General features: G+C 34.5%; 2 protein-coding genes across 2 annotated transcripts; one reads left to right on the forward strand and one right to left on the reverse strand.

Moving 5' to 3' along the window:
* Positions 1–24,091: 24,091 nt before the first annotated feature.
* Positions 24,092–26,132, reverse strand: LOC141714028 (uncharacterized). Its single transcript, XM_074517576.1, has 3 exons — positions 25,615–26,132; positions 24,669–25,173; positions 24,092–24,625 (listed from the first exon to the last, which is right to left on the reverse strand). The coding sequence occupies exons 1-3, from the start codon at positions 26,130–26,132 to the stop codon at positions 24,092–24,094; spliced, it is 1,557 nt and encodes a 518-aa protein (XP_074373677.1).
* Positions 26,133–36,157: 10,025 nt separating this feature from the next.
* On the forward strand, positions 36,158–36,610 carry LOC141714029 (secreted RxLR effector protein 161-like). The gene is made up of 2 exons (XM_074517577.1): positions 36,158–36,265; positions 36,338–36,610. Exons 1-2 carry the CDS (start codon positions 36,158–36,160, stop codon positions 36,608–36,610), a joined length of 381 nt encoding a protein of 126 aa, XP_074373678.1.
* The last annotated feature ends 35,479 nt before the right edge of the window (positions 36,611–72,089 follow it).

The following is a 72,089-nucleotide window of genomic DNA, read 5'->3' on the forward strand; positions in this document are numbered from 1 at the left end:
AGAGATCAATAGTAATTACCTGGTTGCTTGATGAACTAGTTTCATTTTCAACAGAATTAGCCATCAGGGCTAGGTTGACATATTCCACATCATCATCTTCGTTTGCCCCATCTGCTGCCCAATCATCTTGAGTGAGAAATGCTCTTTCCTTTTGTTTGAGCAAATCAAAATACTTCTTTTTGTAATCAACTTGCTAAATTTCTTTTTCTCAGAATTTGGCTTCCTACACTCAATTGCAAAGTGTCCACTAATGTCACAGTTGTAACATTTGAACTTTGATTTGTCCACCATGTTTTTGTTTGGTTTAGTGAACTTAGTGTTTTTCATGAACTTCATCTTTGCAAACCTCCTGGACAGAAAGGCCAAATGTTCTTCAATATCATCAGATTCATCCTGACTGGAATTATCTTCATCCTCAGCAACTTGCTCTTTACCCTTGCTTGATTCTGATTTGCTTGTGCCAACTTTGAGACTTGGCATAGTCTTCTCTTCATTCCTGGCTTTCATCTTCTCACAGTCAGCTACAAGAGCAACTGTTCCTCCTTTTCTCTTTCCCTTTTCCAACAGCTCATCCTGCTCCATTTCAAGTTCATAAGTCTTCAAAATTCCATATAATCTTTCAAGTGTGAAGTTCTTATAATCTGGAGAGTTTCTCAAAGAGACAGTCATGGGCTTCCATTCCTTTGGCAGAGACCTAAGAAATTTTAAGTTGGAATCCTTGACTTGGTACACTCTACCATACAGCTTCAATCCATTCAACAGTTTCTGAAACCTGTTGAAGGTATCATTTAATGATTCACCTTCTTCAAAGTGAAAATATTCATACTGTTGAATAAGAAGCTGCATTTTGTTCTCTCTGACCTGCTCAGTACCTTCACAGATGATTTGTACAGTGTCCCAAACTTCCTTTGCAGTTTGGCAATTGATGACATTGTCAAACATATCTTGATCTAAGCCATTAAACAGAATGTTCATGGCTCTCTTATCCTTGCGGATTTCTTCCATGTCTTCAATAGTCCATTCTGCTCTTGGCTTGGGAATAGACTGTCCAACAGCAACTGTTGCAGTAGCAGCTGTGGCTACCTTGTGAGAGATGTGAGGACCATTTTCAATACAGTTGATGTAGCTTTGATCTTGAGAAAGAAGATGTAAATGCATCTTCACTTTCCAGTGATGATAATTATCCTTTTCCAGGACTGGAATCTTTACACCAATATCCTTCCTATTCATGATGGTAGCAGGAGAGTTCTTCTGTGCACTCATGATGTTAGCATAATAGATCTTTAAACTCTTTATATGTTAAGAGCTTGCTCTGATACCAATTGTTATTCCCAGTGGACTAACAATGAGATTTACAGAAGGGGGTTGAATGTAAATCTCAAAACTTTTTCAAGTTTTGAGCAGTTTGTAAGGCTAAGTGTTTGAGTGATCAAATGTGTGTGAATTGCTTGGAGCTGATGGAGACAGATATATATTCAAACACAAATGCAATGAACACAAAGAACTTAAAAACTTTTCTGGTGGATTTGTTGTTCCACCAGAGATGTGTTATTTCAAAAAATCTGTGATTCAAAATTAAATCACAGCTGCTTCGTAGTACAAACTAGATGATTTTCTCTCTTGATATTTGTAAACAGCTCAGGGAAAATTCACATCTAATTACTAGCTACTACTTGGTTTATATATCACCAAGTTTACAAGTGAAGACAAAGATAAAGTACAATACGAAAATAGTTCTCCACTTGTTTCTATTCCATTTTTATCCAGTGTAATATGGAATTATCTGTTGACTTTCCATTTTGAACCAGACTAAAAACGGCTGCTTTTTCTGCTGTTCATGAAATAGGCTACCACATCTCTGTCAATCCATGTGCCTCTGTCAGCTTTGTTAACTGTCACTATCAACTGCTATGAGACTGAGCATCCGTTGAAGCTTTCATCCGTTGATGGCTTTATCCGTTGATGCTCTAGCAGTTGAAGCTTTATCCGTTGAAGCACTTATCCGTTGATGGATATTATCCGTTGAAGCATTAGAGACATCCGTTTAAGCTTTGTTTCTTATCCGTTGAAGGTCTTCAATATCCGTTGACACTTCTTCACTTATACAAAATTACAAGGCATGAAATATTTACAATTAGCCCTCCTATTTGTACATCCATTAGTAGTCAACATGAATGATTATTTCCTAACAACATCTAAGAATTACAGCTTGAAACCAGAGAGTGAAATGTACTACAATACCAAACTTATTGCTAAGTAAGGCTACTCCTTCAATGGATAGCCAAGATGGTCTTATCCGTTGAGGCTACAAACACTAGATTTCTATTTAAGTGTTTTGCTTAACTTATCATCAAACTAATACACATATTCCTAACAGATACTAAAATAAATTTTAGTTCATTTCATTATTGAGGTGCAAAAATCACGTGTTTGTGGCCACACTGGCACCTGGCACTAACATGTTAGGTCATGGGCCACCACATGTCAAATGTGACCCGACACGTGAAATGTACACGTGGTCTTTAGCAGTTTTTTAACGGTCGGCGAAAACTCTATTTTTATAGTGTTATGAGTAAAATCAAATGCCAGAGTTGATTTTATTCACTCTTTTTTAATAAGTTTACTAAAGAGTTTAATGCCTTGAATGCAAAAGTACGATTCTAACTTTCTTTCAACTATAGGCACATTATCGGCCCAATCCCCCGCCCAACATTCCCGACTCTCTCCTTTCTCCTTCTCATCCGACTTCGCTCTCTCCGTGTCTCGCTTTCTCTATTTCATTTTTGTAATTGCTCTCTCTCTCTCTCTCTCCCTTCTCTGTATGTTTAGATGCTTAGTGATGACATCGGAAATAGTACAAAAGCAAGACACCGACTCCAAACAATGTCAAGAAGTTGCTGTATAGACATTCTTCTTGAGTTGCTTTTCTAGTTTGCACTATAAAAGTTGCATCACCAATGATAAGTTCAAATGGGTGATCTCTAGTCCATTTTCTTTGTTATGGTAGATTAGATCTAGATGAAGAGGCCTCTTAGTTGTCTTGATGTATGACTGAGTTTTGATTAGAAGAAATCCCCCTGAGTTTGTGGATCTTTGACTTGAAGTTGGGGTCCCTTCTGTGTGTGATCTGTATTGACTTTCAACTCCTATTGGTGGCTCAACGGATGTTGATCTTTGCCTCTCGACAGATGATGCAGATTGTCTCTCAACGGATGATGCACTTGGTCTTTCGATGGATGTTGAATTATGTGCTTCATTTATTGCTGACTTTTCTGCATTGTCTTTACAGATTATTTCTTGATCACTTTCATCTTCACTATCATCACAAATCATCTTAACATTGTCAAATTTGAGACTTTAATGGAAACCTTCATCTTGCAGTCCTTTAATATTCTTTTCATCAAACATAACATGTACAAATTCCATAATAATGTTGGTTCTGAGATTGTAGACTCTTTATGCTTTTTCAACTACATACCCAATAAAAATACCTTTGTCTGTTCTGGCATCAAACTTTCCATGTTGCTCAGTTTGGTTCCTTAGAATATAGCATTTGCAGCCAAAGACATGAAGAAAGTTTAGTGTTGGCTTCTTGTTCTTGAACAATTGGTTGGGAGTCATGCATTTTGGTTGATTGACCAAAGAAATATTTTGAGTGTAGCACGTAGTATTTATAGCTTCTTCCAAAAGGTATGTTGGTAACTTTGATTCTTCTAATATTTTAAGATATATGTTCTTTCTTTCCACCACTCCATTTTGTTGTGGAGTTCTAGCTGCTGAAAATTCATACATGATTCCATTTTCTTCACAAAACAACCTCATAACAGAATTCTTTAACTCAGTTCCAATGTCACTCCTGATTCTTCTAACTTTGAGATTAGGATGATTGTTGAATTGCTTTACATAATTGATTATGATTTCACTAGCTTCGTCTTTAGATTTAAGAAAATATGTCCAAGTGAACTTTGAGAAATCATCTACAATCACTAGGCAATATCTTTTCTTTGAGATTGACAGCACATTGAGTGGTCCAAACACATCCATATGCAATAGTTGTAGAGGTTCTTCATTGTAGATTCAAGCTTCCTTTTGAATGATGCCTTGATTTGTTTTTCTGTTTGACATGCATCACATTGTACATCCTTTGAGAACACAACTTGAGGAATGCCTCTTGCAAGATCTTTCCTGACTAATTCATTCATAGTTTTGAAGTTCGGATGGGACAGCTTCTTGTGTCATAGCCAACTTTCATCTTGACTTGCTTTGCTGAAAAGATAAGTAATATAATTTGCACTTGATGAGTTGAAGTCAACTAAATACACATTGCCTTTTCTCACTCCAGTGAGAACCACTTTATTATCCTTCTTGTTTGTAACAACACAGACTCCAGAATTGAATGTTACTAAGTTGCCCTTATCACATAGCTGGCTAACACACAAAATATTATGTTTGAGTCCATCCACTAGAGCAACTTCTTCAATGATGACATTGTCTTTTGAAATTAAGCCATATCCCATAGTACACCCTTTATTGTAATCTCCAAAAGTAATACTTGGGCCAGCTCTCTCCTTGAACTCAGTGAGCAGGATAGAATCTCCAGTCATGTGCCTTGAGCAACCACTATCCAAGTATAAAAGGTTCTTTTTGTTTCCACTAGTACAGAAAAGACCTAAGGCGTCGGTCAAAAAAGGCCTAAGGCGTCGGTTTTTAGCGTAGTAAATGCAAGGGACGTTGTAGGTAAATGCCTACAGCGTCGATTAAATGGTCGACACAAAAAACTGTTTAGCGTTGGTTAAATAACACACGTAGAAGGTGAGAAAACCGATGCTATAGTTTTACAAATAGTGTCGGTCAATGAAACCACCAACGTTATAGTTTTACAAACAGTGTCGGTCAATTAAACAACCGACGCTAAATCTTAGACATGTTGTGTCGGTCTTCTTAATATGCCGACACTATTGTGCCTATCAATTACGTCGGTCCTCTTAAAATGCAGACGCTAAAAGTTGTAGAGCAAATGTGTCGGGTCCTAAAATGCCGACGCCTTAGGTCTATAATTGCATTTTTTTTGCCTGATCAATTGTTTTTTCCTGATCAATTTTTTTGCATTTGTTTTTTCCTGATCATTTTTAACCTGTTTACTACATATATTAAAAATAGTGGTACACCAAAAAATTAAAAAAGGTTCACAAATTATATTAAAATAAATTTGGAATTGTTCATAATTTTAGTTTACAACCCAATATTTACAAAAATTCATCCAAAACTAATGTTTTAATGACAAATCCCTCAGACTAACTCGATTCTTGATGATATCTAGACTCCTTGTAATTGTTCTGCACTCTCTTCTTGTATCTCCAAGTACCATGCCCTGAAAAAAGAAGTTTATATTAGTACATAAAATCATATATGGAATAAATTATTCAACAAAACATGAATTAATGGCAATATTTATTGTGAACATGAATTAATGACATGTACTGAAAAAAATTACCTGACTATAGACATTCAAGAGTAAAAAATTGAGCCCAAATCTCTCGTATATCGCTAATTTCCTTTCTACCATAGCTTCTAGAACCAAGACCCTACCAAAAATTTAACATACTTCAAATATTAGTACTTGATTTTAAAAATTGTAAACCAATATTTATGATGTTTTAGTTTCCTTACCACTTTTCAATTCATGTTGGCATTTTTTTGAGAAAGCATGACAATGTCATACATGTACCTCATCACGAAAAAACCGCATTCTGTGCCTCCTTTTTGTTGGGGACACTACATATAAACAAACAAGATTCATAAATAATAACTAAAAAGTGAGGAGCATATAATATAAGTGAAATAAACAAAACAAAGTAAGTTATACCTGAACCTCGGTGTGATGCCAAATAAACTCTTTTCTGTTATTCTTCAATCCACCTTGAGGTACATATAATTTAAATGCCCTGTAAATTATGTATACTTTCATCACATCACTTATGGGACTAGGTTCTATGTAGTAATTATACAACATGAAATTTGAAATTTTAACATACATTCATGCAGGTGTGGTCAACCGTATCTTCCTTTCTTTTTTCAACGAATCAAACACGTATATAGCACTTTCATTGAGACAAAAAAGTAGCAACATCCAATGATCTCTACAATAAAAACATATATAATATATTAGCCGGAATATAATTATATAATATATATAGCATGACAATTACTATGATTTTATTCTTACTCTTGGATGTAAGGGGCTAGGATATAATGTTTATCCTTATTAGCAACCAAAAGACTTGTCATGTAATCAGTTGCTTCGTCCTTGCATTTTTGCTGGTCATGATTATGTGATATTGCTAGTCTAAATGGCAACATGAATGCAAACTTATCGTCCTTCAATTGTTTGCACAACTTGCTAACATACCTACAAATATTATTTATCACAATATATGTGTGTGCTAATAAATTCTTAAGTGAATTAGAAAAAAAGACTGAGTCTTACTTTACAAACAGTTCCACAATGGGTATGTTTAACCAACTCATTCTCAAAAACTGATTGATATCTTCGAGTGTGATATATATTGGACCATCTCCATTTTCCTCAAAAACGAATGCATTAGATTTTTTTGAAGGGGGCCTCTTTTTGAGTAAGAAACTTAAACCTGCACAGTGATCACTCGAATTTATGTCATCACCAACTACTTGAGGGCTTTGCTTCAAGGGAGTCACCGACCCTTTACTTTCAACCTTTGATGACTTTTGAATTGGCGTCATCTCATGGAGTTTTTTCTTTTCCAATATAGGATCCTAATCAAAGACATATTTATTGGGTTATATTTAATGGAAACTTTTCATAATTGAACCAAACAAGATATACTTGTCTCAACATCACAAGGTCCTTCGACCATTGAACAAAGCTACCAGCTGCATTTCCTATTATCTTGTGTTCGTAACATGGAACAGGAAGTGGAGTAAGTTGGTATTCAGTTATAACATCATCAACTGATACTCTAACATTCTGAGGGGAAATCGGGTTATTATGGATCATCTCTCCCTGATTGGTTGGGAAAAGAGTCCCTCTAGCTGCAACAACTTTTCCCGTTTCTACATGTATTACACATTGCCGACAAAGTGTTGGAACCTTCAATATTCAAAAGAAATTTTCATTAGAAAGAGATTTTTATATCAGGTTCAAGTCATGTCTTTTGAGAGCATAAAATAATTCAGTCGTATAGTAAGTACTATATATATTTGATTCACTGGCCCCTGTGAATCTATACGGTAGAATTTTCACTAATTTTCCAGTTGAGTCGGGATTTCGATTTGAATCAGTGTTGAATTAATATGAAAGAAGAATCACAAGTCCACAATCTTAAGCAGGAACAACTTTTTTTTACGGGTAAAACCCAACTAATCAAGAGATTTAATAGTCCAAAATTATGTTGACTGTACCCTGATAGTTGAGAAATAATCTTCCGGATCCAACGAGTGACAACTACTTCAAGCATTATCAACATTTTGGGCACCAGCATCATTTACAAATTGATCAGCCTCAAGTGACACACCCATCTGCTTCAACTGATTGAAGATGCCTTCCAATTTTGAATTCATCATTTCCTCGCACTCTTTCTGAACTTTCTTTCTGATTTCTTCCATAATGGTGGCCAATTCATCTGTCGATACAAGACCACTATGTCTCCTTGGCCCTGACTTAAATACATCTTTTATTTTCACGCCTCCACCAACGCCTCTAACACGTCCCCCGTGCTCTTTATTCCTAAGTGCACGTGCTAATAAGTCATCATGGCCTTGTGGGGTCCATGAACCTTCTGATGCTTGATTGTGCAACTCATTCTGTAAAATAAATTAATTAGAAACACTTCATTTCACAAGGATACCCCTATTGATTTTAAAAAGTATAGTGAATTACCATGGTCAGGCACACATGCTTTGTCTTCTTATTTGGAAAGTAATGACCACCCTGTCCATCAGCTCTTACATGTGCTCTAAGCCAATCAAAACCGCGTCCAGTATGCTCAATTGATAACATTGACAGATTGAGAGAAGTGATGGGGTCATCAATAGACCACTTTGTTCTTTTTGAAGCATATCCATTAGGTCCTAGGTAATGAACATGTTCATTATGTTTATGACTTTCTTTTTCCTTTTCGCTTATTTCCTGTTTAATAAAGATAAAAAAGTTTGATGTTAGTCAAAATTAATTAATTCAGATGAATATAAAAAAGATGACAATGATGAAGAAGAATGTGATGCTGGTGAAGAATTAGCTACAGTGATGAATTTAATTTACAATAGAAACTTGGACATTATATTCTGTTAGCTAAGTGTCATCTTTTTATGACGTTGTGTTTATATCTATAGCAGGCTCTGTAGCAATTCCATCTTCTAGATTAGTAGGTACCACTTTGTACTTCTCACTCCGTAAAAAAGCTTGTAAAATATCCGTAATGTCAATAGCATTTTCAGTTATTGCAGGTTCTTCACGCTGCAGCTGCCACCACATCTAGCTTGAAAAGATTGTACATTTTCAGTCTATTTTGCCTCAGAACCATGAACATCGGGAACATTGACAAGTTCATATGGCTTAGGTGTCACTGAAACCACCTCATTTTCCTCATAATATGAGAAGATGGTATAGTCAGGAGGGGTCATCTCAGGTGTCACTGAAACCACCCCACTGTCCTTCAGATCCATCAAGACAATAAAATCAAGAGGAGCCATCGTTGAACCACCAACATTTCAATCTTATGAATCCAGTTTGAGTACGAAAGGGGAAGAAACAACAGATGATACCACATCCAGTTCAGTTTTATATGTCAGACTTGTCTCAGTGCAACAAATTCTACTTTCCAAAACTGTAATTTTGCAATCCCTTGTTTAATTTCATTGTTTTTTATTGTCAATGTGAACTAGAACTGCATCTTTACAAGACTGGGTAATTACTAGGATTTTTCAGGTGGGTATAGACAAGATTTGTTGGATGAGAACTTCTGAGTCGCTTAACAGTTCAACTGATTCTCATTATTAGTAAGCCTTTCTGCCTACTATAATCAATTATTTTTGTCAAATAATGATTGAGATTTATTGAACTCCCTGACCTACCCGATCACTTGTGTAAGTTCTTTATTGTACCGAGATGGATTCCATTCGAAAAGTCTGAGTATAGTCTTATAATTTATCAAATTTTTTTTCTGGTTTGCAGAATCTAGATGTGTTATACTTCTTTATAATTTATAATTTATCAGACATGCCTACTTTCAGGAATTCATATTGAATTACCTTAAACTCTGCAGTCTCACGTCTCTGTTTGAATGTTTTCCATGTGTCCTCGGTAATGAAGCTGTATTTTTCACATGGATCCTTGCCTTCTCGAAAATAATTCTTAGTAAGCTTTCCATTGAAATCTCTTCACTGCTTTCCTGCTCTTTCTAACACGTTCTTTTTCCGTGAATCATCCAATTTCCACCGGGTCTGAACATAATGAGTAAGTTATAAATTACTATTAGTGAAATATTAGCAAGCAGCCAAAGAATGTTAAATACAGTTGAAGTCAAATGCCTTATTGTCTTATTGTACCTTAATATCTTCCCATATTGCATCTTTCAAGCCTTGATTTACAAGGTCCCAACTCTCGATATTTATATCAACTTGGAATCGAACCACTGATCCCACATAAGTCCTAAAATCTTTAAGCATATCCCCAATTGGCTCACCATATTCATTGAAAGAAATGCTATAATCCAAATTCTGTTTTGCGATCCTTCTTTTCAGGTTTTTGCACAACGTTGGACCTCTGCTTCTTTTCTTGACAAATACTTCAGAACTTTGCTCCCTATCTTGCTCTCTGTCTTCCTCTCTGTTTTGCTCCCTCCTATCTTCATCTTGATCCATTAATCTTATACCTGTAACATAATAGGTTAGGAAATGTAAGAGCTATTACACATGGTACATATGGTACATTAAGTTATTGCACCTGTAAGATCAAATATCATGTATAGCTGGGATTATTGCAACAGTGTCTATTATAATATCCGGGATATATCGTGTAATTATTTTTGCTATTATATAATTATTATGTGTGTTCAGTATCTATTCTGTGAGTTAATTGTTAAGTGTTATCTGTACTTGAATATTCAAAAATAATATTAATTGAGTATTTTAATTTTTATATGTCCAAAATAAAATATAGATAATTGTCATATCTTCCTAATTATTTTTATGTTGGTTTATGGATTTATAAGAAGCATATGAAATTTCTAAAATATTTTTCCGGGTAATTAAAATCTATTTTATAAAAACGGGAACCAACCGACGTCAACCGTTGTTACGTTTTTGGAACCCGAAACTCTTTCGATAACTCCTTCCTAACCTAATTGTAATATTCTGAGCATATTCCATGTTTCGACTTTTTCGATCCGGCGTACGGTTTGTCCTGCGCGGGTCCCGGCGCAACATTTTCGATACAATATTCGTTTCGGTAAATCAATAAAACCCGTATTTTCGATAAACGGGAGTTTTTTATTAAACTATCACAATTATCACTTCGTAATATGTGTAACCAGCCGCTGAGACCAAGACCGCAGTACAAATTGTACTGATTTGGATAATTATCCCGAAAACCGATACCGTTTTGATCAGTTTTTACAAATAAACGTACCGTTTTATATCCGGAATGATCCAACGGGATACTAATTTTCTGTAATTATAAATAGCCTTTTAACGTAATTTATTTCGTATCAAAATCATTTGCAGACAGATAATTATATAATTTTCAGAGAAAAACCCTAATTTCCTAAAACTGTTCTAAGAATCAAACAAGCATTTGGAGGTATTATTGAATTCGGTTTGGAAAGCTCGAGTAACCAATCTGAAGGTCTTGAAGAGCTCTACCAGATTCTGTAATCCATACACCTGCAGAAATCAAGGTTATTTTTCTAAAAATTTATTTTTTTCGAATTTATTTTATTAAAAATATGAATTTTTGTTCGGATGATTTTTTGTATGATTTGATGATTGCATGTTGTAGAGCTTGTTTTCCTGATAATTTTCATATGTCATACGTCTGATTTGGAGTTCAATAACATGTTCAAATTTGTGTTTGATTTTCGAATTTTAAAATTAGGGTTTAAAACCCGTATGAATGTTCTTAATTGAAATTTGGGGATTTCGTATTCTGTGATAGATTGATGTTGTGTTATAGTGGGTTGTGTTCTCTGTGAAATTTGCAATCTAGTTGTATAAGTTTCATGAACCAACGAGGTCTGTAGAGAAGGGAGTTGTGTTTTGAAGTTTTCCGATGTTCGCTGGAAACTGGAAAATTTCACGGCCAAGTTCCGGTCAACTCAGGGATTGTTAGGTTGTTTTGATTGCATGGTTGTGTTCCTGGTAACCTGTAGATGTGATCTGGAGGTGTTGGTGGGGTGAGGACGCCGGGAACGTGTTCTCCGGCCATCCCCGACTGTTTTCCGGCGACCCCGTGGAAAATTACAGTTTAGTACCTATAGTTTTGAAAACGATGCAGTTTGGTCCCTGTAGTTTCCAGACTTTGCAAAAATTGGAATTCTGTTTTAAAAATTTTTAAAAATCATATTTCCTATTTATTTTTATTATAAAAATTCATTTTTAATTTCTGAAAATTCTAAAAATTATTATTTTAATTCTGAAAATTATTTTTAAATCACAAATAAATCTAAATTAATTAGTTAATTAATTTCAGTTAATTTCTAATGAATTAATTGGTCAATTAATTCAAAAATTAATTGATTAATTGATTTAATTAATTATTAATTGATTTTAATTAATTATTTTATTAGATTTAATTATTTAAAAATGATTTAAAAATTCTGAAAAATAGTTTCGAGCTTTAAAATATTATTCTAAATTATTTCCAAGGCTCGATAATTATTCTAAAATTATTTCGGAGCCAGAATTGGCCAACTGAACCCTGTTTATTACCCCGAAATTGATCCAACGACCCGTTTTAATTCCGAAAAATATTTTAAAAATCATTTTAAATACCAGAAAGCCTATTATGGCCCGGGACTTCTTTATAAATGATATATCATTGATTACATGATGTATTATATGCTATATGTGACTTGTTAATTGACTATCGGTCTATATATTCTGTGTTTACTTGATTATTGCATAACTTTCAATCCGTTAATCGGATTTGGGTAAAACGAAGGGTAGATAGAAGTATGTGTTGAATAGAATTCCATGAGTAAATTATTGATAGATGCTTATGATATGTGAGCATAAGAGGCAAGATGTAGGAAAGGGAAACAGAGAGTTAAGGAGTAAGACGGTTGTGATTGGAAGCGAGTGCAGTGTAGTAAGCTAATATCAGGCAAGTATTCCGAACTTTCAAGAAATATTGTAATACATGATAGTCTTGTTGATATTGCAAGTGCTTTGAAGCACCGAAACCTAAACCCTAATTCCAGTTATTGTTCTTGAGCCATGAACCTTATTCTTTCTAGACCATTTATTGTTGTATATGCAAACACGAACCTCAAGTATACGATACTACTCCATAAATACATGCAAACAAAATCCCAAACACTGAACTGAATTACTTGTACATTAAATCATTGTATCCTATGCATTGAAAGCCCAATTCTTTGAAACCCTGAAATGTTGATTTCTTTGTTATCCAATTCTTTCATTACCCAGCACCCAAGCTTTTAAATTACCTTATTGATCCTTACAAGGATTGAAACCCTTTAAATGTTAAACACTCATTATTGTTAATGATTCTTGTTATTGTTTATTATTGCATATTCTGTTATTATGTTAGAATTGGATTGTTTTTATAAAATTGTGGACCAGATTCGTGGTCAGACCATATAATGGTCAAGTTAGGCCAATGTGTGCCTTGGATCCAGTAGTTAGAGCAATGCTGTGGGCCTTGCTCGGGGTTAGTGCGTGACTGATCAGCAGCCTAACCTTGGTTTTTAAATTAAAAAGTATAATATCCAATTCTAAATCATAATCCAATGTTCACTTGATATCCTAATCATATTCACCTGATGATCATTATTCTCAGTTATGTCATTGTGACTTGCTAAGCTAGTTAGCTCATTTGTGCGATGTTGTTTATATTCTTTCCAGTTAAAAAGGAACCAGTTGGTAGCAAGGATCCCCAGTCCAGCGCGAGAGCTAGGGGTTCAGGTTGAGAAAGCTGAGCTAGTAGGCTTCTTTTGGGATAATTTAAGTTTGTAAAAGTTTGTATTAATATTTAATACTCAGTTTGAGTTTGAAATAGTTGGGATTTAAACGGTTTGTAATATATTAGTGTGTGTGGCTTGTGTGCATACTTTAACCTGCTGCGGTCCGTGGTGGTTGGTAAGTAGGGTCACTGCATATATTATTATTATCTTTATTATTGTTATAAGCAGGTTATAATTAAGGTGTGTGTGGACCCCAAACTTCAGACCCGGGTTTGGAGGGCGCCATAGGTTTGGTATCAGACCTACAGGTTATAAGTCACTGACACAAGCCTAGGTTGACGGGAATGGGTAGAGGGATAGGATTAGAAGTAAGATATAGGATGATAGAACGTCGAGAGGTTGAGTGTTATGGTATAACCGGTATTAGTATAGTTTGCATCGTGGTACGAGATTCTTATATTACGATATGATTCCAGATAGCAGAGATGACCGACTCTTTTATTCCTGTATCAGCTGATCACTCAGAGCCTTCAGTTGGAACACCAGCATTGGATCCACGTCCTGTTATTCCACCAGCATTGGCTATTCTACCTCCACTGGTGTTGCAGCCCGTACCATTGCAGGCTATTCCACCTCCAGGTATGAGGCCACCTGTCAGACGACCCCCACCAGCTGATTCAGATTCCACAGGGCATTCAGTAGCGAGTGCACCATTCTAGTCTACATTGCCCCCAGTTCCTTATTACCGGTATGAGGCTCTTCTATTGGAGCGTGATTCCTTGTTGGCTCAGATTAAAGAGTTACAACATATCATCAGGACTACAGATGTTGATCGTGGTGTGAGGGAGCTTCGAGAGGAGATTCATGTGACACGGAGGGTTCTTGAGGCTAGGCTACATGGAGCTACACTACCTGGCAGAGGCCCTGATGCACTGCTGGGCTGGGCTACTGAGGTAATGAAGGACTTTGAGAGGCTGGCAGGACCAAAGTTTCCTTGGAGCTGAGTTAGAAATTCTGAGAGGGAGATGCTGAGCATTGTTGTTATGATTATGTAGTATGTACAGTAGTGTGTAGTGTGTATCAGTAGACTTTTGAGTTGTATTTATAGACTAGCGATGCTGACTAGTGAGTAGGATGTTGTACCCTTTTGCTTTTACTTTTGAAGCGTCTTTACGCTTGTACTACCTAAAACTTTTGATCTATATATATCAGTACCTTTTTCCTTTCCAACACTGTCATTTACTTTATCATACCTGTTTTACTTTACCTTATTTATTGCACCAGTATACCCTGTGATACCATGTACCCTGTTTTCCATAACTGTTTATATTCTGTAAAGAAGCATTCAATTTACTTAGTTACAACTGTTTTCAAAAAGAGATATTCCTGTTTTACAAAACCTTTCTTTTATACAAAGATTTGATTCAAAAGCTAAATAAATTGATTGATTCTTTACAGAAAATGCCTCCCAGAAGAAATACCCGCACCAACACCCAGAATGAAGAAACCAACAACAACAACAATAACAACCAAGATGATACAAACCAGAATGTGAACCCAGGACCCATGGACCCAGCAATAGCCCAGATTCTTCAAATCTTGGCCCAACAAACAGTTCACCTGGCACAACAACAGCAGAGACAGACCAATCCCCAGGTAACTTTCAAAACTTTTCAGGCAGTAAACCCACCAGAGTTCAAGGGTTCCTTAGAGCCAATTGAAGCAAATGTGTGGTTAAAGGAAATAGAGAAGGCATTTGCCTTGGTAAAAGTGAAAGAGGAGCAGAAGGTTGAATTTGCAAGTTACTATCTGAAGAATGAGGCCACATATTGGTGGGAGATGGTGAAGACATTGGAAAGCACATATGTTATTACTTGGGAAAGGTTTAAGGAATTGTTTTTAGAAAAGTATTTTCCTCAGTTTGTTCAGGATAAAATGGAGCTGAAGTTTTTAGAATTAAAGCAAGGGAACATGTTGGTAACAGATTATGAGGGGAAGTTTGAGGAATTGTCAAGGTATGTGCCGTCGTATGTTGATACTGATAGAAAGAAAGCTAAGAGATTCCAGCAAGGCTTGAAGCCATAAATCAGAGGGAAGGTAGCTATTTTTGAATTGGATACCTATGCCGGGGTTGTACAGAAAGCTATGATCGCAGAGACAGAGAGTGAGATGTTCCAGAAAGAAAAGGAAAGCAAGAAAAGGAAAGTTGAGGGAAGTGAGGGTCAGTCACAAACAGGGAAGTTTCCAAATTTTAAGAAGGGTAACTTTCAGCCAGGGAGAAATTTTAATTTCAGGAGACAAAATGCAGGAGACGGAGGCCAGGGCAATCGTCCAGCTAATGTGAATCAGCCGAATCAGTTGAGATTAACTTTTCCAGATTGTCAAGTATGTGGAAAGAAGCATGGAGGAGTTTGTAACAAGTTGAATGTGGTATGTTTTAAATGCAACCAGAAAGGGCACTACTCGAGGGAGTGCCAAAATCAGCCAGCAAGAGAGCCAGCAAATAAGGATCAGCCTATCCGGAATCTAGCAGTGAAGGTTCCAGTCATTGGATTTACATGCTTTAAATGTGGGAAGCCAGGACATATTGCCAGGGATTGCAAGACACCAGCCCCAGTCAGTGATGCATTGAGGATTATGGGATCTACCCCAACAGTGAATGAGACTCCGAGGGCTAGAGTTTTTGACATGTCGATGAAGGATGCGATCCAGGATGCGGATGTTGTGGCAGGTACGCTTAATATGAATTCTTTATGTTCCGAAGTGTTAATAGATTCGGGAGCAACTCGATCGTTTCTTTCACAAGATTTTGTTAGTAAGTTAAATTGTCCAGTTGGATATTTAAATGAAATAATGACTGTGGAATTAGCAAATCAAGAACGTGTAACTGTTAACCAAGTTTGTGGGAATTATGAGATTAAGATTTCTGGTAGTAAGTTTTGTGTAGATTTGATACCGTTTAAGTTAGGAGAATTTGACGTTATATTAGGAATGGATTGGTTATCCAAGCATGTTGCTCAGATAGATTGTCGAAATAAGAAAGTAATGGTAAAAACACCAGACAAAAGGATAGTAACATTCAAGGGACATAAGCAGGTAAAGAAGTTCTTAACGATGATTCAAGCCAAGAAGTTACTATGACAAGGATGTGAGCATTTCGTAGCATATGTGATCGACAGAAGTCAGGAGCCAGCAAAACTTGAAGATATTCCAGTTGTGAAGGAATTTCCAGACGTGTTTCCCGACGAGTTACCAGGACTTCCTCCAGATAGAGAAATTGAATTTACAATCGACTTAGCACCTGAAACCGAACCAGTATCCAAGGCCCCGTATAGAATGGCGCCCGTTGAGATGAAAGAGTTAGCAAAGCAATTACAAGAGCTGTTAGAGAAAGGAGTAATCAGACCCAGCGTATCCCCGTGGGGTGCACCAGTATTATTTGTCAAGAAGAAAGATTGAAGCATGAGACTGTGAATCGACTATATGGAGCTCAACAAGTTGTCAATCAAGAATAAGTATCCGTTACCCAAAATTGATGATTTATTTGACCAATTGAAGGGAGCCAAGTATTTCTCCAAGATCGATTTAAGATCGGGATATCATCAACTGAAGATCAAACCAGAAGATATACCAAAGACAGCTTTCAGGACAAGGTATGGACATTATGAGTTTTTAGTGATGTCTTTTGGATTGACCAACGCCCCAGCAGCGTTTATGGACCTGATGAACAAAATTTTCAAGGAATATTTGGACAAGTTCGTTATAGTATTTATAGACGATATTTTGATCTATTCAAAGACGGAGGAGGATCATGCTGAACATTTAAGGACAACTTTGGAGATTTTAAGGAAAAAGAAGTTATATGCTAAATTGTCGAAGTGTGAGTTTTGGCTACAGGAAGTTCAGTTCTTAGGACACATAGTCAGTAATGAAGGGATCAAAGTGGACCCGGCAAAGATCGAGCCAATTACGAATTGGGAAAGACCGAGAACACCCACTGAGGAAAGAAGTTTCTTTGGATTGGTAGGATATTATCGACGATTCATTCAGAATTTCTCAAGAATTGCAACACCATTGACAAAGCTTACACAAAAGAATGAAAAGTTTATATGGAATGATAAGTGCGAAGAAAGTTTTCAGGAATTGAAGTGGAGATTAATCACAGCACCTATTTTGTCACTTCCAGACAATCAAGGGAATTTTGTAATTTATAGCGATGCTTCTTACAAAGGATTAGGATGTGTTCTTATGCAGCACGACAAGGTGATTGCGTATGCATCAAGGTAATTGAAACCACAAGAACAGAAGTACCCTACTCATGATTTGGAGTTACCAGCTATCGTTTTCGCTTTGAAGATTTGGAGACATTATTTGTATAGAGAAAAGTGTGAGATTTTCATGGATCACAAAAGTTTGAAATATATATTTACCCAGAAGGAACTTAATATGAGACAAAGGAGATGATTAGAATTGATCAAGGATTATGATTGCTCGATTAATTATCATCCCAGTAAGGCGAATGTTGTAGCAGATGCGTTAAGTCGGAAGGAAAGGTTAAATGTGTTATCCGTACCTGAAGAGATATATAAAGAATTTCAAAAATTAGAATTGGAGATTAGAATTTACAAGCCTGATGAAGCAAAAGTGTACAGTATGATTTTCCAACCGGAGTTATTGGAGAAAATAAAGAAATGCCAGAAAGAGGTAATGGATCAAGATATAAATAGTTGGGTAGATGAGGAATTATGCACGCAACAAGATGATCAAGGTATTCTTAGGTTTTCTTCAAGAATTTGGATTCCACCAGTAACGGAGCTGAAAAATGAAATTTTACAAGAGGCACATAGTTCAAGATATTCCATCCATCCAGGGAGTACCAAAATGTACAGAGATTTAAAGAAGAATTATTGGTGGCCAGATATGAAGAGGGAAATTGCGGAATGGGTTAGCAAATGTTATACCTGTCAGAGAGTTAAAGTAGAGCATCAGAGACCAAGCAGATTGCTACAGCCATTGGAGATTCCAGAGTGGAAGTGGGAACATATTATCATGTATTTCATAGTTGGATTACCAAGGACAAGGGCTAATCACGATGCCATTTGGGTTATAGTAGATAGACTTACCAAGTCAGCTCATTTTCTGCCTATAAATGAAAGATTTTCGCTCGACAAGTTAGTTAATATGTACTTGAAAGAGATCGTAGTTCGTCATGGAGTTCCAGTGTCTATCGTATCTGATAGAGATCCAAGGTTTAATTCAAGATTCTGGAAGAGTTTTCAAGAATGTTTGGGAACAAGATTGAATATGAGTACGGCCTATCACCCCCAAACGGATGGCCAAAGTGAAAGAACGATCCAGACAATCGAGGACATGCTACGTGTTTGTGCTATTGATTTCAAAGGAAGTTGGGACGAGCATTTACTCCTGGTAGAGTTTGCCTATAACAACAGTTATCACGCCAGCATTGGGATGCCACCTTATGAAGCCCTTTATGGACGCAAATGTAGATCTCCCGTATATTGGGACGAAGTAGGAGAACGCAAAATACTCGGACCCGAATTGGTGCAGCAGACAAAGGAAGTTGTTGAAATTATCCAGAAAAGATTAATAGCCGCACAAGATCGTCAAAGGAAATATGCAGACCAGTCAAGAAAAGATATGGAATTTCAAGAAGGAAGCTTGGTATTATTGAAAGTATCACCGTGGAAAGGACTAACGAGGTTTGGGAAGAAAGGGAAGCTAAACCCAAGATATGTCGGACCTTTTGAAATCCTAAAGCGTATTGGCAAAGTAGCTTACGAATTGGCGTTACCTCCGCCCATGAAGCACATTCACAATGTTTTTCACATATCAATGCTTAAGAAATATAATCCAGACTCCAGGCATGTAATAGAATATGAGCCAATAGAACTTCAAACAGATTTATCATATGTAGAGAGTCCGATAGAGATTCTAGAGGAAAGAGAGAAAGTATTGAGAAATAAAGTGGTAAAGTTAGTAAGAGTATTGTGGAGAAACCCAAAGGTTGAAGAGTCAACCTTGGAGTTAGAAAGTGATATGAGAGAAAAGTACCCTCATTTGTTTTCTTAGAGATTCTGAGGACAGAATCCTTTTCAGGGGGGAAGGATGTAATATCCGGGATATATCGTGTAATTATTTTTGCTATTATATAATTATTATGTGTGTTCAGTATCTATTCTGTGAGTTAATTGTTAAGTGTTATCTGTACTTGAATATTAAAAAATAATATTAATTGAGTATTTTAATTTTTATATGTCCAAAATAAAATATAGATAATTGTCATATCTTCCTAATTATTTTTATGTTGGTTTATGGATTTATAAGAATCATATAAAATTTCTAAAATCTTTTTCCAGGTAATTAAAATCTATTTTATAAAAACGGGAACCAACCGACGTCAACCGTTGTTACGTTTTTGGAACCCGAAACTCTTTCGAGAACTCCTTCTTAACCTAATTGTAATATTCCGAGCATATTCCATGTTTCGACTTTTTCGATCCGGCGTACGGTTTGTCCTGCGCGGGTCCCGGCGCAACATTTTCGATACAATATTCATTTCGGTAAATCAATAAAACCCGTATTTTCGATAAACGGGAGCTATTTATTAAACTATCACAATTATCACTTCGTAATACGTGTAAGCAGGCGCTGAGAGAAAGACCGCAGTACAAATTGTACTGATTTGGATAATTATCCCGAAAACCGATACCGTTTGGATCAGTTTTTACAAATAAACGTACCGTTTTATATCCGGAATGATCCAACGGGATACTAATTTTCCGTAATTTTAAATAGCCTTTTAGCGTAATTTATTTCGTATCAAAATCATTTGCAGACAGATAATTATATAATTTTCAGAGAAAAACCCTAATTTCCTAAAACTGTTCTAAGAATCAAACAAGCATTTAGAGGTGTTATTGAATTCGGTTTGGAAAGCTCGAGTAACCAATCTGAAGGTCTTGAAGAGCTCTACCAGATTCTGTAATCCATACACCTGCAGAAATCAAGGTTATTTTTCTAAAAATTTATTTATTTATGAATTTATTTTATTAAAAATATGAATTTTTGTTCGGATGATTGTTTGTATGATTTGATGATTGCATGTGGTAGAGCTTGTTTTCCTGATGATTTTCATATGTCATACGTCTGATTTGGAGTTCAATAACATGTTCACATTTGAGTTTGATTTTCGAATTTTAAAATTAGGGTTTATAACCCGTATGAATGTTCTTAATTGAAATTTGGGGGTTTCTTATTCTGTGATAGATTGATATTGTGTTATAGTGGGTTGTGTTCTCTGTGAAATTTGCATTCTAGTCGTATAAGTTTCATGAACCAACGAGGTCTGTAGAGAAGGGAGTTGTGTTTTGAAGTTTTCCGATGTTCGCCGGAAACTGGAAAATTTCACGGCCAAATTCCGGCCAACTCAGGGATTGTTAGGTTGTTTTGATTGCATAATTGTGTTCCCGGTAACCTGTAGATGTGATCTGGAGGTGTTGGTGGGGTGAGGACGCCGGGAACGTGTTCTCCGGCCATCCCCGACTATTTTCCGGCGACCCCGTGGAAAATTATAGTTTAGTACCTATAGTTTTGAAAATGATGCAGTTTGGTCCCTGTAGTTTCCAAACTTTGCAAAAATTGGATTTCTGTTTTAAAAATATTTAAAAATCATATTTCCTATTTATTTTTATTATAAAAATTCGTTTTTAATTTCTGAAAATTCTAAAAATTATTATTTTAATTCTGAAAATTATTTTTAATTCACAAATAAATCTAAATTAATTAGTTAATTAATTTCAGTTAATTTCTAATTGATTAATTGGTCAATTAATTCGAAAATTAATTGATTAATTGATTTAATTAATTATTAATTGATTTTAATTAATTATTTAATTAGATTTAATTATTTGAAAATGATTTAAAAATTCTGAAAAATAGTTTCGAGCTTTAAAAAATTATTCTAAATTATTTCCAAGGCTCGATAATTATTCTAAAATTATTTCACAGCCAGAATTGGCCAACCGAACCCTGTTTATTAACCCAAAATTGATCCAACGACCCGTTTTAATTCCGAAAAATGTTTTAAAAATCATTTTAAATACCAGAAAGCCTATTTATGACCCGAGACTTCTTTATAAATGATATATCATTGATTATGTGATGTATTATATGCTATATGTGACTTGTTAATTGACTATCGGTCTATATATTTTGTGTTTACTTTATTATTGCATAACTTTCAATCCGTTAATCGGATTTGGGTAAAACGAAGGGTAGATAGAAGTATGTGTTGAATAAAATTCCATGAGTAAATTATTGATAGATGCTTATGATATGTGAGCAGAAGAGGCAAGACGTAGGAAAGGGAAACAAAGAGTTAAGGAGTAAGACGATTGTGATTGGAAGCGAGTGCAGTGTAGTAAGCTAATATCAGGCAAGTATTCCGAACTTTCTCGAGATATTGTAATACGTGATAGTCTTGTTGATATTGCAAGTGCTTTGAAGCACTGAAACCTAAACCCTGATTCCAGTTATTGTTCTTGAGCCATGAACCTTATTCTTTCTAGACCATTGATTGTTGTATACCCAAACACGAACCTCAAGTATACGATACTACTCCACAAATACATGCAAACAAAATCCCAAACACTGAACTGAATTACTTGTACATTCAATCATTGTATCCTATGCATTGAAAGTCCAAATCTTTGAAACCCTGAAATGTTGATTTCTTTGTTATCCAATTCTTTCATTACCCAACACCCAAGCTTTTAAATTACCTTATTGATCCTTACAAGGATTGAAACCCTTTCAATGTTAAAAACTCATTGTTGTTAATGATTCTGGTTATTGTTTATTATTGTTTATTATTGCATATTCTGTTATTCCAGATTCGTGGTCAGACCATATAATGGTCAAGTTAGGCCAATGTGTGCCTTGGATCCAGTAGTTAGAGCAATGTTGTGTGCCTTGCTCGGGGTAAGTACGTGACTGATCAGCAGCCTAACCTTGGTTTTTAAATTAAAAAGTATAATATCCAATTCTAAATCATAATCCAATGTTCACTTGATATTATAATCATATTCACCTGATGATTATTATTCTCAGTTTTGTCATTGTGACTTGCTGAGCTAGTTAGCTCATTTGTGCGATGTTGTTTATATTCTTTCCAGTTAAAAAGGAACCAGTTGGTAGCGAGGATCCCCAGTCCAACGCGAGAGCTAGGGGTTCAGGTTGAGAAAGCTGAGCTAGTAGGCTTCTTTTGGGATAATTTAAGTTTGTAAAAGTTTGTATTAATGTTTAATACTCAGTTTGAGTTTGAAATAGTTGGGATTTAAACGGTTTGTAATATATTAGTGTGTGTGGCTTGTGTGCATACTTTAACCTGTTGCGGTCCGTGGTGGTTGGTAAGTAGGGTCACTGCATATATTATTATTAGCTTTATTATTGTTATAAGCAGGTTATAATTAAGGTGTGTGTGGATCCCAACCTTCTGACCCGGTTTTGGAGGGCGCCACATCTATGGAACTGATAATTGATACCATTTGTTGCAGAAACCTATGAAAGTTGAACAATTTAAAGTAATTACTCGTATATGAAAGACTGAAAGTTCTCTAACTCATTACTAGATCTTGTCCAGAAAACTTCATTACTACTGAATGATTTCAATTTTGGATATTAACTATATTTTTCAATCTATGAGCAAATCTTTAGTTTTTTGACAGTTTTGCAGATCAAGGTTTGATATGCCATGTACAATCAAGGGACGCTGTTACAAAGTACTTCTGAGATGGATGGACTGTGACAGCTTGCACCTGTTGATGATTGTGTAAATGATTAAGGAAAAAACAATAAGTTCAAAGAGAAACTAATTTGATAGTATCAAATTATTACATTTCTAAATGATAATACAAACACATTACTTGTAATAGACTAAAAATAACTACTATAATGCCTATCTAGATAATCAACTCTGTAACATTTATAGTGCATGACAGTGCAAAACAGAATAGGAAATTTTGAGCACTAATCTACCAACTAATGACATTTTGAACTCTACCTACTCGTGACAGTTTAATGACACCAATAAATGAAGTATGACTTACCTCTGCAGTGTGATGGTCTACTATATCTTTGCACTTCTAGCTCCCTTTCTCAGACCTTTTCCACACATAAACAATCTGTAAAAGAATCACCAGCTTTTGCTCTAATCCAATATTACTATACCAAGTCCAACTGTGGATATGGACAAAATGAGAACCAGTTCATCACTAAGACCAGTCCAGGCACATTATAAGGAAATTCTAATTACGCCGTATTACAAGCCCAAGTTAAAAATTACTACAAAGTTCATATAATTAAGAAGGGAAGAACAGGAAAAAAAAAGAATTAACAACCTATTAGTATTTATTAGAACCAGAAAACTATGGCCATGTTATCAAAATTTATATAAGTAGAACTACAAGTTCACACATAAGTAAAATATATAGCAATCGAGTTTCTAGTACATCAGTGTCTTCATCCGGCAATAGTATCCGATTAATAAACTTTGGTATGATATAATCTTCATATTAAGTAAAAGTGAGTCTAGAAAGGAATATCAGCTTCTGTTCTCCAGGCAATATTTTTTCAGGACTTGTAGGTTGGAAATGTTGAACTTAACGTTTTAAAGTAGAATTACTTAAAAAAATCAACACTTCTGCACACACTTTGTGTCCACTAAATGAATAAATTGAAGATGAATTTGTCAGAGTTTTTCTGTTCTTCTGTTCTTAATTATAGGGTAGAAAATTACCTTCATTGGCATGAAGGTGTTTCAAATCATTATTGATGATCAATCCATACCCCTTCGTCATGGTCATTGCGTGCATAACTTATATCCGTACTATCTTCTATAGATGTGGTTTGTAGGCCAATCGAGAAAGGGGGTTCTCGTCAAATTGATTATACTCTTCCTCATCTTCGACATTATCAACTCCAATAATACGTCGCTTACCTTGAAGAACAATTGACCACCTCACATCAGCCGGGTCTCGAATATAAAAAACTTGTTTGACCTGTGTTGCAAGTATAAATGGATCGTCCTCATGACCAAACCGATTGAAGTCAACCAAAGTGAAACCTGATTTATCCACTCGAACACCATGATGGATATCAAACCATTTACATTTAAATAGTGCAACTTTGAAATCTTTGTAATCAATCTCCCAGATTTCCTCAATCACCCCATAATAAGACTTCTTTACATCTCGTGATGCAATGGAATTGCCTCTTTCAAATTCTGTTGAAAAAGCTTCTACAGATATTCCACTATTTTGCACGGTGCTCTTATTATCTTGATGTTGTGTGTAGAAACTGTACCCATTTACATCATATCCTTGGAAAGAACTCAGTGGCATGTTTGGGCCATAGGCTAACCACTCGATCTTTAAACCATTTCACAAAAGATCGATTATGTTCATTTGTAACCCACTTGGCACCCTTAGAGGGATTCTTTCGTCCAATCTCCAGTATGTGCTCTTGTAAGTAAGGATTAACTTCTGTCATGTGTTGTAGAACAAATAGATGGGCTCTATCAAGCATTTCAGCACCGGAAGTGATCATTTTATGTCCTACTGTACCCTGACCGTCAAGTCTACCTTCATGACGAGATCTCAGAATTCCAATTGGATCGGTAGATGCTAGATAGTCCGTGCAAAATTCAATAGTCTCTTCAACCGAATACCCTCCAACTATGTTTGCTTCAGGATGACGCCGATTTCTCACATATGCTTTTAAAATGCATAGAAACCTCTCGAAAGGATACATTTGACGCACATACAAAGGACCACAAATTTTTATCTCTCTCACAAGATGAGTCACTAAATGCACCATAATGCCGAAGAATGAATGTAGGAAATACATTTCAAATTCACAAAGCGTGACTATAATATCAGCTTGCAATTTATCCAAAGTCAAGGGATCGATGACCTTGCTACATATAGCATTAAAGAAGAAGCACAATTTTGTGATAACCACTCTCACGTGCCTCGGTAATATGCCTCGAATTGCAACCGGTAGAAGATGTTACATTAGCACGTGACAATCATGTGACTTCAAACCTAGAAGCTTCAAGTCTTTCATTGATACGAGGTTTTTTGGATTTGAGGAATATCCAGATGGAACTTTGATACTTGATAAACACTCACAAAAGCTTATTTTCTCTTTCCTAGACAAAGTGTAACAAGCGGGAGGTAGATACGCATGTTTACCAGATTGTTATGGTGCTAACTCAGCTCGTACACCCAGCTCTTGCAAGTCTAGCCTAGCTTTCATCCCATCCTTCGTCTTACCAGGTATATTCAATATTGTCCCAATAATGCTTTCACAAACATTTTTTTCAATATGCATAAAGTCAAGGCAATGTCTCTCTTACAAGTGTTCCCAATATGGTAGATCCCAAAATACAGATCTTTTCTTCCAAATACTATTCGGAGTTGGCTTTTTATACAGCTTCCCAAGAACAACATCAATATCTTTAACTCGTTCAAAGACCTCCTTCTCGGTTAAAGGAAAACGAGCCACTCGAGTCTCGATAGTCCCATCAAAATCGTTTTTCCTCTTACGATAAGGGTGAGTAAGTGGAAGAAACGTGGGATGACCCATATATACATTTTTTTTGCAGTTCTTCAGATGAAGATCAATCGTAGCATCTTCATAAATTGGACATGCTTTAGCTCCTTTAATCGTGTAAACTGAGAGGTTACCATAGCCGGGAAAGTCACTTATAGTGCAGAAGATCATGGCACGCAAATTGAAATATGTCTGACTATATGCATCATACATCTTCTCACCTTGATCCCACAATAACTTTAAATCATCAATAAGTGGCTGAAGATAAACATCTATATTATTTCCAGCTTCTTTAGGACCAGGGATTAACAATGTCAACATGATGTACTTACGCTTCATGCATAGCCAAGGAGGCAAGTTATATATCGTTAGAAGAACCGGCCAAGTGCTATGTGTAGAGCTTAGAGTGCGATACAGATTCATGCCATCTACACAAAGCCCTAGTCGTAGATTTCTAACTTATCCTCCAAATTCTGGGAATTTCCCATCAATGGTTCTCCATTGCGGAGAGTCAGCCAGGTGTCGGAGCATTCCATCTGATTTTCTCCCTTCGACGTGCCACCTTACAAGCTTTGCATCATTGGAATTTGCAAAGAGACGTCTGAATCATTCCACTATGGGTAAGTAGCGCAACACCTTGACAGGAGGCCTCTTGTCATTAATAGAAGAATTATTTCCATCCCGCTTATATCGGGAGGCTCCACACTTTGGACATGTGTGTAAATGTTCATGCTTCTTGCGAAAGAGCACACAATCATTTGGACAAGCATGTATCTTCTTTACATTCATACCCATTGGACACAATATCTTCTTCGCCTCATATGTGGAAGTGGGAAGCTCATTTTTTGCAGGAAGCATTTCTGCTAAAAGTTTGAGCATTTCAGTGAAACTCTTGTCACTCCAACCATTTTTTACTTTGAGTTTACACAACTTCAAGGTTGTTGATAACCTAGTAAATTGAACATTGCACCCATGTTAGAGAGGTTTTTTAGAATCATCAACCAAGTTCTCCAGAACTTCTAGTTGGTGCACTAGGATTTCTTCAACATCTTGGATCATCACTTCAACCCTATCATTTTCAGCATCATCTTCTTCATTACGAGGCCTACTGTCTCCATAACTTTCATAAATTTTGCTAGAAGTCTCAGTCTTGCTAGTGTGTATTCCCTCCCCATGCCAAATCCACTTAGTATAATCTTCCATGAAACCACGGAGAAATAAATGCTCACGAACAGTGTCAATATTAGGATATTTTTTTAGATTATAACAATCATGATATAGACATGTGATCCTGTCTTCTTTTCCATGTTCGATCTGTTTCTTCTTTAGATTTTCTACCGCACATGCAATGAACTCATTAACACCATTAACATAGGCATGCGAGACCCGTGGTATTTTATACATCCACGTGAGACGATCCATGTTCTCTTTCTATCAAAAATGAATGGAAGAAGTTCAGATTATATTAAATTAATTTTGTAGCAGATTTTATATTAACATTTTATGCAGGGATTTAGGGGGAGCTGTTAATTGTCCTAAATAGGTTATAATCATAAAAAATTGGGAGATTGATACTCCTTTCATTTTAATGAGCACAAACAGTAAGAACAACAAGCTATTTGCTTCATATTTCTATATAAAATTGCATACTGGTTTTTGTTATGTTAACAATTACAGGACAAAGTAGCGTGCTGATTGCAATGTTTCAGATTCATTTTAGCGTGCTGATTGTACCTGACCGATGCAGCCTAGAAAGAAAACTAATATGCAGAACTTAACAGAAATCACCCATTTACAAGCATATATAATAAACCTATCTAGTTTCAGAAGAGAAAACAAAGCGCTCCTGCAAACCATACCTGAACAAGGATATACCAGCCAGTTAAAATTTCCAAAGCCTTGAGAGATGAATTATTGGGACCTACAAGATGTTGTCTTCTTTTAATAAAGTGCTCCTGCAAACCATGACAGAGTTTGAGAACGAGTTTGCAGAATTTTAAAGCTGTCATTCACAAAGAGCTACACATTCTTACAAGTTTAATATCAAACTTTATGAACCAATGACAATGTAGCACTCTCTAAATAAAAATTTACAGTAAAGCTCTCTAAAAAGGCAAGCTTCGAAATTAAAAACCCAGATCAAAAAGTACAAAACTAACAGTCAAAAGCATACACTCCGTAGAAGTATAGTTTTGGAAAGTCAAAAGTAAAACAAGTCATTTGCTAGCATTTGAGGTTGCATACCTTGAACAACAAAGTTTAGCTCCTTGAACAGTAGAACAAGGTTTAATTTCTTATTTGCGTAAAGACAGCTATTAGATTACTTTCCAACGATATACTGTACTAGGTTTTGTCTATGATTAACACTGTCAGAAAATCTACATAGCAATTCAGAAAGAGTGTGCAGGTTAATTACAAAGTGTAATACTTTATACTGCTAGTTATTATGTCAAATTAAATTGCATAAAAGAAGTCACATATCTTTACTTGGAAGCATAATCATATTAATCTGATTCAGTTTTTGTTCACAACCCATGATAATGTTTATCTTACACTGTTCAGAGGTTTATTTGTCGGTTAATCAGTGAAGCTTATCATTAATAACTGGATTCCTTGGATAAGATAAATTTCTGAAAATTTTGTCAAAACTTCCTAATTTCTCAGTACTGATTTTCAGGTATCTACTTGTTCTGATAGCAATGTACAACGTGCTGGATCTAGTTGGTAGATATGTTCCTCTGATAGAATTTATCAAGTTGGAATCTCGAAAAGGCCTCAGGATTGCGATATTATCCCGTTTCTTGCTTATACCTGTATTTTATTTCACTGCGAAATATGGTGATCAGGGGTAGATGATATTACTTGTTTCTTTCTTGGGATTAACCAACGGTTACCTAACTGTGTGTGTCATGACTATAGCTCCTAAAGGATACAAGGTAAGTCAACCAGACAATTGCTTGAAGTGTAACGAACTTGAGTTTTTTAATTTTACGTATTAGTAACAAAGTGTTCATTTTCAGGGTCCGGAGCAAAATGCATTGTGAAATCTTCTTATTCTATTCCTTCTGGGTGGTATATTTGCAGGTGCTGCTCTGGACTGGTTATGGTTAATTGGCAGCACGACTCAATTTTAAAGAGATAATCGCAAACAAGCTAGAATGACGAATGTGATGAAACCAATATGGACAAATTATTGTTCACAAAGCTATAAACAGCTATTGTATATCAGCAACCTAGTGTTTATTTTAACTGTTCTCATTTCCTTTGTAAATTAGCAGTTAGAGATTTAGATCGGGAAAGTAAGTGACAAATAAAGATGCTAAAATGTTTTACGTTTCCAAATTGCATAGTAGAAGTTTCTCAACTTTTTTCTTGATGAGTATGTTTGACCTGATCATGATGTAATCTATAAATTAGAGAAAACTCTTACATTCGACCTGTAAAACGAAATGACACAGAGGAAATAGTGAAGCAGCAGCAGCAGAAGCCGTTAGACTCAGCAACTACAATGAATTTCAAGTGTTCAAACATTAATTGAAGGATGAGCACAAACATTTACATTACATTATTGAGAACAAACAAACAAAGCAGGTAATTAACGGTTGCGCACAGAGCTCGATTTTCACATTCTACACAAGTAAACTGAATTTCTATAATATCAAGTAAATTCTTTATGTTTCAATTACAATGAAGTCAACGAACACATCTTCGGAAAAAACACGAAATGATCAGAGTCACTTTGTAAATACAACTTATCTGAATCTAAAATCAACTGATACAATCAATCAATCAAATTATAATAAATTGAAACTCAAGAATATTAACATAAAGTAAATGATGTATGCTGGATAAATTCAATCGAAACAAAGCAGATTCTAAAATTTACAGATTCAAATACACGTGTGTGTATATATATGTATGTATGTATATAGCAAACATGAACTGTGAAAGCAAGTTGGTGGATTACCTTTGTGAAGATGCTTAAGCAGCACTCTCTTCGATTGTTTAAGCAGTAGCGGCCAAAACCCCACAATCGAAACCCAATCGATTCCCCTTTCTCAAAGCCAACAATCGAACCCTAGAAATCGAAGAAAAATTTTAGTAGCAGGAGATGAAAATTTGAGTCACACGTATGTTAACCCGCGTTTGTTTTTAATCTTTTTTTAAAATTATTTCTTCTTACGTCGGTCAAAAAGAAAACCGACACTGTATATTATCTTAATAGCGTCGGCTAAAAAAAAGACCGACACAATAGCAACACCAACATCGTCGGTCGTTTGACCAACCTACACAGAAGACCAAACTAGCGACGACATTCAACTTGACCGACGTTATTCTAACTCTATAGTGTCAGTTAATTGAAACGACCGACGCCTTTAGCTTTGAAAAATAGAAAAATGCGTCGGTTCTCTATTTAACCGACGCATTAGGTAGTAAAGAGTGTCGATTCTCTATTCAACCGACACTATAGGTGCGACTCCTAAAGTGTCTTCTGTACTAGTGGTGGTACCCATGATGAGCAAATGATCAATATAGACTCCTACGATTAAAGAATCATTCCCATCCTTATATGTAAAAACTACATGTTCATAAGGACACTTGAGAAATCCTAAATAAAGCAAACACTTGTTTAACTGAGAGTACCATGCTCGAGGGGCTTGACATAAATTATATAACGCCTTTAAGAGTTTACCCCTTAGGTTGAGATATGTAGACCTCTTGATATACCCCTTTGGTTTATCGATGATATCTTGATATACTCCAAGTCAGAAGAGGAACATATGAAACATTTGATGATTGCTTCGGAAACCTTGAGGAAAGAAAAGTTATACGCGAAATTGCCAAATATGAAATTTAGTTAAAGGAAGTTCAGTTTATTGGGCATATAATTAGTTATGAAAGCATTACAGTGGATCCCGTAAAGATTGAGGTTGTGATGAACTGGGAAAGAACTAAGACTCCAATGGAACTAAAAAGTTTTCTAGGATTGGCTGGTTATTATCTATGATTTGTGCAAGATTTCCCTAAAATAGTTGTTCCATTGACTAAGTTGAAAAGGAAAAATGAGAAGTATATTTGGACGGATAAGTGTGAAGAAAGTTTTCAGGATTTAGGGAAATATTTAGTTTCTGCACCTGTATTGGTTCCACCCGATAAAAAATGTGAGTTTGTAATCTATAGTGATGCATCTCATAAAGGATTGGGTTGCGCTTTGATGCAACATGGAAAAGTAATAGCTTATGCTTCTCGTCAATTGAAGCATCATGAACAGAAATATCCTATGCCTGATTTGGAATTAGAAGCAATTATGTTTGCCCTTAAGATTTGGAGACACTATCTGTATGAAGAGAAGTGTGATATTTATACGGATCATAAGAGTTTAAAGTATATCTTTACTCCGAAAGGGTTGAATATGAGACAAAGGCGATGGTTGAAACTAATCAAAGACTACGATTGTACCATAAAGTACCATCCGGGGAAGGCGAATATTGTGGCAGATGCGTTAAGTCGTAAGGAAAGATTGAATATGATAATTTCATCAACGGAACTGGTAAAAGAATTTGAGAAATTGAAACCAGAAATACGAGTCCCTGAGTTAGAGTTAGCAAAAGGAAGTGATCAATACAAAGACGTTTCAGCCTGAGATTCTAGAAAAGATTCTGGAAAAGATTCGACGTTGTCAGGACAAGATAATGGATCACGAAAAGGATAAACTGTCTGGTGGTGAAGAGATTAAGGCTAAAAAAGATGATACAAATGATAAAGGTGTATCTAGGTTTATAGATTGAGTATATGTTCTAATAAATTCTCAGAAAGAATAATAGTTCCTTTTTTATTTTTTTACTAATAAAATTTATAGACTTATAATTGTGAGTATTTGTTCCAATAAATTAGACCAGGTAATTTGATTTTTATTTCATTACTAAAAACACTTATAGACTTTCAATTATGAGTATATATATTTCAAAAAATTATCGGAGTGAGTAATAGTTTCTTTTTTGCTTTTTTACTAATTAAGCTTATAGCCCTTATAATTGTGGGTTTATGTTCTAATAAATTCTTTAGTAAAAGTCTAACTTAGGACCTAGAATTTAGGAACATGGGACAATACAGGATAAGTTCTTAACCACACTTATCCAATCGTGAGATCAGACCTAATAATTTTATTAATTTAAAAAGAATATTAGAAAGATACTAATTGATTGATCGATAAATTAATAATTACATTAATCTTTCTTATTAAGAAAAAATATTTTTATAATATAAATGTAAAAAAATGATTTAAGTATTAGAGAGGACTCGTAAATTAATTCCATAAATACACAATAAATTTCTAACTAATATATATATATATATTTATATATATATATATATATATATTTAAAAAATCTAACAAAACATCCAATCTAATGATGAGGTGTAATCTTTGGTAAAACGTCTCTCAACCATTTATCAATCAACCACCAGTATATTATTTATAATTATATATAATTTTGATCTCATGACCTTCCTTATTTTTGTTCACTGAGTTAGTGCCTCTATCCACATAACATCGGTAAGGATATAGACTTTTTTGGGGCTTATAGACTTGAAACAATATACATTGAACCAACTAATGATGGATAAATGAAACAAATGAAATCATACATTATGTTTAATTGACATGTATTGAAAAGTAAAGATCATATCATTAGAATGGAAAAAAACTTTACAATATTCCCACTGTTGGGCTGGTTTTAATATAAACATGCTTAGTCTTTTATTTGACTGATTAGTAATAAACCAATGTTATTCGTTAACGTTGGAGAGTTTGATTTAGTCAAGGAAGTTGTTTAGGAAGTTAGTGGAGATAAAACAGGAGATGTGAACATGTTTTGTAGGAGTATGTGGTTTTTTCTCTTATATGTATTTTAAAGTAGTAGTTTTTAAAAGTAATAAGATTAGTGAATTTTTCATATCAGTAATCTATACAATTCCGTATTTACTTTCAGTTTTATATCCATCATCTGGTATCAGAGCTTTTACGTATCCTGGGTAAACTTTTTAATGGAGTCCAACAGAAGCAAGGAGGGAAGTTATGGTTTAAGCTATCCAATGCTTACAAAGGCGAACTACACGGCCTGGGCAGTTAAAATAAAGGTGATAATACAGGCCTATGGCGTTTGGGAGGCTATCGAACCTAAAGATCCTAAGGCTGTTGTTGAAGAGAAGATGGACAAGCGAGCATTGGCAATTATTTATCAGGGAATCCCTGATGACACCTTGTTAGCGCTGGCAGAAAAAAAAATCATCCAAGGAGGCATGGACTACACTAAAAACACTGAGCCAAGGTGCTGACAAGGTGAAACAAGCTAAGTCAAAGACACTAAAAGCTGAATTTGAGGCGTTAAAAATGAAAGACACGAAACACATTGATGATTTCTGTATAAGACTCAACGGTTTGGTCGCAAATATCAGATCGTTGAGAGAGGTAGTTGGTGAAACATATGTTGTTAAGAAGTTGTTGAGGGCCGTACAAACGAGGTTTCATCAAATTACTTCAGCAATTGAGCAGTTTGGGAACCTCGACACTATGTCCGCAGAAGAGGTCATAGGCTCACTGAAAGCTCACGAAGAACGTGTGCATGGAGGGTCAGAAATACGTGAAGGACAACAACTTTTGATGACAGAGGAGGAATGGAAAAGAAGGGAGAACAAAGACGGAAAACTTCACCTAACACGAGAGGAATGGTTAAAATAGAGTGGGAAGAATGTGTCTCCTGGTGGTAGGGACTATCGTTTGAAAGATAGTCGAATTGTTAGAGATAGGAGCCAAGTCAACTGTTTCAATTGTGAAGGATACAGTCATTTTGCGATCGAATGTTGAAAACCAAAGAAATTCAGACCACGGAAGGGAGAGGTGAACCTGACCTAGTTAAATGATGATGATCCTGCGTTACTTATGGTTATGTGTGAAACAAATGTAGATGAAATTATTTTCCTGACAGAGAATGAGCATTCAAAAACCAAGTAAGAAGTAGAGGCGAACACATGGTACCTCGATAATGGAGCGAGTAACCACATGAGAGGATATCGAGAGAAGTTTGAGGTTTTGGACAGAACAGTGAAAGGAGAAGTGAAATTCGGAGATGGGTCTGTAGTCAAAATCGAGGGCAAAGTATCTATCAAAATTATATGCAAAAATGGAGAAGTCAGGGAGTTACATGGAGTTTACTACATCCCCATGTTAAGGAGAAACATTATCAGCTTAGGAAAACTATCTGAGGAAGGGAATCGAGTCTTTCTGAATGGTAAAAACCTATGGGTGTTTGATAATTGTGGGCAACTACTCATGCAAGTCAAAAGATCTGAATTCTGGCTTTACAAAATTCACATAACTGAAGCAAAACAACAATGTTTACTGACGCATCGTGAGGAAGAAACGTGGTTATGGAACCATAGACTCGGGCATGTAAATTTTAAAGCGATGCATTTGATGTCCAAGCACAATATGGCATATGGCCTACTTGCACTTGCCACGTTGAATGAAGATTGCAGTGGATGCATCATGTCCAAACAAACTCGTAAAATATGCCTTGGACTTGATACATGTTGATCTTTGTGGACCAATAACTCCATCTACACCTGCGGGTAATAGATATTTTATACTCTTGGTAGATGATTATACCTGCATGATGTGGGTATATATATTAAAAATAAATCTGATGTTCTTCACTATTTTAAAAACTTTAAGTTGATGTTTGAGAAAGGACCGAACAAAGTATACAGGAGTTGAGATCAGATAGTGGAGGGGAATTTTGCTCCAAAGATTTTAAATCTTTCTATAATGAACATGGAATATTGAGACAGTATATAACACCCTACACACCCCAACAAAATTTTATGGTAGAGCGCCGTAATCACACAGTTATGGCCATAGTTCGAAACATAGTGAAGGAGAGACAGGTACCTATGAAGTATTGGGGTGAGGCAGTGAGGCATGCTATGTATGTGCTGAATAAATTACCAACGCGTTCATTGTCTTCCATCACACCGTATGAGGCATGGTATAACAGAGCCTAGTGTAGAACATTTGAAGATTTTTGGATGCACAGCCTATATGAAGGTCCCATCCGTACCCATAACTAAACTCGATGATCGAAGCAAGTTGGTAGTGCATTTTTGCAGGGAACCAGGGAATAAGGTGTACAGGTTATTCGACCCAGACACCAATAATATCCATGTCAGTTGTGATGTAAAGTTTAATGAAGATCAAGCTTGGGCCTGGACTCCTCAAAACACCAGTGATCCATCTGTTCAAGGCCACTGTACGCTGGACATCAGTGACACAGAGTCTTCAGTCACTCCCGATGAAACACCCGAGTTACAATCTTCACACACTAGCTTCAGATCTACTATTGATCCTACAATCGACACTAGTGAGCTCCCATAAAAGTACAAGAGTTTGACTGATATTTATGATCACGCCATAGAGGTCGAACTGGCAGAAGAAGAACTGTTCCTAATGGGGTTGATGAGCCACTGTGCTTCAAACAAGAAGTGAAGGAGAAAGTTTGGAAGGTAGCAATGGACAAGGAAATCGAATCCATTGAAAAAAATCTAACATGGAAACTGACTACGTAACCAAAAGGACATTAAGCTATCGATTTGAAATGGGTTTTCAAACTAAAAATCGTTCAGCATGGTGAAATTACAAAGCATAAAGCTTGCCTTGTTGCCAAAGGTTATGCACAAAGGCAAGAAATTGATTATGAGGAGGAGTTTGCCCCTGTCACCCGTTTAGAAACTTTGCGGCTTATTCTTGCTTTGACAGCTAAAAACAACTGGGAGGTCCATCATCTCGATGTTAAATCTGCATTTTTAAATGGTACATTGAAAGAGGACGTCGATGTCTCACAACCAAAAGGGTATGTCAAAAGAGGGCAGGAACACATGGTCTATCATTTGTTTAAAGCTTTGTATGGTTTATGTCAGGCCCCCGGGCTTGGTACACATGTTTAAATCACTACTTGCTGCAACTGGGATTTGTTAAGTGCCCTTTCGAATACGCAGTTTATTCCAAATGCACAATTACTGAAGTTTTACTCCTTGCTGTGTATGTCGACGATCTTATCATCACAGGCACAAAACTGTCAACCATTGTCAAATTCAAGGGGAAGATGAGCAAAGAATTTTACATGTCTAACTTAGGCAAACTGACTTATTATCTCATTTTAGAAGTGAATCAGGGTCGTGGTTATATTGAAATTCGACAATCAGCTTATGCAAAAAAAGTTCTTGAATGAGCTGGTTTGGTACAATGCAATTCTTTGAAGTATCCCATAGAGTATGAGTTACAAACATACATGGACAGAGAAGGGACTCCAGTGAATTCAACGTATATCAAAAGTGTTGTAGGAGGGCTTCGTTATCTTGTGCATACATGGCCTGACATTGCCTATGTTGTTGGGATAGTATGTTGGTATATGGAAAGGCCTGCGGAGTAGCACATTAATGTCGTAAAACGCATTTGTCGATATGTGAAGTGGACATTGTGTTATGGTTTATTGTATAAACAAGGGCATGGTGATTACATGTTATCAGGATTCTCGGATAGTGACATGGCAGAGAGTATGGATGATCGGAAAAGCACCAGAGGGATGGCTTTTTATTTGGACGAAAACCTTATTACATGGGTATCTCAAAAGCAACGTTGTGTCGCTCTTTCTTCCTGTGAGGCCGAGCATATGGAAGCTATAGTTGCGGCATGTCAAGCTATATGGCTTCAACGTGTTCTTAGTTATATCATGGATGTTTAAACGAGTCCAATCACTATATATATCGAAAATAGATCGGTTGTTGATCTCGCCAAGAACCCAACTTTTCATTGTAGGCGCAAACATATTGATTTATGGTACCATTTTATAAGAGATTGTGTTGTGTAGGGTCTCATTATCATCAAGTATGTTAGCACAAATGAATAGCGAGCTGATATAATGATCAAGGCGTTGGCAACGACTAAATTTCAGAAGATGAGGAATTTGTTGGGTGTCATGAAGCTTGAAGATCGATTAGATGAACGGCGAGTATGTTGAGCTGGTTTTAATCTAAACATGCTTAGTCTTTTATTTATCTGATTGGTAATAAACCAATGTTATTTTTTAATGTTGGAGAGTTTGATTTAGTCTAAGAAGGCTCTTATGTTTAGGAAGTTAGTGGAGATAAAATAGGAGATGTGAACCTGTTTTGTAGGAGTATGTGGTTTTTTCTCTTATATGTATTTTGCAGTAGTAGTTTTTAGAAAGAAATAAGATTAGAGAATTTTCCATATCAGTAATCTATACAATTCGGTATCTACTTTTACTTTTATATCCATCAGCCACACAGTCCATGGATAAACATAATATGGATCAAAAGTATGTAAAATATCATCATATTATAAACTAATTGGTCTAAAACTGAACATTAATACATGGTCTCTGGACCTAGAGCTTGAGATCTAAATCAAGATCCATCTATCCTCCTTCTTCCTCCTCTTCCTCTTCATCTATGGCATCTCTAGCATTGGATGCTCCATCACTTGAAGGATCTATGGTTACAGCAGAAGGCGGGAAAAAGTCTCACACTCCAAACAAGAGGGAGCTAAGGGGGCTGGTGGAGGAGAGGGAGCAAAATGCTGGAAAAAGACCGGAACTCCAAACAATATAATTCTTCTAGGTTGTTCAGGAGGAACCAAGGGAGCTGGTGCAGGATAGGGAGCCATGGGGACCGGTACTAGATTGGGGGCCAAAGGGGCTGACAGAGAAGCCTCTTTCCGGGTCCCAGCAAAATAGTCTAGGAGGTGAGGAAGATTCCTGGAGAATGTGGAGAATGAGGAAGAAGGAGATTCCCTTACTGGACCCACAAAAGATGGCTGGGTGCCAATGGACTCCATTCTCAATGCCGGTGAATAAGATGTAGAATATAAGAACGGATTTAATGTATATATATTTACAAGCACGTGTAATAAACACTTATTTTGAAAGAAATAGGAAGACATTTTGTTATTAAGTCTCAGAGAAATAAAAAACAACATACAGGTCTAATATATAGACTAATAAAGATAATGGCTACAAATAAGCAACCTTCTCCTGGAAAAACTCAAACACTCCCATCACCCCATGACTCTCCTAAAATAGCTCAACTAAAACAAATGACCAAGTCTAAACTACATGACTAACTACGTGACTAACTACATGACTAAATATTAGCCTAAATAACTAAAACATGGATTAAACATATAATTTAGACTAAAATCCCAACAATCTCCCCCTTAATCTAAATTTTCCTCAATAAATAGTAGCAGCCCATATGGCTTTTAACCTAGTCCGTGTGGCTTTCAACTTTTCTGCCCGTTTGGCACTTCAACATAGCCCGTCTGGCCTTTTCTTTGCCCGTCTGGCATGTCTTGTTTACCCGTCTAGCATTTCTTATTTGCCCGTCTGGCATTTCTTATTTGCCCGTCTAGCATGCTACTTCTGTCTATAACAAAGCTGGTTCATCATCATCCACATATTTGAGGTTCACTTCTTGTTTCTGTTCCTTGTCTTGTCTTTGTTTATAACATTCTGCAGCGTAGTGGCCCAAGATGTTACTGTTATAGCATTTTATTTTGCTCTTGTCACGTCCACCATTTCTATTATATGATCCTCCATGGGATCTTGCCTTCCATTCTTCCGGAGTTAACAACAGCTGATTTTCATTGTCTTCAACATGTCCATGAATCCTCTCTTCATGAGCTCTTAGCCTCCCGATTAACTCCGCAACAGACATGTTGTCCAAGTCATCAAATTGTTCAACAGTTGAAGCAATCTGCATAAATTTTGGTGAGACTGCTCGTAGTAATTTTTTCACAACACAAGAATGTTCCACTTTATCTCCTAGAGCTCGAATATTACTCACAATATTAGTCAATTTCATGGAGAAATCATCGATATTTTCTGTCTCTTTCATGTTGAGAGCTTCAAACTCGGACCTAAGAGTCTGCACTTTCTGAACACGATCAGCTCCGATACACATTATTTTTATAGCATCCCAAGCCTCTTTGGCTGTCTCTTTTCCGCCACGGACAACAATATGTCTTCTGGAATTCCCTGATAAATGGCTGCCAATGCCACATTATCCTGCCTTGGATAAATTACACCTTTTGGGTCGCTATTCTCAATAGCTTCCCAGACGCCTCGTGCCCGCATGAATACCTTCATTTTTAACGACCATGCCGTGTAATTATTTTTGGCCAACATAGGATAACTGAGTCCGACAACACCTTCCTTCATCTTTGGCACGTTCATGCTTATTTTTCTCCCCATGTACTTGGGCACAAACTACCTAGCTCGGATACCAAGTGTAGAATATAAGAACAGATTTAATGTATATATATATAAGCATGTCCAATAAACACTTATTTTGGAAGAACTAGGAAGACATTTTGTTATTAAGTCTCAAAAAACAAAAAACAAATTACAGGTCTAATATATAGACTAATAAAGTTAATGGCTACAAATAAGCAACCTTCTCCTGGAAAAACTCAAACACTCCAATCACCCCATCACTCTCCTAAAATAGCTCAACTAAAACAAATGACCAAGTCTAAACTACATGACTAACTAGTGACTAACTAGGTGACTAAATATTAGCCTAAATAATTAAAACATGGAGTAAACATATAATTTAGATTAAAATTCCAACATAAGACCGGCCAACACTCCTTGGTTTTTCACTTCTTTTTGTGTGAGCATTCTGGTGCCCACCCATTGCCATTGAAGTGGAGAAAGTTTTGGGGATGTTTTCTTTGTTATTAGCATCAGAGTGGGGCTAAGATATGATTTAGAAGAGAGTGGGGGATATGGTGAGTTCTTTGCTCTCAGGTATAAATGAGAAAGGAAGACATGGTTTAGCTCTGATGAAGGGCAACCATTATATTGATATTTTACGGATTACCAGATACCACATTTAGTGCATTTAGTGATAATTTTTATTCTTTTAAAATTTTAACAACATAGTTCAAAGCAGTACCATAAAGTCAAATTATTTCTTGTTTTTTTGAATATTTTTAGTAACTCCAAATTATTTTAAATGGTCAAGTGACAAAAGTAGATGAAAAGAATTCAATTAATAAATAAAACATATGAATCATTATAAAAAAAACTAAATTAAATTGCTTTCACATTACAACCAAACACAACTATTATCATATATACAATTAAATTTGTAATCATATATGCAATTGAACTTGTAATTATATAAGCATTAAGCAATTATTCAATTACATGATAAATCTTCCTATAACAAATTAAAAACTTGTAATTAAATAAACATTAAGCAATTATTCAATTACATGATAAATCTCTCTATAATAAATTACAAACTTGTAATTATATAAACATTAAGCAATTATTCAATTACATGATAAATCTTCCTATAACAAATTACAAGGGTCTATGTAGTCATGGGCTTAACTTATTACTAGCTTATAACCGGTGCGATGCACGGATTGTTTTTAACATTCCATAGTTTTTAATAATATATTTTATAATATAATTTTCAATAGTTGAAAAATAAATCGAAGAATATAATAAATTATAACAATATATGTTTTATAATAATTTGAGACTTGACTGAAAATAAATAATATAATATAATATATTGTTTAAATAAAAAATATAAAAGTTTAAATATAATAAGGTGTTGACGGGTTTCGAACTATGAATCCATGAGAGCATTTTAAATATTAATATAATAATATTTTATTATTGTATCGAATAGTTGTCATTTTTCTGACTTTAGATGTGACGGTTGTTATTTGTCATACCAAACAACTGTACCCAGCAACTCTACCCAGCAACTACCAAATGCTTATAATACTATAGTATAGATAGATTGGAAATATTTTGTGTGCATACACCAGTCTAGTATCATTAATATGGCAAAATTTCACAACTCTTCTTTCATTCTCTACCTTAGACACACTAGAAAATGAGAAATTACCATATTAAAAAGGTATCGTATAACAGTTGTACAACCTTGTCTTTTTAAATAATATTAGTTCATAACCTTAACAAGCACCTAACTGTAAGATTAAAAATATTAAATTATTATTTACAAATATTTGAACCTTATGATCAGGGCGAAACACAGATCAAAATTATAATATCACTATCAAATAATAAATTGGTATTATGTAGTTTAAAGAAATTGAATCAAATATAGTTATATAATTTTACCATAGAATTTTAATTATGCACCTAGTTGTTTACTTCTTATATAAATCTAAGCTTTGTTACTAACCACATATTTTTTGAAACGGATTGTATATGTAATTATCTTATGACCAAACATCTTTTTGATTTTAGATAATTTAATAATATTTGATAATTTTTTTTTTCAATATAATTTATTTAAATATTACTTCTTTAATTAAAAAATCAAATTAATAGTAAAGAGATGTTTTTACTTAATTTAATATTACTTAATAAAATCTAAATACAACTCATTAATTTTTTAAAGTTTAAAAATTTTTATTAACTTAATATAAATATACGTTGGGACGAACACTAACAAATACAATCGTTGAACCAATGATTTTCAGTTTAAATATAAATTAAAATCAAAAAAGTTATTTTCTACTACTTAACTATTATTAAAAAAAAAGTTTTCCAATTAAAAAAGTAACTCATTTTAAAATAGAAGTCAATTAGTTAAATTTAAAAATATCAAATATTAAAATATTTATATAACTATCTTGTAAGTAACAAATTCGATCAACCGAAGACGATAACAACAAGGATCGACCATATTCAGTCGAATTAGGGGTCACATGTAAATTCTACCATTTATGGTCGAAATAAGGAGTGGTCGGTTTTAATAGGTCAAATTTAGTGGATAAATTTGACTGGTTTTTTATTTGATCGAATTGAGTACTCGTCAAAAAATGGGAAAAACTTATCGTTAAAAACTTAAATTTGGGAAAATAAATTACACCGAATAGGGTCGAATTTAGCCAAATTTTTTGTAGTCATAATATTTTGTATTTTTGATACTTTTGTACTTGTAATAGTAATAAAGAGTATCGATAAAGTTTGATAATATAATAAAAACATTCCTCTATAAATATAAATGAATAAATATTTTTTTAAGTAAGAAAATACTATAATAAATTAAATTTAGTTTTAATCTTTTTGTAAATTTTGAAAGAATAATTTTATTGTGATATTTATTAACCCTAAACCTTTTCATATTAATATGAATATTTAAACATCCAAAGTGTAGTAAACAAAATATGTCCAATTTTAGATTTGATAAATGAATATAAGAAATGACTTGCAACAAAACCTCATATAATTAAATCTAATTTAAAAATGAAACATTTCTTAAATATTATTCATTATAGCATATAATTTATATTGGTCCTTTTGGCCAGAAAACTCACTTCTTTAATGTTGTAAATGTGTGGCAACATATATAAGATGTGTTTGGTGAATAATATTTGTTTGACATAGATTATTATATTTTGGGCCTGTTTGAGTCTGTGCATAGTAAGTTTATTTGGAAAATAAAAACTTTTAGGTCTGCTACTTCACTTAGTAAAATATTTGATGCAAAGATTTATTAGGATTTAAAGCGAGTAATTAATTAAAATCATTATTAATTAGCTAAGAAAATAGACTCCTACGATTAAAGAATCATTCCCATCCTTACATGTAAAAACTACATGTTCATAAGGACAGTTGAGAATCCTAAATGAAGCAAACACTTGTTTAACTGAGAGTACCATGCTCGAGGGGCTTGACATAAATTATATAACGCCTTTAAGAGTTTACCCATAAGGTTGAGATATGTAGACCTCTTGATATACCCCTTAGGTTTATCAACGATATCTTGATATACTCCAAGTCATAAGAGGAACATGTGAAACATTTGATGATTGCTTTGGAAACCTTGTGGAAAGAAAAGTTATACGCGAAATTTCCAAATGTGAATTTTAGTTAAAGGAAGTTCAGTTTATTGGGCATATAGTTAGTAGTGAAAGCATTACAGTGGATCCCGTCAAGATTGAGGTTGTGATGAACTGGAAAAGACCTAAGACTCCAATGGAAGTAAAAAGTTTTCTAGGATTGGCTGGTAATTATCGATGATTTGTGCAAGATTTCCCTAAAATAGTTGTTCCATTGACTAAGTCAAAAAGGAAAAATGAGAAGTATATTTGGACGGATAAGTGTGAAGAAAGTTTTCGGGATTTAAGGAAACATTTAGTTTCTGCACCAGTATTGGTTCTACACGATAAAAAAGGTGAGTTTGTAATCTATAATGATGCATCTCATAAAGGATTGGGTTGCGCTTTGATGCAACATGGAAAAGTAATAGCTTATGCTTCTCGTCAATTAAAGCATCATGACCAGAAATATCCTATGCCTGATTTGGAATTGGGAGCAATTATGTTTGCCCTTAAGATTTGGAGACACTGTCTGTATGAAGAGAAGTGTGATATTTATACGGATCATAAGAGTTTAAAGTACATCTTTGCTTCGAAAGGGTTGAATATGAGACAAAGGCGATGGTTGAAACTAATCAAAGATTATGATTGTACCATAAAGTACCATCCGGGGAAGGCGAATATTGTGGCAGATGCGTTAAGTCGCAAGGAAAAATTGAATATGATAACTTCTTCAACGGAACTGTTAAAAGAATTTGAGAAATTGAATTCATCAACGGAACTGGTAAGAGAATTTGAGAAATTGAAAACAGAAATACGAGTCCCTGAGTTAGAGTTAGCAAAAGGAAGTGATCAATACAAAGACGTTTCAGCCTGAGATTCTAGAAAAGATTCTGGAAAAGATTCGACGTTGTCAGGACAAGATAATGGATCACGAAAAGGATAAACTGTCTGGTGGTGAAGAGATTAAGGCTCAAAAAGATGATAAGGATGATAAAGGTGTATCTAGATTTATAGATTGAGTATATGTTCTAATAAATTTCGGAAAGAATAATAGTTCCTTTTTTTATTTTTTTTACTAATAAAATTCATAGACTTATAATTGTGAGTATTTGTTCCAATAAATTAGACCGGGTAATTTGATTTTTATTTCTTTACTAAAAACAATTATAGATTTACGATTATGAGTATATATATTTCAAAAAATTATCGGAGTGAGTAGTAGTTTATTTTTTGCTTTTTTACTAATAAAGCTTATAGCCCTTATAATTGTGAGTTTATGTTCTAATAAATTCTTTAGTAAAAGTCTAACTTAGGACCTAGAATTAATGAATATGGGACAATAGAGGATAAGTTGTTAACCACACTTATCAAATCGTGAGCTCACACCTAATAATTTTATTAATTTAAAAAGAATATTAGAAAGATACTAATTGATTGATCGATAAATTAAAAATTATATTAATCTTTGTTATTAAGAAAAAAATATTTTTATAATATAAATGTAAAAAAATGATTTAAGCATTAGAGAGGACTCGTAAATCAATTCCAAAAATACACAATAAATTTCTAACTAATATATATATATATATATATTAAAAAAATCTAACAAAACATCAAATCCAATGATGAGGTGTAATTTTTGGTAAAACGTCTCTCAACCATTTATCAATCAACCACCAGTATATTATTTATAATTATATATAATTTTGATCGCATGACCTTCCTTATTTTTGTTCACTGAGTTAATGCCTCTGTCCACATAACATCGGTAAGGATATAGACTTTTTTTGGGCTTATAGACTTAAAATAATATACATTGAACCAACTAATGAAGGATAAATGAAACAAATGAAATCCTACATTATGTTTAATTGACATGTATTGAAAAGTAAAGATCATATCATTAGAATGGAAAAAAACTTCAAAATATTGCCACGGTTGGGCTGGTTTTAAGATAAACATGCTTAGTCTTTTATTTGTCTGATTAGTAATAAACCAATGTTATTCGTTAACGTTGGAGAGTTTGATTTAGTCTAGGAAGTTGCTTATGTTTTGGAAGTTAGTGGAGATAAAACAGGAGATGTGAACATGTTTTGTAGGAGTATGTGGTTTTTTCTCTTATATGTATTTTGCAGTAGTAGTTTTTAAAAGTAATAAGATTAGTGAATTTTTCATATCAGTAATCTATACAATTTTGTATTTACTTTCAGTTTTATATCCATCATCTGGTATCAGAGCTTTTACACATCCTGGGTAAACATTTTAATGGAGTCCAACAGAAGCAAGGAGGGAAGTTATGGTTTAAGCTATCCAATGCTTAAAAAGGTGAACTACACGGTCTGGGCGTTTGGGAGGCTATCGAACCTAAAGATCCTAAGGCTGCTGTTGAAGAGAAGATGGACAAGCGAGCACTGGCAATTATTTATCAAGGAATCCCTGATGACACCTTGTTAGCGCTGACTGAAAAAAAATCATCCAAGGAGGCATGGACTGCACTTAAAACGCTGAGCCAAGGTGCTGACAAGGTGAAACAAGCTAAGGCAAAGACACTAAAATCTGAATTTGAGGCATTAAAAATGAAAGGCACGAAACACATTGATGATTTCTGTATGAGACTCAACGGTTTCGTCGCAAATATCAGATCGTTGAGAGAGGTAGTTGGTGAAACATATGTTGTTAAGAAGTTGTTGAGGGCCGTACCAACGAGGTATCATCAAATTGCTTCGGCAATTGAGTAGTTTGGGAACCTCGACACTATGTCCGTAGAAGAGGTCATGGGCTCGCTGAAAGCTCACGAAGAGCGTGTGCAGGGAGGGTCAGAAATAAGTGAAGGACAACAACTTTTGATGACGGAGGAGGAATGGAAAAGCAGGGAGAACAAAGACGGAAAACTTCTCCTAACACAAGAGGAATGTTTAAAACGGAGTGGGAAGAATGTGTCTCCTGGTGGTAGGGACTATCGATTGAAAGATAGTTGAATTGTTAGAGATAGGAGCCAAGTGAAGTGTTTCAATTGTGAGGGATACAGTCATTTGGTGATCGAATGTCGAAAACCAAAGAAATTCAGACCACAGAAGGGAGAGGTGAACCTGACTTAGTTAAATGATGATGAGCCTGCGTTACTTATGGTTATGTGTGAAATAAATGCAGATGTAATTATTTTCCTGACAGAGAATGAGAATTCAAAAACAAAGCAAGAAGTAGAGGCGAACACATTGTACCTCGATAATGGAGTGAGTAACCACATGAGAGGATATCGAGAGAAGTTTGAGATTTTGGACAGAACAGTGAAAGGAGAAGTGAAATTCGGAGATGGGTCTGTAGTCAAAATCAAGGGAAAAGTATCTATCAAAATTATGTGCAAAAATGGAGAAGTCAGGGAGTTACATGGAGTTTACTACATCCCCACGTTAAGGAGCAACATTATCAGCTTAGGACAACTATCTGAGGAAGGGAATCGAGTCTTTCTGAATGGTGAAAACCTGTGGGTGTTTGATAGGTCTGGGCAACTACTCATACAAGTCAAAAGATCTGGGATCTGGCTTTACAAAATTCATATAACTGAAGCAAAACAACAATGTTTACTAACGCATCGTGAGGAAGAAACGTGGTTATGGAACCACAGACTCGGGCATGTAAATTTTAAAGCGATGTATTTGATGTCCAAGCACAATATGGCACATGGCCTACTTGCACTTGCCCAGTTGAATGAAGATTATAGTGGATGCATCATGTCCAAACAAACTCGTAAGTCTTTTCCGACTCAAACCAATTTTTCTGCAAAATATGCCTTGTACTTGATACATGTTGATCTTTGTGGACCAATAACTCCATCTACACCTGCGGGTAATAGATATTTTATGCTCTTGGTAGATGATTATACCCGCATGATGTGGGTATATATGTTAAAAATAAATCTGATGTTCTTCACTATTTTAAAAACTTTAAATTGATGGTTGAGAAAGGAGCCGAACCGAGTATACAGGAGTTGAGATCAGATCATGGAGGGGAATTTTGCTCCAATGATTTTAAATCTTTCTGTAATGAACATGGAATATTGAGACACTATACAGCACCCTACACACCCAAACAAAATTTTGTGGTAGAGCACCGTAATCGCACAGTTATGGCCATTGTTCGAAGCTTAGTGAAGGAGAGACAGGTACCTACGAAGTATTGGGGCGAGGTAGTGAGGCACGCTGTGTATGTGCTGAATAAATTACCAATGTGTTTATTGTTTTCCATCACACTGTATGAGGCATGGTATAACAGAAATCCTAGTGTGGAACATTTGAAGATTTTTGGATGCACAGCCTATATGAAGGTCCCATCCGTATACACAACTAAACTCGATGATCGAAGCAAGTTGGTAGTGCATTTTAGAAGGGAACCGAGGAATAAGGCGTACAGGTTATTCGACCCATACACCAATAATATCCATGTCACTCGCGATGCAAAGTTTAATTACTACACCATATATTGGCTATTGCAAGCCCAAAAAAACGTTGTATTAGGGGTCGAATGTGTTGTAATATCATCTATTGTAACATTTTATCCAAAATTCGGTGTTGCATTTGCTGCCGTTGCAATAGACCCCTATTGCAACATGTTGTGTGTGTATTGCAACATTTGTCAAGTATTACAATAACCCCATGCTAGAACACTATTGTAACATTTTTAGCATTTTTAGTAACTTTTTTTTAGTGTTACAATATCCTATTGTAACATTTGTCTGCAACATTTATAACCCTGTTGTAATACGTTTTATATTTTAAAGCAACAATTGTATGCAACATTTGAAACCCTATTGTAATACTTTTTAGCTTGCAAGGCAACAGTTGTATGCTACATTTGAAATCCTATTGTAATAATTTTTTTGTTTTTGGGCAATATTTCTGTGCAACATTTAGACATATATTGGAATACCAGCTGTTACCAGAAATTCAAACATGCATATATTCTCTTGAAAATAATATATCCAACTGCAACTCAAAATAACCAACTAACCATCAAAATAACAAACCAAACATCTAGTTTAAAGTCGAAACAAAGTCGATAAACACCACAAGTCAGAACATCCATAACCAAACATAGTTCAAGTTCAAGGATATATAGTCTACTTAATCAGCTAGCTAGTTAACAAGTACATTAAAGTATCCAACCAAAAGTTATTAAACAGCTAGCTACTAACAGGAAATCACTGAGCATTTATGTCTTCACCCCCCTCACTCTGGCCTTCATCAACATCAGAATATAGCTCTTGAACAGCAATATCATTAAAATCAGGAACTATATCCCCCAATCTGCCTATTACCTTTGACAGTTTCTCCCGAACCTTTTTGTCAATGATCTCCTGCATTTCAGTAAGAAGTTCCTCCTTTATTGACTTTTTCAAATCAGCAACATCAATACTAGCACTAGAACTCTGACTAAATGCTGGCACATCTAGCTTAACAGTTTTCCTCGTTCGACCTGATCTTCCAATAAGCCAATTCGGTCCATGGGCTGGCTTTTTTGATTTCTTTTCTGTGTGAGCACTGTTGTTTGCCCCATGAGAACCATCTTCAATATCATGTTGAGCATGTCCATTTTCATCCTTGTCATCGGTAGGAATTGTAGTCTGCCAAATATTGAGGGATCAGAAAATACAATTAAGTTTAACTAGAGCCGAGCGATAATATTTTTTTTACAAGTGCAAATTTATCAATTTTGTCAAAGTGATCTTTTACCTTGTATTTACGTCCTGGCTTTCGTTTACGAGTTTCAACGTAAACAAGATCCGAGGGAGCTGGTTCTTTAGGTTCGATTTTGTTCTCAGCTTTCTGCCAGCAGAATGGAATTAAAGTCATAACATTAAAAACTATAGAATGAAACTAAGGAAATATAGAATTTGGGATTTCATAAGCACATTAAAAGTTATACTACTACTTATGATTTTTATTTATTTATTAGACCAAGTTCAACCAGAATATATTCAAGACTCCGAAACTACGTACATTTTCTTAATAAAAGTAACACCGTGCTTTAAACATGACTTATTATTTTCTCTCCAATTTGCGCAAAACTTGTACGACCAGCTGTGTGTGTTTCTACAATCAAGGCACGATTTTATGAAGCAGTCTTAGATCGTCTCTGACAATTAAGTGAAGTGAACAAAGTATTAAAAAATAGACTACATAAAAAAAGGTTGAATATTATCTAGTTGAGCGATATCAATTTATATACCTGAATTTCCTCATCCCCCCAGTATTTGAGCAGCACCTTGAATACTTCAGTTGAAACAAAACTAGGCTTATTTTTTAGCCTATCCTCATCATTATCATATTGTAGATAATGATCTTTCTTAACCCGACTTTTGTGCAACCTCCACAAATCATTAATAGTCCGCAGTGTAAAGGTTCTTCCTTCCTCGGGAATGATATATTTTTTCTAGTAAATCAATTAAAATAATTAGCCATATTGTAGAAAATTTTGTATCCGGTGAGATAGACAATAGAAAATTTTGTATTTTACGTTAACAAATTGCCATAGCCTCTCCTTCTCACTTTCAGGATATTTATGCCAACTGATGTAATCAAGTGGCACAGACTCCCTGGCCAAGGTCCCTAAGAAGTTTTTGTATTCAGATAAGACCTTGGGATCGTCTGCCACGGCCTGAAATTCTGAATTCAACTTAATAACCTTCTTTTTGCTAGGGTCCCTTGTGTACACATCCTTCATTAATGTCGGTCCTCTACGCTTTATTACTTTTGATGGACCTAAAATAGAACAAATAAACTAATTAATGTTCCAAGAGTATTGTCAATATTGAAACTACTATTTAATCAACTTAAAAAACAATTATAAGGACCTGATGGAATTTCATGTGTCTCGTCTTGAGTTTGACCAGGACCCTCATCCACATGATCATTCACAAATTCCAAGTCCTTTTTACGTTTTCGCATTAGCAAAAAAGCCTCCATTGAACCAATTCCGTCATTACGATTTTTGGGAGGCACTGGCCCTGCTCTCAGGGGCAAGTTAGGAGGTAAACCATCTGTCAATGGAGGAGGAGGTGGTAGTTGTTCGGTTGGCAGATGGGGTGCATTTTCAGTTGGGGATGGGGGCAAATTTGGAATCTGTCATCCAAGCATAATTAGTATAGATTATAATGACAGACTAATATAGTAGATAAATTATAAAATAGAAGAATTAACAAATTATATTTTTACTTGCGAAGGAGTTATTGCTGAACGTGTTCTTCGGGGGGCAGTATTGTTCATTTTTTTACCTGCAGAAACTAGCTTAATTTTTTTTCTTTGCCTAACCTGCTTTGACATAACCTCTGCAGTATCCTTTTCATCCTCAGATAAACTATCGTGTCCAGGAATGTACTCCCGATCAAACTCTAGCATTGAATCATCATCCTCCTGTACTTTCTCTTTTGGTTTGTCCTTTTTCTTACCAAGATCAGCTGACAGTTTATTTATGCTGAGCTTCTCTATCATCTCAGCGTTCTCTTTCTTTCGCATCAACCTTTTTCTTTCGTATTCTGGAATATTCTGAAATATAGAGTAGATATATATTACATTAAACTATAGACATACATTATAGGACAAATATGTAATATACAATTTAAATACTTCCTAACCTTCGGAAATGCAGTATCATATTCAACCGATTTTCCAGCCAATCGATTACTTTCCCTCTTTTTTTGTAGCCCTTGTAGTGTCACAAACTTCTTTTTTGCTTGTAAACCTGTTGATGCAAGTAGTGGTGAAAATAATAATTTAAATCAGCATGTGAAATTTAATCATCTTAACCATATTAAGCATTACCTTCAAAAAACTGTGTTCTTGGTCGCACAATCACATGTGGTTGCATTTGTGTTGTTGGATCAATAGATTTGTCAATTATGTTATCAACATAAAATTCCAAATTAACTCCTTCAACTGTCTTTATAAACTCACTTAGTTCACTGTCATTGGCAATTAGTTTCCAACCATTCAGCATGTTTTTGACATAAACTCCGCCTATTTCCGTGTATTTCAAATCATCCTTCACATACTCCATCACAACCGTGTACGAGAACTTATCAGCATCAACAAATTCTGGAATCTCAGTACATGTCCCACCTACATATTTTGTTTTCATGAACTCTCCCTTATGGTAGAATTTGATAATAAAATCTTTTTCTGCCATCCTGAAAAAGAAGAACAGGGAAAAAAATTAGTAACAATTTAATAGTAAGTAGTTTGATAATTAATTAATCCAATTTTATAGAGAGTACAAGAAAACAACTAAGTTTGCAGAAAATAAAGAAAATGACCAAGTTGTGAATATAAATAAAATACAAGAATAGAGTAATGGTAGCAGTTTGATATGACTAAAGCATGAAGTGCAATTTTTCATTGTCTAATACAATAAAATATTACATTGATTTAGAAGTAGCAGTTGGATGTCTTAAGCAGGAAGCACAATGAAAAAATACAATAACAAAAAGTAAATAGCTAGCACTTATATTTTTTAGATTTCACGATCATCCTCCTCTTCATCTGGTGTAACAGGGATTTTTTTTATAGGCACATCATCTCTATACCAGCTGACATCGTTAAGGATATTATGTCCCCTTGGCACATAACCTATGTCATTAACATCTTCAAGTGACATTCCCTCTTCTACTTCACTATACTGATCCCTTGGTAAATTCTTGATAACAAAATGTATGTCTTTTTCAGTAGGATCTTCAATATAATAAACTTGGTGTACTTGTGTAGCCAGAACAAACGGATCATCTTTTTGACAGAACTTGTTGAAGTTGACTCTTGTTAGGCCATAACAATCCCTCTCCCTTTGGTACCAACGACACTTAAATAGAACTACAGTTAACGCTCCCCAATAGTCGACTTCAATAATATCTTCAACTGCACCATAGTAAACCACATCCCCAACTATTGGATTCTGATCTTTTGCACTCGCAAAACTGGTGGTTAAGGCTGTTAGAAAGACACCACTATTTTGGGTTGTACACCTTCCATCCCTGCGCTTCGTATGGAATCTATATCCATTAACCATATAGCCATTAAACCTCTTGGCTACTCGATGTGGCCCTTTTGCCAAGGAGGATAATTCCACTGAAACATCATCTCTCATTGTAATTACCTCTTTTAACCACTTCTGAAATTCAGTTGTGTGCGTTCTTTCTCTTTTATACTTCTTTATCTTTGCTTCTTTTTCAATCAAGGCACGATGTTCCCTACAAACATAATATATAATATAATATTAGCTTACTTAAACTGGTTTAATTTGATTTCAGTTTGCACAAATATCTTTCAATTCCATACATCCACCTCATGTGTACTGGTCAACCATATTCAACTTCCTTACACAAGTGAATTGGCAAGTGAACCATTATGTCAAAAAAAAGACGGTGGAAAGATCATTTCAAGTTGACAAAGTATTTCAATTATTTCTTCTTGCAACTTCTGAACATCATCTAATTCAATCACTTTTCCACATATATGCCTAAAAAATACACCCAGCCTCATTAAAGGTATTACTACCTCAGGTTTTAGAGTTTTGATGACAGCAAATTGTAACAAATATTGGAGTATATAATGTGCGTCATGACTCTTATAACCAGAAATCTTACGCTCCTTGATCTGAACGCAACGACTGATATTTGATACGGATCCGTGTGGCAATTTAGCATTCATTAACATTGAACAAAACAATTCCTTTTCTTCTTTTGTCATATCAAAACAAGCTGCCCTAATTTGAACATGTTTTTTATCATCAGAATTGAAAGGATGAAGAATCTTTCTAATCCCCATTTCTTTCAAATCAAGACGACCATTAACATGATCTTTTGTCTTGCCCCCAATATTTAACAAAGTCCCCAAAATCTTATCACAAATGTTCTTCTCTATATGCATAACATCAAGGTTGTGTCTAACCATATGAGTACTCCAATATGGTAATTCAAAAAAATGGACCTTTTCTTCCAAGGGCAATCAGTACAAGTTTTTTGTTTCGTCTTACACTTCCCAAAACTATTCTCATAACCAGATAACAGATGCTCAACCTCTATTCCCGTTAACATTTCAGGACTTTCTCCCATTTCCACTTCACCATTAAATCGCCTCTTATCAGACCTCTACTTGTGGTTAGGAGGCAGAAATTTTCTATGGTTCAAATACACAACTTTCCTCGAATGTTTCAAATAGGTTGACGAGGTCTGATAGTGGAATGAAGGACATGCTAAGTGCCCTTTAGTGCTCCAACCTGATAAGACTCCATATCCAGGAAGTCCAACTTCCCATAATTCATTCAACTCTGCAATTAACGGCTGCATATATACATCGATATCGTTTCCAGGTTGTATGGGGCCTGGAATTAAGGTAGAAAGAATTATATATTCTGGTTTCATGATTAACCAGGGGGGAAGGTTGTAATTAACAAGTATGACTGGCCAGGTACTGTGAGAATTACTCATTGAACGATAAGGATTGAATCCATCAGATGCTAAACCTAACCTAACATTTCTAATTTCTCCAGCAAAATCTGGATACTTGGCATCCATAGACTTCCACCCCAGACCATCAGCTGGATGCCTTAACCTCCCATCCCTCTTTCGTGCTAAAGCATGCCATGTCATTAATCTAGACAATTCAGTGTTTAAGAACATTCTTTGCAGCCTTGGTTTCAAAGGAAAATATCTCATCACCTTTACTGGGATTTTATGTTCCTTTGACACATTATTTTTTTCACTACCAGTATCCTTATTTTCAACTTCTCTCCATCTTGAAGCTTCACACGTTTTGCAAAAATCCAGTTTTTCATTTTCACCCCAAAATAACATGCAGTCATTTGGACAAGCATGTATTTTTTGGTAGTCCAGACCTAGATCTTTAATCATACCCTTTGCAGCATTAAAAGAGGATGGTACATTGCAATTTGGGAAAACTTCCTTAATCAACTTAAGCAAATCGCTAAATGCTGACTCACTAAATCCGTGAATACACTTTAGTTGGTAGAGCCTAACTATGAAACTTAATCGAGTGAACTTAAGACACTCAGGATACAAAGGCTGCCCACCCTCCTCAACAAGCCGGTAAAATTTTTTTGCATCGTCATCAAGTCCCTTTCTAACTCCATGTTCACTATCATTATTACAATTCTCATATGTGTTACGTATCATTGCCTCTAACTCATCTGCTAAACCCATACCTATATCACTGTCCATGTTATCATCGACATCATTATTCTTATGGTTTGACACTTCATAAATCCATTCAGTGGACTGTGGACAAACACCATTGCAGATGAGATGTTCCTTTATAACGCTTTCACCATACCAATAACGATTACTACACTTTCTACAAGGACATTTCAACTCATTTCCTGATGCATATTCAGAAAATGCATTTGTACGAAAAGCTTTAACCCCCATCCTATATTTATCACTATATCTTGGAAGTGTTACCCATTTTTCTCCTTCAACATCCATTCTCTACATGATTATTCAACAAAAAATAAATTAAACAAACAAACAGTACTTTATTATGCTTGACAGGTCGTTAACACAAAATATGACAACAAATATTCAAAGAGTTATACTAGCAGGGCATAAACACAAATTTAGAACAAATTCAACTAGCATCATAAAACAGGGCATAAACACAAATTTAAAACAAAAAGTAGAGCTCATAAATTTAAACTAACAAGAAACCCAAAAATTATACTAGATCATAAAAACTCTCAAATAACAGAGCACACACACAAATTTCAGAGCCTTCACACAAATTTCAGTAAGAAAAAAATTTAAAAATGAGTAACAGCAAGAAAAATCTAACCTTCAAATTAAATAACAGCTTTAGCTATTTATAAAAATAACCTTCAAATAACCTGCCAAAATGCATGTCAAAAAATAAATGTGGGCTATATATACATATATATACATATAATCAACAACTTCTAATGCAACTTCTATATGAATCAATTTAATCTATAATCGATTTTACCTCTAATCAATTAAATGTATTATACCTCAAATCGATTTTAGGTATCATCAATTTTAACACAAAGATGAGTATCGAGAGAGAGAGAGAGATGAGTACAGAGAGAGATGAGTATCGAGAGAGAGAGAGAGATGAGTATAGAGAGAGATGAGTATCGAGAGAGAGAGAGAGATGAGTACCTGTGCTGTGAGAGAGCGAGAGAGATAGAATAGCTGTGAGAGGGTGAGAGAGATAGAATAGCTGTGAGTGAGAGAGATAGAATAAATTTTGGTACTAATTTTGCCCGCCAATCTAACCCGCCTAAATATTTCGGTCAATTTGACCAAAAGTGTAACTGCTATTGTAACATATTTTAAACCGTGTTGCAATAGCTTATTTGTTTATAATATTATTTAAAAAGCATTAAATCACTGCAACACTTTCCTATCTTATGCAACATATTATAAAACATTGCAACAGATAAGCAACTATTTGACCTACAGCAACACTTTATGCAACAGAAATGTACTTGGGGCTTGCAATAGCCAATATATGGTGTAGTGTTCGCATGGATCCTGCGGAGGGTTTCGGTTTTTAAGATTTAAATTTACATTTTCGTTGCGTTTATGTGCTAAAAACCCTTCACACCCAACACTGATATCATCAAACGCTGATCATCATCAACTACTAATAAGTTCATGAACTTGTTATTGAACTTATATATTTGTATATGCAAAAGTTCTACTCAGTACTTTTAAAAAAGCACTAAATAGAGTATTATATGTTCTTCTATATATATTTATGTATATGTATGTATGTATGTATATATATATAGTTTAGTATCAATTTAAAAGTTAGATATAACATTTAAAAGTTGTAATTATTTTTAAAATGTTCATGAGTTGATATGTATAAAGTTACTTATCAGCTAAATTTTTGTAATAAGCAACATGGTTAGATAAACAAAGAGTTGACTCTAAATTATATTATCGAACTATATGTGAGGGTAAAATTTAGTGATGGAATATAGCCCCTTGTAGCATAGAATACACTACAAGAAAAAATGCTAAATTTGACCGAAAATATCGGTCGAATTTAGGAGTTTGGTCGTATTTAACTAAATTTGATCGGCTAACTATGACTGGATATTTAGGACCGCTTAAATTCAACCGACGAAATTTGACCGAGGGTAGTCGAATTTAATTTTTCACCTAAAATTAAATTATCCATCCCAAATAATTAAATATTTTAAAAAAATTTAAAGACCATGCCCAAACAATTAAATCTTTAGAAAAAATTTTAAAATACCGCCAAAATATTAAATTCGACTGTATGTAATTGAAAATTAATTTCAACTATTTTTCGTTGCGACATAAATTTAACTGAATTCGATTAATTTCAACTAACACCAGATTTAAAAAATAGCAGAATGCTGCTCAATTTCATTTTATAATTCCAGCCTAACCAAACTAGAACATTTTGGAACATATCATTTCAACAACCACAATTCTACACAATATTATATGCAACTAATACAACACAAATGTATCAAGAGACAATGTCAACAAACAGATTTAATGGCACAAAAGATCCGATAATTACTATTACAATATACTAAAACCATCTTTTTTTCCTGCAAGGCATTGCATTAAACATCTTGTATGCGCTAACAGTGCTCGTGAAATTTGCATCCTTGATATTGTTTAATCTCACTGTTGTCATTATGACTTGCTGAGCTAGTTAGCTCACTCTTACAAATATGTTTATGTTCTTTTCCAGTTAAAAAGTAAACTGGTGGTAGCAACAATCCCCAGACAAGTGTGCGAGCTAGGTTTCCAGGTTAAAATAGAATAAGCTAGCATAAGATGTTTGTCTTAGTTTGAGTTGAAAGTTTGTATGACTACTTTATTTTCAGTTGTAAGATAAATAAATTGGGATTTGGTACGTTGTAATATAAATAAGGTTGTGGTTTGTGCGTATACTTTAACCTGCTGCGATCCGTGGTTATGGTAAGTAGGGTCATTCCATATATTATTTTCATAAACAGGTTTATATATGATGTGTGTGTTGTGAATCCCAAACCCCTGACCCGGGTTTGGAGGGAGTCACAATACCTATTATAGTTGGTCGATTGCGATTAATAGTAATGAATGCCAGAAGTTTGAGTCACCTTAAAAACAAATTCAAATTCAATAATTTGACATTTATACCCTTAAATTAAACAAAACCCTCCAAAATTTTCCTACATATCAAAGGAAGTTCTCCAATGATCTGACTCCAATATATATCCATTTATTTGGAATTACATCTAGAGGCTAAGAAATTTCATAAATTAATTAGTGAAAATTACATACATTTTTATAGTTGATATTCGAGGGTAGTCTTGCGACTCCCATGATTTGAGTAAATAATCATGAAGATATGATATACTTTCATAATCTTCTAATGAAGGAATGGAATCACTCTATTAAACACAGTTATTTTCAAGATAATATAAAAAATTTTGTTTGTATTAAATCTTATTTTATATTTCTTAAGCTAAATGAATATAATAAGATGGAAAATTTACATCTAGATTACATAGAGGTTTTTTAGTCTAACTATTATTCTTTTAAAATTTGGTTTTGTCTTCATATTACTAAGATTAAACTTTTTTATTGGGGAATTAATAAAAATAATCAATAGTTCTACGGAGAATTTGGATCTATAAATGAGAATATTTCAAACCCATTAAGAACGAAAAACGTACGCAAGGAGATTGCATATCATGATGCAACAGAAGAATTTAAGATATATGGGATGTTAGCCTTTTTTATTTTAATGTTGTAATGAAGATTTCGGTAGTCACAAGAACGGTTATCATCACCACCACCACTGCTCCAAAAAAATAGGATGAGATTCAAACTGACGGTGTTATGGATATCGAGAATGCGTCATCACTTGTTTATCCGGTGGATGTAACTATTTCCAATAGGCATTGGCAACTAGAATATGATATTGAAAAAGTAAGCTGGTCGATAATGATTATGGTATTAGTGTCGATACGAAGAATAAGATGGATTTTTCTCTTCAATTGTCGGTACAGATCGGACTAGCGGACACCCGCCATTATTTTACCGTTGGATTGGAATTGTAAGGATGATCTACAATATTTATCTCAGATTTATTAGTCAGTTTAGGAGTATAAAATAATAAAAAAATAGGTTTATTTCGTTCATATTTCTTATTTTTATTATTGTATTTATCAATTGTGTAATTATGTACTTTTATCGTACACCATTTTTGTCGGATACTAAATAGGGGGTAATCACGGGAACAACCTCTCTGCTATTTGAAGTAGACGTATGGTTCATATACTACTATAAGTGGTATTTATATTGGGTATATTTTATTTGATTTATTATTTTTTTCCACAACTATTAATTAATATTCAATTATTTCCTTTGCATTTTACCAAGTATTCTTATATATGATTTGTTTAAGTGTTATTGTTTTTGTGTATAAGGTTTCTTGGACAAATTTTAACTTCTCCGAAAAGAGCATAACTCTTGTAGCCATTAACTACAATATTATCGAAGGTTCGACCTCCATGTTATAATCAATGATAACTATTTTCTTTGGCATATATAATTTCCCTCCTCTTTTAACACTTGAAATTATGTGTATGTTCTGGTAGTTAATAGTAATCATGAACACTGATTCATATGGACTTAGAACGCATGAAGATGTGGATGCATTACACGTAATTAGGTGGAAACTTTTAGATGCCATATTAAAGTAAGGTTGCGGTCATTAAGCCCGTTAGTGAGGTATTTGGAAGATAATTTAAAGATTTAAAAATCTGAAGAATATTTATGTATTTATATTTATTTATTTATTTATATTTATTTATTTTATATATATATATCATTGGTAATTTAAAAAAAATGGGCTAAAGAAATTTACGGCCCAGATGGTAGCCCAGCCCACATGTCCTCGAGGACCTGCCGTGGCGGCCATGACCAATTATGGGTTTCAGACGCGGACCCTTTATGGGCTATGATTTACCTCAGATCTGCATAACCTATCACTGAATTCATTTCTTAATATATAGTTTAGTTTTAAGAAGAAAAAAATTATCCTTTTTGTATGTTAACTCAAGCCAACCAAAATAAACACAATTTTTGAATCACTACTTGTGACATAATTCTCTATGGCGGAGCTCATGGGTAGAAAAGGACCATGTTTTCATTGTGGAATAAAATGTAAGTGTTCTAAAAATCATATACTTTATGCTCATTTTAAATAATTATTTTTCGAAGTTGCTTTTCTTTTGTTATCAAAACTTGATTCACCATCTCTATTTGATATGTACTTTATTGAATATATTTTAAGGTAAAAGAATGGCAGGATAAAGATGCAAATTATATCTTATTTAATAACTTTGTTAGATCTTTGTATCTCTCATCGAAAGTCGACTAAAATTAAGTTTTCTGTACTGTCCTTAAATCTATAAAAAAATTATTTAGAAACTTTTAGTGTATAGATCATTTTTGGATAAGAATGATCTTGAAAAAAAATTGAACTTGTAATGAGAGCTAAATAATAATTGACCATCCATTCATTTTAGAATAAGGGGTTAACAAAGACATATATGATATCGCGTAGCCCAATCATAATTAGAATCATAAGAATTAGAATATATGCGTACCTTGAGAGCATGAAATAATACAACAATTATCAAATTTGAACCATTGCAATCTCACCATCCATTAAAGAATTATGAAGACATATTACATCGGCTTTTATTAATTGTTTTAAATAATATCATGACGATGACCAACTTTATTCAATTGTTTGGTGCGTTGGTAATGGAAAAAAACCAATTTTTGGGTCGAAAAATGGTTGTAGATTGCGATATAGTTTAATGCACGATATGGAAATGATACGAATTGTTTTAATTGAGTCATATTAAAAATATTTATGCAAAGTTTAAGAACTTATTTGTTTGATGATATGTAAAAGGTGTGAGGTATTTGATGATATGTTATAATCAAATTTGAACTATTGGGATCTAACCATCTATAAAAGAATTAAGATAACATATTACATGGGCTTTTATGAATTGTTTTTAATAATATCATGACGATGACCAATTTCTTGTTTTGTTGGTAATAAAAAAACACATTTTTGGGTTAATAAGGTTTTAGATTGTGATATAATTTGATGCAGGACATGGTAATGATTCCAAAAAATGGAGTCATATTAAAAATATTTAAGCAAAGTTTGAAAACTTATTTGTTTCATGATATTTAAAAGATATGATGTATTTGATAATATGTAAATATAGTTGAATATTTCAATTCTAATACCTGCCTACTTTTTATTTTAATTATACTATATATACCTTGGACCTATAATTTATGACCTCTATGAGCAAATACCATATTAAGTTTTTAATTCTCCTTAGACCTCTTAGTATTAAAGTTGACTTGAATTACATAGTATACTAAAATATAAAATTATTTTGGTATCCTTTGAAACAGACACAATATTGTGGAGGCCTGGACCCCTTGTGAACGAAAATTTATGCAACGCGTGTGGTTTCAGGTGGAAGACTAAAAGAACTCTTGTTAATTATGTTCTGAAGCATGGACTTGGTCAGAGCAAACAAAATTCAATTTTTAATGAGAAAAAAACTGTGTCTCTCAAAGAAGATAAGAAGAGTGAGTTCATTATTCCCCTTGGTAAGAATTCTTTTACATTGTTTAATACTTATCGAGATCTCTGAGTTCTCTATAGGTATATTCAACTTGTTGAGGTCTCTTAATATTTGCATCCTAAATGACTTGTCGATATGTTTGAGATCTCTACATGTAGAATTGACTTGTCGATATCTCAGAGATCTCTATATACATTTTGAATTATCGATATCTCGGAGATCTCTAATAATAATTTGACCTGTCCATATCTCTAATCTTCATATCTTCATTTTGACTTGTCAATATCTCTGAGTTCTTTACATGCAGAAATAACTTGTCGATATCTTTGAGACTTCTCTATAAGCCATTTTGGACTTCTCGATAAGTCATTCTAGATTTCTCGAATGACTTTTCTATATTACTTGATCAGTGACTTGTCGATGTCTTGACTTTGAACATTTTTCATAAACAAGATTTATTCAACTCCAAGCTTTTGTTTCATTTCTCTGAGGCATGATCTATCTTGAATCTTCTTCCAGAGTTTATTCTTTAGGCTTGAAATGCTTACAGAAAAATACTCGAGTCTAATCTTCTAACCATTTTACATACTCAAGTAATACAATACAAAATATAAAGATAAGTATTAATCAACTAGATCTTAGGGTTGTCAATGTGACTTAGCCTTGTTATTATATAGGCATGTCTTGCACAATAATCTCCCCCAATTTATGAGAACATTGATTATCACAAATTCATGCCAAATACAAATATTAACCCCAAGTTACATGAAAACATAAAATGATCATATAAAAACTGACAGGATAACAAATACAGCTTTTATACACTGAGTGATTACATGAGTTTAATAAGTACATTCGTTACATGAAATTCTCAAGCCTGCTTCTTTTCTAATGAGGTCCTTTAGATTTACAAGCATTTGAAGTTCCTCTATGATTTCAATCCCTCTTAGAGCTTCCACAAGGTTGAGCAAATCATCTAATGAATAACCATTCAAGTAATTTACTCTGAATCTTGAGAGCCTGCCAGCTAGTATGTTTAGAAAGTATCCATTCTTAGAAATTCTACTCATCCCCTTTTCCTTGAGCTCAATTGATATTTGTTCAAACATAGCAATTTCTTATACATACTTCTTATCTCCTTCTTCCTTTTCAGCCTTTGTTTTTTCTCTTCTTTCATTTCTTAGTTTCAGCCATACCTACATCACAGTCCTCAATACCCTTGTACTTGTGTCCTTATCCTTTATTAGCTAATCACCATCTTAACTTTTTGGTTGAAAGTGTATCAATTAATTCCCTTCCAAGTAGAGTGAATGAGCCATCTTGATAGTAGATTTTGACTTCTCTCAATGATACAAACCAAACTTTGACTATCTCTTCAGCTAATTGTTGAAAGTAGTCAACATCTGTGATGCACCAATTTAGAGGTAGAAAATCAGTCTGATTAAAGTAATTCCTGATAACCCCCTTTTCAACTTGCAGCTTCTTTGGTTTTCTCCCGACAGACTTGAAATGAGTTTTTCTGGGGGGCTTAAAAGAAGGTAGGTTTGAGATTTTATTTAGGGTGGTTTGACTAGAAGTGATTGGTATTTTAAGTAAGGTGTTTGCAGGTTATTTGTACAAAAGTTTAGACATAAAGGTTAATGATAGTTGAGTGTTTGAGCTTGCAGGATTAGTGATTTGAGTTTGTGAGATTTGGATTGATAGGATATTTTTCTTGGTTCTTTAACCATCTTCCCTCTTCTTTCTTCTCCTTTCATCTCCCCACTTTTTATCATCCCGTTTCTTCTATTCTTTCTTCTTCTCTTCTACTTTGATGTCAGTTATTTTGATAGATTGACTTGGATTTATGCCAAAAGGTTTTTGCTCATCATTCTTCTGCTCATCATCACCCTTGTCATATTTTGTATTGAACTGTGTATTTGGCAACATGGTATCATCATTCTCTAGGTATCTCCCCATCATCCTAATCATCTCCTCATCTTCAGCTAGTTTGAAGTTCTTCCTCTTTAGATCAGTTTCCAATGTCATAATTTGTCTTGTATTTCCCTTTACACAATTTTTGTGTACTGTGAAGTATCTGCACTGTTTAGTTTGTGGGTAAATATAGGCAACCCCCTTGCTTGGATGTAGATAGGCTTCAGGAAAAGCATCTATCTGAGCTTTCTTGAGTTCTTTGAGCAATTGGGTGTCCTTTAGAATTACTGCATTAACTCTGTCAATTATTACATCCGGCTCAGATGCTCTCATACCTTGAAGATTTGAGAGAGAGACCTGAAGACATCTTCCCAAACCACAGTCATTGACATTGGGTACTATTCTCTTCTCCAAACAGTTGTCAACCTTCACTATTACCACTATTAATAAATTGATGTTGTTAGCCAGAGAGGCTCTTGGAACTGCCAGTACTTTATTGAATTCCTAATCTTGACAAGGTCCTACTGCAGCTTTCTGGAGCATGTCTGTACTAGAATCTTGAGATAGTTTTAATTACATAGTACTATGACCAGAGTGGGTAGTAGATTTTCCAGCCTCTTTAGATTGTGAAGATTTACCAGCTTCCTTGAACTGTTGACTCCTAGATTCAATCTCCCCCTTCATCTTATTGGCAGGAAGGAGTAGTGGATTTGGAATTTCTGGCCTCACAGCTTTAGGAAGAGCTGACAAAGGAACATTCAAGGTACTCATGACAGCTCCATAGGAGTATTTGTGGGAGTCTACTAGGGTCTCGATGTCATTCTGTTGACTCTGCAATAGAGAAGTGAGAGCATGGACCTGAGCTGTGAGTGAGTCATTTGAGGCTTGGAGAGTTAAAACTTGCTATTGTAGAGATTGAATCTGGAGATTTGTTGATGTAGAAAATGGTTGTTGAGATCATAAAGAGACAGAAGTACCAAATATATCATGAACTAATTCCTTGATGCCTTCCATTAAGAGAGCTGATGGTTCATATCTACGTTGATACAGTTGATCATGTTTGACCCTTGTGTCATTGTTATTCATGATATGATTCTGGACAACTTCATGTAGAGCCACAAAGGACTATTTAAGATTTTTAATTATTTGCTCCATTTGATCAATAAATCTCTGGAATTTGTTTTTGATCTCTAATTGAGTTGACACAAGGTCATTAAACTTGTCTATTACCAACCTTCTTATCTTATCTTGATGGATGTCGAGCGTCTGTTAGAATGCTTTACTCATGAGATGAAAAGCCTTGAGTTGAGCTTTGTAGACTTCTGTCACAATATCATAGACTTCCTATGGACTGAGAGCCTTGGAATTACTTCCAATATTATGATCTATTCCTTTCTAAATCTTTCCAAGACCTCATTCATGCTCAAGCTAAAGTCCTTGTCTAACCAAGCATCCACATTGACATCTTGTTCAGCTTCACTGATAATTTTCTGCTATTGGTCTTCAATATATGTTTTGTAAGAAAACAAGATTGCTTGATAGTCCAGATTAGACATGTTTGTTGTAAGATGTTGTTATGTGATGTTGGCAAGTCTAGAGAGTTGATCTACCAGAAGGTCATTCATGGTGATTGGTTGAGCCTACGCATCCTGACCCACTGGGAGATTAATTAGGTTTGAGGGTTGTTTAGAAGGGTTGGATGTAGATGGTAGGTCTGTGTGAGTTGAGGTAGATAGTTGGGGTTCAGGAACATTACCAGTGACAGATATCACAGTTTGACTCACGGTAGAAATTATGGTTGTGATATTGTGTTGTTCACCAATAATGAGAACCTCCAATTGAATTGGAGGGGATTTGACCAGATTACTGTCATGTACCATGGTATCAAACCCTTGCTCTTCTGGAAAAGAGCTGGCACTTGAATGTGCTAGACTTGCCTCCCCGATAACAGGCACATTGTCAGTTGGACTCCTACCTTCAATTGTTATGGCAATCTCAGTTAGGCTTTTGAGGGGAGTTGTTCCTTCATGAGGAACCTCCAATTAAATTTAGAGGATTTAGATAGCTCCCCCTCAGGACTACTACCCCCAAACCTATCAATTTGTGAAGATTGTTTAGCACTTGAAGGTGCTTTAGTAACATCCACAGGGTCTTCAATTGAGTTTCCAATTCCTTCATCTCCACTTGTGCCATTCTGTATAGTTCCTTCGACATAAAATTAGTTTCAGGTGCCCAATCAATAGATAATTCTATCTCTGTTTCGGGGGTAGTTCAAGTAATTCATCTAGAAACACATTCAAAAACTTGTCAACCAAGGGGATCTCTTCAATCCTATGTGTTTATTTATTGACATCTACCATATGTACTAAATATGCTTCTAATCCTTTCCTTAACATCGTCTGAGCTTTAATGTTCATCAAAAATTTTTGTGCTTGTTATCGTCCTTAAAGTATAACTTTATTCTCATCCGTAGATCTTAACTTAATTCTTTTATTTAAACATTCAATTTGCACATCGTGATCTTCTATCCAATACATTTCTAAGATTATATCAAATTTACAAAGAGATGACGACCTTTTATCAAGTTTTCAAAGAGATGACGACCTTTTATCAAGTTTGCAAAGAGATGACGACCTTTTATCCCAACATTACTGTAAGGAAAAACTTGACTAAAAGAAACATTACCCTCATTATGTACTTTTATAACTAATACTTTCTTTAAGGGTGAAATCTCACATTACAACTTATTAACAAACTCTTCGGAAACAAAAGATTTGATTGCTCTAGTTACAATCAAAACATTAACATTTATTGAATTCACTAAGCGAGTATCTCCTATCTTTTATGTATTTTGAACTACATCCTTCATAGTTATATTGATGGTCATTATCTTCAGTTATATTCATGGAAGGGTCGCTAAATTAGGCTCCCTTCCTCGTCCTGGCCTTCCAATTTATCCTTATTTTTCCTCTTGACACATTTATTTCTCCACTTTACACACAACTGCTTACTAGACATTTGCAGCATAGGATTTAACTCCAACATAGTTACTTTACTATGACTTGAAAACTTCATCCCCTATTCAAATATCTTTGATCTCTTCCGCTTATAGTCCACATACTCGGAAGAAAATATTGGCAGACCAACAAACTCTTCTCTCATTCAGCCATGCTCATATCCTTGATCTTGATTTGAAAATTTTAATTCCATCTGATTTGTATGTATCTAGGAAGATGCTTTCTCCCCATGTGAGCTCTTGTGACCTTTTCAACTAAATATTCCTTCTCTTTCTAAAACTAATTAGTTTTTACTTTCATACTTACATCATCTACTATAAACACCGAGTATTTGCATTGTAAGAAGTTAGGTATATGCATGGAAAAAAAGAGTTTACAACAGAGATAAGAAAGAAAAAAGAGTTTTCAATTGTGATCAGAGAGAGAAGATAGAGTGCACATACTACGATGTATCCACCACGTACATTATCATCATCCATCCTATAGATCTATACATAACTTGTATAAGATTTTAATTTTTTTTCTTTCATTTGGTTCTATTTTAAATCCAAAATTATCTAGCAATCTTTTTTTTTATTATGGTTTAGATTGTGTAAGTATTAGAATTTGATTATAATTATTTGGTGAGCTAATGGTGGGGAGAGGAGAACAAAACCCATCTTGTCACAAGTTGATGTTTTTGAGTGACTCTTATAAAGGCTAGTCAATTAAACTTCTTGAAATTTTATATCTAATATAAATCCTTTCCCCTAATAAGATAATAGCCCGTTTAATTAAGAATTTCTTAAAATTTCACATCTAATATGAAGCATTTCCCTCGGGATTTGTTTTTAAAATTAGTTAGAAAACTAACAGAAAAATATAGTGAATAATCACTGTGTCTTAACACCTTGAAAGATGATATCGATAAGTTTAGTTGATTGATTTATATTAGAATTTAGAAGCTAGTTCATGGATTTCTCGAGCAATAGTAGCAAAAAAAAATGAAAATAACATTTTAGTGGAGTTAAGTTTCAAACCAGGTTATATGATCTTAGTAGTCTACAAGGTTATGTCACTATTGGGATTAGTTTTAGTATTGTGAAATGTTAGAGAACTGTTTAGATCTAGAAAAAGATTTATTAGTGACCAATTTACAAATTTATGTCTACAATTACATATCACATAACATAATTTTAAAGATTCTTCTTTACATTTATAAGATGACCTGGAAGAAGTTTTAAGTTTTGTCTGAGGATATACAAAGAACTAGTGTGATATTTAATTTTTATATATTGAAAGTTTTAAGATGACGTGGCATTAATTACACAACTAGTGTGATATTTAATATTTTATCCACCTTTAAAATTATTAGTTTTGTAAATAAAATTATTTTATAAATATTATAATTCACAAAAATAAATAAGAAATAATAATTTTGATTCTATAGAATTGTGATATGCTTGTAAAAATCAAACATTATATTCTAAAATATTTATTGAAAGACTTTTTAAATCAATAAGTTACCTATGCAATAATAGCTGGTTACATGTTGATACTTTAAGATCTTATAGATTTTAAATAAGATATAAAATGACAAAGCAATTCATTATTTTTTTTCTTTGATGATCTAAAAGAAGTCCATATTTATTTCTTACACCTTGTATTGAGACTTTAAAATATTAAAACAAACTTGTAAGTAAGAGAGATAAGAAAGAAAAAAAGTGTTTATAACTGTGTGATCAGAGAGAAGATCGACTGCACATACTAAGATGACTGCACATATTAAGATTTGTGCACAAGGTACATTATTCATCATCCATCCTATAGATCTATACATAACTTGCATAATATTTTTTTTTCTTTCATTTGGTTCTATTTTAAATCGAAAATTATCTAGCAATCTTTTATTTTTTGATTATGGTTTATATTGTTCAAGTATTAGAATTTGATTATAAGTATTGGGTGAGCTAATGGTCTGAAGAGGAGCACAAAACCCATCTTCTCACAAGTTGATGCTTTTGAGTGACTGAGATAAAGGCCAATCAATTAAACTTTTTAAAATTTCATATCTAATATAAAGCCTTCCCCTAATAAGTTAATAGCCCCTCTAATTAAGAATTTTTTAAAATTTCAAATTTAATATAAAGCATTTTCCTCAAACGGGATTTATTTTTAATATGAGTTTGGAAATCGGACCTGTGTTTCAACACCTTGAAAGATGATATGAATAAGTTTAGTTGATTGATTTATATTAGAATTTAGAAGCTAGTTCAAGGATTTCTCTAGCAATCCTGGCAAACAAAATTGAAAATAACATTTTAGTGGAGTTAAGTTTCAAATCAGATTTTACCATCTTAGTAGTCTACAAGGTTATGTCACATAAATTTTAGTATGGTGAAATGTTGAGAACTGTTTAGATCTACAAAAAGCTTTGTTAGTGACCAATTCACAAATTTATATCTACAATTACATATCACATAACATGAGTTTAAAGATTCTTGTTTACCATTATATATTGACCTGGCAGAAGTTTTAAGTTTTGTCTACCGATATACAAAGAAAATCAAGGTCATTCCGTAAAAGCTAAAAGAAATTGTAGGCTAATCTAGTAGATTGTTTTGTGCCTTTTACTATATGCTAATTGATAATATTACAATTTTCAAATAAACAATATGTAAAATATTCTTAGTACATCTGTAATTTATAAGGAGTTTATAAAATAAGTGAGAGGTAGGAAACACAGTGGTAGCTGTTTTAAGATGTTAGTGTATATGTATCCTATTTCTTTTCTTGTTTTATTGCCTGATTATTTATACAAAATCATGAATTGTACTGTGAAATTCAGTGTAGTCTAATTATTTTTATAGTTATTTAATTATGAATTTTAGTATATATATATTCACAAACAATAAAAAACACAGACGGTCTTGCCTCAACTAGACCTTGAATCTGTCCTCCCACTACATCAAAATATTTGACAACATATTTTTCATCTCCCAAATTCATTCTCATAGCTACCTACCACATATCATTTATCTTTCATTATTTTCATTCAAATTTGCTACTGGCAAATAATTTTTAAAAAAATTTAAAGATTCTTTATATTTCAATTTTTATTCATATAAGAATAATAATTATATTTCTATCACTAAAAAATTGCATACATTTAGTGTTTTATACTGGTGCACCTAGAAAAATAAAGTACTTATTAGAAAGTAGAGAACTGTCACAATAAAATGTGTGTTGAGTGTTTTACCAAAGATAATTTCTTTTTTCTTGTTTAGGTGCTTTAGCTAAATCTAGTTGTCTCTTTTTTACAAGTATATATAATAATAACAAGTTTTCTTAAATCTTACTAAGTTTACCAACTACAACTTAAGGTAATGATAAAGGTTTGCAGTTGCCATTGCCTTTCAGCTTCAAAGTTCCTAGAAAGAAGAGATCAGTGCTCCCACAATACTGTCTGACGAGCACCGGAAGACTTCACCTCCAACTCCTACAAGTTCTACGTGAACAGGAATGCTCTTCAGCAAAGACACCATCCAAAGAAGGAAATGATCTTCTTATTGATAACAGCAGAATGATGATGTCTTCTAATGAGACTGCTCTGGGATCTATGTTGATTAATAATGTGTGTGCTGATTAAAAGATCTAAACTTTTTCTACTTAGTACTTCTGGTGTATTTTATTAGGCTGGTTATAGGCATGCGGCATGCATGTAACTAATAATATTGCCCATATTTATGTTTTTGCCGGTCTGTTCTACTATAGATAAAACATAGTCTATAGTACATACATTTCTTTGTAATAATTTTTTGTTGGATAAATATCTTGCATTAAATAATGCACCAAATAAAGTTCATGATGTTGAGAATTAGCTTTCACATAAGTTGGTATAAAAGTAGTAGGTTCTGCCCTTTTTTATTAGTTACATACTTTTCTACTTGTATAGTATACATAATAGCAAGAGGATGAGACAAAAGTAAGTGGTTCATATGTTGGGATTGAAATTTAATAAAATCTATAGTACTTAAAAGAGATGTATGAGCAAAAAGAAGACTTCTACTCAATAGTTGCCATGAGGTGGAGGGATCAAGTGGAGGCATCAACCCCTTCTTCAACAATAAAATGTTGTTAGAGGGGCAACCGGTACTCGTGCCTTTAGTGTGTTTTCCTTCTAATAGGCTTGCTATTTCACCACTTACTTTTTATGGGTGTTCTTATTCTAACTTCTCTAATTTGAGATAATTTGTTCGATTTAAAAGTTGGTTGGTGGCATCCGTGCGGAAATATTGAGCTAGATCTTGTAAATTCGTTCTTGTAAAGTGGAAGCTAGGGTAGAACCCTCATATCATTACAAAAATACGGTCATTTACTACCAACAAATCGGTTGGAAATGGCCGAGAATGGGAGGAAATGCCTAAGTGGGAAATGTCATTGGTGGAAAATGAAGATGACCACAGTCAATGTGGGACTCACGTGTTGATGTGTACAGCCGCATGATACAGACCTACAATCCAACATGGAGTCCAACGTGGAGTGGGAGGCATTCAAGTTAGATGCCCCGTGAATGGTGGGAACCATCCACGACACATGGTATGTCGGGTTTTTTGATCATGCTGGAAATCATTTCCGACCACACATTTCGTACCGTCGGTTATGAATGTGGTAAGAATTGGCTAGAAGATGGTGGGAACTATGGGGTTTTTGAAATGTAAGCGCCGTAGAAAATGGGTATATTGATAGAAATTATGGACATTTTGTTTCAATTCTGTATTCTATGTATTACTACGAGAAGTACATTTATATAAATAAAATATTTATATCAAAAAATGACGGGAATCAAAAGCAACCCAACCACAACTTCCAAACTTAACAAAAAATAAACATATTATTCTAAAGTTTAGATGAAAATCAAAAAGATCACTAAAATGTCAAGTGCAAAAGGTTTTTTAAGCATTTAGTTCACTAATGTGAACGTAACTAATCTCCACCAACATCATTATCTTTGGCAGAGCCCTCACATACTGAAGTGAGGTGATCCTTGTTCTAAGACACAAATCTTAGGTGTACCAACAAGGAGTTACTCGTCTTTGTTTCATTAGAAAAAGGAAAGACCCAAGATCTAAGACCTAAGATCCAAGTCCAACGAAGAAGTAGAAATATTTAGGTAACAAAAGGGAATTGCAAGTGTTTGAGGAGGTGACTATGTTGTTTCGTTCTCAGATAATTTTGTGATAAAGTTTAACTATTTTATTTCGAAGAGGCTATTGAGCTACAGAAGCAACATGAGCATATGGATGCTCACACTATCCTTATGCATCTACAAGAGTTCTATGATGTGGCAGGGAGGACAGCTCGATATGAGATATCGAAGGAACTGTTCGGTTGTAGGATGTTTGAGGGATCATCTGTGAATGACCATGTACTTAAGATGATCAATTTGATTGAACATCCTGGATAACTTGGTTTTGCCATGGATGGGGAGCTGAGCCAAGACTTGGTCTTGCAATCACTTCCGAGTTCGTTCTCGCAGTTTGTTGTGAACTTTCATATGAATAAGCTGGATGTCAGCCTGCCTGAACTCCACAACATGTTGAAGACTGCGGAATCGAATTTTCACCTAAGAAGAGTTCTGTTCTTCTAATTGGTGAAGGTTCCAATCCTAAGAAAAGGAAGAAGAACCCTTCCAAGAAGAAGAAAGTAGGTGAGAAAAAGTCGGTTCCACCAAAAGATGAAGACCCCATGAGCAAAGCTGTTTGCTTTCACTGTAACAAGGTGGGGCACTGGAAGAGGAACTGCAAGGTTTACCTTGCAGAATTGAAGAAGAAGAAGGGTAGTGAGACTACCGCTTCTGATTCAGGTATGTTCATGATCGAAGTTAATATGTCACTAAGTCAAATTTCTACTTGGGTATTAGATACCGCCTGTGGTTCTCATATTTGCAATTCGTTGCAGGAACTAAGGAGAAGTAGGACTCTTGAAGAAGAGCAGGTGATTCTAGGGATGGGAAATGGAGCAAGAGTTGCTGCTGAAGCTGTAGGATCATTTCATTTATATATGCCTATGGGCAAGACTATTGTTCTAACTAATTGTTATTTTGTTCGCTCGATTGTGAGGAATATTGTTTATATTCCATGTTAGACTTGGATGGATTTTCGTTTGTTATTCAGAATAATAAATGTTTAATTCTTAGAGATAACGTTCTTTATGGAAGGGTTACTTGACCCCTTTGATTTTGAATCATATCCTACATGCGAGTCTTGTCTATTGGGTAAAATGACCAAATCTCCATTTAGTGGACATGGAGAGAGGGCTGCAGATATACTAGGATTGGTACACACAGATGTATGTGGACAAATGTCTACGCAAGCCATAGGTGAATTTTCATACTTCATTGCTTTCATAGATGATCGATCTAGATTCAGATATGTGTATTTGATGAAACACAAGTCTGAAGCCTTTGAAAAGTTCAAAGAATATAAGTATGAAGTGGAGAAACAAACCAAACATAGTATTATAACTCTTCGATCAGATCGAGGTGGTGAATACTTGAATGGAGCTTTTCTAGCTTATCTCAAAGAAAATGGTATAGTCTCCCAGTGGACTCCTCCATATACTCCACAGTTGAATGGGGTATCTGAAAGGAGAAATCGAACTTTGTTAGACATAGTTCGGTCCATGATAAGCTATGTGAATCTTCCAGTATTCCTGTGGGGTTATATATTGGAA

The sequence above is a fragment of the Apium graveolens genome, chromosome 3, assembly GCF_009905375.1.
Source record: "Apium graveolens cultivar Ventura chromosome 3, ASM990537v1, whole genome shotgun sequence".
In the NCBI taxonomy this organism is placed as follows: Eukaryota; Viridiplantae; Streptophyta; class Magnoliopsida; order Apiales; family Apiaceae; genus Apium; species Apium graveolens.

Excerpts from the sequence above, each read along its gene's own strand:
- LOC141714028 (XM_074517576.1), bottom strand. The coding sequence starts at position 26,132 with ATGTTGACATTGTTAATCCCTGGTCCTAAAGAAGCTGGAAATAATATA. Across the intron at positions 25,174-25,614 it reads CTACCATATTGGGAACACTT|CAAGGTCATCGATCCCTTGA; the intron begins GTAAGAGAGACA and ends TGCTATATGTAG. Across the intron at positions 24,626-24,668 it reads CCTCTAAGGGTGCCAAGTGG|ATCGAGTGGTTAGCCTATGG; the intron begins GTTACAAATGAA and ends AATGGTTTAAAG.
- LOC141714029 (XM_074517577.1), top strand. The coding sequence starts at position 36,158 with ATGGACAGAGAAGGGACTCCAGTGAATTCAACGTATATCAAAAGTGTT. Across the intron at positions 36,266-36,337 it reads TTGCCTATGTTGTTGGGATA|TGGACATTGTGTTATGGTTT; the intron begins GTATGTTGGTAT and ends CGATATGTGAAG.